Source organism: Patiria miniata, unplaced genomic scaffold (genome assembly GCF_015706575.1).
Source record: "Patiria miniata isolate m_02_andy unplaced genomic scaffold, ASM1570657v1 HiC_scaffold_24, whole genome shotgun sequence".
Classification (NCBI taxonomy): domain Eukaryota; kingdom Metazoa; phylum Echinodermata; class Asteroidea; order Valvatida; family Asterinidae; genus Patiria; species Patiria miniata.
The window spans coordinates 10821317-10888617 of NW_024037063.1; the positions used below are offsets into that span (position 1 = coordinate 10821317).

The window sequence follows — 67301 nt, forward strand, 5'->3', positions numbered from 1 at the left end:
GTTCACAAGCGTGCACAATAGGGCCAATTCAAGGTGAACAATGGACGGGAAACATTGTATCGGATATTACGAAATTCGGATACAACGAACATTTTGGCCGGTCCCGTGGTTTTCGCTTTAACGGGAGCCGACTGTACAGAACTGTTTCTGAATATTTAAAAGTGGGCAAGTATCTATTTAATTTTTAAAAGGAGGGTATACATTTAGACGGCGTTCAAATCCTATAGCTTAATAAGAAATCGCCCAAAGCCAATGATGAAACCACGGATTGGAAAATGCATTTAAAGTCCGGTTCCTGAATATTATTTTGTGCATTCCAGAACCACAAGGCGGGAGTCTGTGACACATTGTATGTTTGTACAAGTGCTACAAGCGGCGGCTGTACCTTACTGTCTTCGCAAAGTAACGTGAACATAAATTTTGCATAAAATTGTGACTTGAGTCATTACATGTACAACTCTGACCAATGGCTATTCTTAACAAGTATTCGCAAAGTAACGTGAACATAAATTTTTCATAAAATTGTGACTCGAGTCGACTCGAGTCATTACCACTCTGTCCAATGGCTATTCTTAACATAGACATTGACAAAGTGGGAGACTAAACACGATGGAGAAAGTGGGAGACTAAACACGATGGAGCTTGGTCAAGCTCAGTTCGTAGAGCACTGGAACGGCAATCCGGAGGTCCCAGGTTCTATTCCCTCTTCCTTTCAATTTGTGGATTGTTGTATTTCCCTGTACAGGCAACAGATTATTGCATTGACTGGTCGCCCTGGATGCAGGCCTGCCCTGGTTCACTTCGTCTCCCATATCACCAAGAGCACAAGCCTTCTCATATGCAGAGCAGTGCTGATCATAAGTTATCGGCTAAAGTCGCAATTTGTCTGTGATTTGATGAAAGCTTGTCCCTGTGAATCATTACGATCAGAACCTAGAGGTGCAGATCATAAGTAATTTGCTACAGTTGTAATTTGTCTGTGATTTGACATTAGATTGTCCTTGTGAAGCATTATGATTACTTCGTCTCCCATATCACCAAGAGCACAGCCCTTCTCATATGCAGAGCAGTGTTGATCGTAAGTAATCTGCTTGAGTTGCAAGTTGTCTGTGATTTAAGAAAAGCTTGTCCTTGTGAAGCATTTGGTCAGAACCTAGCGGTGCGGATCATAAGTTATCTGCTTCAGTTGCAACTTGTCTGTGATTTAACACAAGCATGTCCTTGTGAAGCATTATGATCATAACTTAGCGGTGCAGACCGTAAGTAATCTGCTACGGTCGCAAGTTGTCTGTGATTTGACAAAAGTTTGTCCTTGTGAAGCAGTTGGATCAGAACCTAGCGTTGCGGATCATAAGTAATCTGCTACATTTGCAAGTTGTTTGTAGCATAAACGTAAATGTCATAGAGATTGGGTGATTTGTCTTTTTATTGGTGAAGAATTTGTGAGATATTATATTTTAAATTTTTATTTTAGTAGAGTATTAATTTCTTTAGTAAAGTAAAGATGCTAAGCTTTAAGGGGAAACATTTTGTCGCGTCTTTTATTCAAGGTGAGCGGAGTACACATTTGATGGAGCTTCTGACAGACTCTCAGGAGAAATGGGTGGATGTTCAGAAGATCAAGGCATTCCCAGCCATGGTAGCAAGCTCTACGCTAAGAACCGGGGCACAGGCACTCATGCAGGTGCCAGGTAGGCTTATGAGGGGGATCAGGGTCAGACCTGAGTATGCGTGGATAGCTCAAGTTTTGTGCATTTTGATGAGTTGTGTGCCTTTTGACAACTACATGCGTTTCAGACTAGCATTCAGAGAAGTGCCGAACTAAATTATTCCAAAGTGTTGAATTAAGTTTGACGTTTGAAACAATGAGGAGCAACTACACATGAAAGTCGTCCAAAGATTGAGTGTTGCAGTCATTCAGAATGACACCAGCGTCTAATCAATGTAAAATTAATACAAGAACTTTGCCTGTGTTTGAAACTTGAATCTATTTTAGTTGAGTTTAGTTGAGTTAAGTTAGGGACTCTGGAACACCAGTTTTAAATGGATTGAGGCACTGTTTGAAAACTTCGGTCTTTTAAGTCGAGTCTGCTTGACGAGTGAAGCAGTCTGCAATAAGTCAAGTGATTTAGTAGTTTTTTTTTGACAAGTAGACTATTTTTTACTGAGTACTATTTTATGAGTCGATTCATTTGTTTTCAATGAATCCTGAGGTTTTGTATTAGTTGAGTACCTTTTTACAAGTCTTGTGTACCTCTGGTGAATTATTTTAATGAATATTTCGATGAGTATGTTGAGTACAGGTCTTTAAAAAATTAAGTCAAAGTTGCAAAATTTATAACAAGATGATTAAACCCGATTTGTCCAGGTTTTTCGCTTTTTGCAGCGCTAACTTTGGTCTTTTCCAAGACCTAGCTGGACACAATTTATTTAGAGCAAATGCTTTCAAATTTTCCATCCTGATTGGTTTCCGTCTAGATTGGTGGGTTGGGTAAGATCAAGACTAACACAATCATCAAGGAGCTCTCCAAACCCTGGATGCTGGATGAGGAAGCAGCCTGGAGACCACAGAGAAGTTTTTACGGAAGATCAGCAAGGAAGAAGTCACCACGCCCAAAGAGAAGGTAGAATCTCCTCCTTGCGCTCAAGCAAACCCCCCCCCCCCCCCCATAGTAAAAACTATAAACTTTATATTTATTTTTGTGTTAGTTGGTCAGTAGTGCAGAATGATTCACATGTTAACTAATGCATGCAAAATAGAGAAAAAAAGTAAATTTTAATGACTACCATCCCACCCTATATTTTTAGGCTATAGAAATGTCAAACCCCCAAAAACAGATTTTTACCTACCCTACCACACAGTTGTTTTTTCTATATGTAATAGAAAACACCACACTATTTGTTCTTGGTTGGCCTTATTATTTTAATATATGTTTCAGTGTCCAATTCATTTCATGGAGCCTTTCAGAGATCTCTCAGGTTATTCTGGATGGCTGCATGTCTAAGGAAACACATGCTTTATGTCAAAGGGAAATAATGCTCTGTATAATTTTTGTTTGTGAAACCCCCCCCCCCCCACCTTCCATCACCCCCAGGCTTGACCCTACTCATCCCTCACCTCAACTCCATGAAATCCAACTGGGAGAAATGCAAGCTGCGCGTCTTTGCCACCACGGGCAAGAAGGAGCAAATGAACAGGGAGAAGATGAACATGGCCAACATGCTCAGCAAGTTCCGCATCAACTGCTCGGACGTGGAGGTCATCCCAGACCTGAACAAAAAGCCCAAGGAGGTTCAAGGAGCTGTCCAAACCCTGGATGCTGCATGAGGAAGCAGGGGAGACCACGGAGAAGTTTCCTTGGAAGATCAGCAAGGAAGAAGTCACTACGCTCAACGAAAAGGTAGAATCTCCTCCTTGCGCTCAAGCACCCCCCCTCCACAGAGAAAACTATAAACGAGGGCCATTTGGGCGCCATCGTGGCTTATAAATGCTGGTACCAAATACACGATAACCAGCATGAGTGAACCAGTGAAGTGTCCCTAATTCCGGCTTCTGCTTGTTTGACTATAAAGCGCCCTCTTTGTTCGTTAGTAAAAACGTCATACACGCGTGCACACCACTGATTACTAGCGCCCATTGGCTGCAAACGCTCGAGCTGCGTTAACTTCCGGTTCCAATCGTGCAGAAAGTGCTGGAGGTGACGTCACACTAACGAACCGGATGCTGCATGCATGCTGCAGGGATTCCCCATGGACCACACCATTTGTGGTAATAAACGGGTGCACTTTCTTGGGAACAATAATTACCAATATTTCCCCAGTTAAAAAAAAGGAAAAAGACAACTAATACTTTTTATGGAGTTTGAAACATATTTGATAATCAGTTGTTCAACGTCACAATATAATTTTTTTTTCTTGAAATGTATTCAAGAAATGATGTAAAACTCAAAACAGGAGTGAAACCACCCCTACGAAATTAATGGATTCGTCCATAAAAATCTCGGCATCGTGTTGACTGTTTTTGAAGGAAGTTACGATCCAAACTTGAAGTTTTGACGTTACTACTCGTTAGTAATCACAACAATTTGATAAGTTTTGCTGTAAAAACGGACTTGTTTATCCTTTAGAACAAAACAACTCAGCGTCTGTTGCCACAAAGCAGGATTTGTAGCGCTCCAGTCAGACAACACATGGTGGGTTGCATACTCTCTCAAGTGCTGGGGGAAAATAATGTCATTCGCCGGCACAGGCTCACTGACGAGCCAGCCGGCAGCAATTCCCGTTTTTTATTTCTCATCATCAATTTCCCATATTTGTTTGTAAGAGTAATCGACTGTAAATGATTTGACATAACATTTGTGGCCCTTTTATAGCTTTCGTAGTGCAAATGGAACTGGTTCAGAGCATTTTGACTAGAATTTGGAGGCCTTACAAAATTGAACTGCTGCGGTTGGTGCGGCTTATACGCCGCGCGGCTTATATTCCGAAAATTACGGTAATTAGTGTCTAATTAGCCAGTAAAAGAGATCCTAGTTTTACTGCGCAATTAAAAATAGAATGCGTTCTATTTAACTGCGTCATTCACTCTCCTTTAAAACAAAGTGTATGTACTGCACATATTATCAAAAACAAGTCCGTTAAAGTGACCCCATTTAAGTTCACTGTACAAATAGATCAAGTGTTCCCAGAACACTTGTTTCGATTATCGGAACAATTGTTATTGGACGAAATTTCAATTGAGTGCAATGTGTTTTTCTTGAGCCTCGTCTCCACAGAGTGCTTTATTTTTGTTCACTTGAATTCGGATTGAATTTCAATGAATGGTATAGGTTCTTTAAATCATAATAAATTTTATTCTTCAAGATTCCCGTTGATTTTCAATCGATTTGTGTCCTATACCGAACAATTAAATTGAAACGAATTTCAATTCAGTGCACTGTGTTGTTCTTGAGTTATCGTCTCCACAAAGTGTGTTTTATGTTTGTTCACTTAATGCCGACTTCGTTTGGGCAGATTGTGATCCACGTTTAAATTGCGTCCGATAACAGACGTCTCAGTGACCAGTATTTGGGTAGCGCGCCCTCTTTTAGAAGAAATTGATGTTGGTAAAATGTATGGGAGTTCCCTTACACATTGCAGTTTTTGTTTTTGTTGAATTATTTTTTTTTCTTCAACGGTTTCTGTCGAATTTGAAATCTATTGTGTTGTATATCACAGTCAGTTATCGGACGCAATTTCAAATCAGTGCAATGTAATTTGTGGCTGCCACGGGGCTCACTTGTGCCCAGAGGAGTTTCGGACTAGTTCTCAAACTTATGAGAAATGTTCTCCCAAGTGACTGGTATTCACAATCGATCCAGGAACCACACACAAAACACAATGAAGCCACTTGACAAACATGGTGGTGATTGCTGATAGCACTATTAGTAGATTGAGATAACAATCTGCAATTTAATAAAGCAGAAAAGCACTAATAAGCAAACTATAATACGTGTACATGGAAAAGTCTAATCTATTAAACATGGCAAGTTGAGTCCAAAAATGTGCAGTCTAATTTGTCAAATCTAAACACTATTTGCAGTTCAATCTGTTTTTTGCTGAACATGCTGAATGAATAATCAACTGTAAAATCTCAGAAAATCCAGTGAATTCTGTCTCTAAACTTATTAAAAGTAACTCATAAAATCAAGGAAATGCTTCTCACCAAAATGTGGTCTTTCAAGGTCCACAAAGTGTGAATAAAATGATGAAACTTGAAGAACTAAATTGCTTCGAGTATGACTCTAAAATCACATGGTCACTAAATATGGCTGCCTTTTGTTATGTGGCAAGATTATGTAGTACTTGTACGTACACAGGGTCTCTGTATGCACACAGGAAGTGCACAGGGTCACTCTGCTGGTGGGAAGCAGGCTACTAGTACTTAATGTAACACATAAGTATGCTCTTTCACTATTATAAGGTGAAACTAACTGTAGGCTCTTGCCACACAATGCTTACTACATGTTCTGAGTTTTATGTAAATATAATAATATGAAGCCCAACTAAGCAATATAAGGTTCTAATTATTGAGCAAGATGCTGTGAGTGGGTTCTATGGGCTGATTCTTGAAGGTCAGATTCCGAAGTTGCATCTTAGAATTTCGCCCTCTCTATGATGATGATGTGAGTTCGGATGGTGATATCCCGGAATTACCATTACACTCATGATTTCAAAAAGCCTACTTTTATAGAATTTCTATAATTTTATTTCATGGTATGCCCTAACAACGACAATGACGACGAGCTCAGTAATAGTGAGTTAACCAGCCCTTGTATCGAAATTGAACGATGGGTGGCATGGAAACTATGCAAGGTTGAGGTTGGAGAACTTGGTGTCCGGTGATATGTACTCTATGCTAACAATAATGATATTAATGCTGATATTTAATAAGTGATAATTTTTATTTCCTACTCTTTGCAAACATGCATTGTGGTTGACCTAACATGGTTGCCATTCTACTTGGCTAAGTGTAGCACTGACACTGGGTGCACCCCGATGACACCCGTACACATCTTCCCCCGCTAGACCCCCTGACCCAGCAGTGGGGGTTGCACAATCCCAAGCAGAGAACATAAGAGCAAAGCATCGGTCTCCGATCAAGGGTTCCTCGGCAGCTGTAGTAGTCATGAGGCACAGAATCCCCAACGCCAACACCATCACGGTAAAACAGGGTCTCGCCATCATAGTTTTCACCTTGGAAGATAATAGTAAAAAAAAAACAGAATGAGGGCTCTCCTGAAAGAATTGCAGTCTTGGGTGCACAATTTAAACAATTTTGATCGGAAGTCAGTATCGTAATTTTTTTGTCTTCCACATAACCGCTAACATTGTGTGGGGTCGCATTTTATCGCTTTCAAAAATAGGGTCGGTCAGGTGACCCGAACCAAAGGTATGTTTTTGTTTGGCCTATCTGACCATAGTTTGGTAACATATGATGATATATTATCGGGGAGTCAGGTTGGTGTAGCGGTACTTTCCTCGCCTTCCACCGCTGTGACCTGGGTTCGAATCCTGCCTGGGCCAATATGTGGATTGGGTTTTCAGTCCCTACCTGATTCCGTGGGTTGTCTTCAGAATACTCTTCTGGGCTTTTCCTCCCACCTCTAAAACTCTAATTTCTTCACATTGTCTGGATTGGGCTACCCAGTTAAAATAAGAAATTAAAAAAAAAAAAATGAAAAACAGTGGCGTCAGGATATTGAAATCTTTCCTAAATGGTAAGTACTGCACAACATTTTTCCGTCATGAAACAGCAGTCACTAGTCAGCAATGCAATAAACAGTCAGGAATACTACCTGGCCAGATGCGGCCTTGGGTGATTTGGTGCTCATAATTCCAGTCATTGTCAATGATGCTGTCTGAAAGGAAAAAAAGGATAAAAACCTCATTTATGTTCAAATTTGCACTAAATGGTATTGGTAGCTGGGATGGGAATAAAAAAAAGGCAGTGGATATTTTGCCGGAGACGGTAAACTTTAGTAAACTTTAGCTTGCCAGATATGCACTGAACGTGCAGTTATTTTACGGCGACAAATTTTAGTCTGGCTTCACGCCAACATTAGCGTTGTAACTTCGTATTCACAAGATGGGAATCAGACCATTTTACAATTTCGGACTTTATTTCCCTTTAAAAAAAATCCTCTAGAGCCACAAATCTGAAAAAGAAATTGTAATACTCTGCAATAAAATGTTTGAGACATGTTAAAATAATAAAAGAAGAATATTCTTATTTTTGGGGGATGGGGAAAAAAACCTTAGAAATGTCGCCAGCGGGGATCGGGATCGAACTCGGGTTTTCTCGCTCATGAGATCCGTTGCTAATAATATCCACTACTCACTAGACCAAGTGTGCTACACAACCGTTAGTGGTTCCATGGTTATTTAAAGGGAATGTACATTTGCAAACATCAAAAAAATAAATGACCAAATTATCACAAAATACTTTACTGGACTGCCAGGGGATAGCAGTCTAAAGCATAAAGATGGCGATCACCGCGCGATGTACCGTGAGCACGCGCGGCGCGCTGAATCGCAAGGTACAAACCGCACAGGAAAATCGTGATTTCTACCCCAGGAATCTGTTCAAAATTGCAAAACGGGTGTCATTAGAATTGAGAAAAGTCTGCTTCTGATTGTAAAGGTGATTTTTGAGCAATAAAAAGTTTTTGACTCTAATTTGATCAAAACCAAACAAGACCCTACACTTCACAATCGCCGATTTTATTTGGGTGTGAATATTTAAAAATATAATTGGCTAATGAGTAATGTACATGATGTACCTGAAATTGAATGATGGGTATAGGTTCTTTAAATCATAATAAATTTTATTCTTCAAGGTTCCCGTTGATTTTCAATCGATTTGTGTCCTATACCGAACAATTAAATTGAAACGAATTTCAATTCAGTGCACTGTGTTGTTCTTGAGTTATCGTCTCCACAAAGTGTGTTTTATGTTTGTTCACTTAAAGGGAATATACAACATTTGCAAACATCGAAAAATAAAACTACCAAGTTTTTGCGAAATACCTTAATAGGATGTTGGTAAATGACAGTCTAAAGCATCCTGTAAAATTATGGCACCTGGTATACTGTCATTTTCAAGAAAGTGTTATTTTTGTATCAATTTCCAACGCTGGTCGGCCGATCAGCGTTGGAAACAACTGGCTTTTTTTCAAATACTGGCCCCAATTGACCATCGCACTTGTTTACAATCGATTACAAACCTATGAACGGGTACGAGCCAGCTAGATGGTTCCCTAACCTTACAATTCCCCAATGTATGTAAACTGCTCTGTTTCTTCTTATATGGAGTCAGGGAACCAGACTACAGGAAAATGATCGTTTTTCTTGGTTTTTATTGCATTTTCGAACCCAAAACCTCCAAAAAGTCAGTGTAACTATATTTGCTTTATATTTCAACCCCCCAATTCCAACCATTTCTGAAAATTACAGCAAAAGCAAATGATGTATATTCCCTTAATGCCGACTTTGTTTGGGCAGATCGTGATCCACGTTGACAGAAGTCTCGGTGACTAGTATTTGGGTAGCACGCCCTCTTTTGGAAGAAATTGATGTTGGTAAAATGTATGGGAGTTCCAGAGTTGCTAACTCGAGTCATGTGACTTGGACTCGAGTCGGACTCGAGTCGCTATTTTTGTGACTTGTGACTTGACTTGTAAATACCAGCTTTGACTTGTGACTTGACTTGGACTTGCAAACAATGACTTGTGACTTGACTTGGGATTGTAAAAAATGACTTGTTACCAACCCAAGTCAGACGCTACTCGAGCGACCCAATACACTTTAATTAAGCTATTATACTTTTAATTAGCTTTTTCATTCCAGAAAATAGACCTCAGTGACTGAATCCAGTAAAATGAATAGTTCCCACTAGTTTAAAAAGTGTTCAATAAGACTGTCACAACAAACTACAGTTTTCAATGACCAATTGTCTCTTGCTTAATGTATTGGTTGAACAAACTTCGAAAGGAACCTTTCATGAAAAGAAAGCAGGCCTTTGTCAATTGCATGTAAAATACCGGATAGCCTAACCCATTGGTAGGCGTTTAGTATACAGGAAATTGAACAAAAAAGTGTTAGTATACTACATGTAATCGAGTGAGGAAGTCTTTTTTTCACGGTCATCTCAACATTTATTTCTACAATATAAAATAAATTTATTAAAGTATACAAAGGGCTAATATCCGACAGATATGTGATAAACTACAAGAATAGTCATTGCAACACATTGAAAAAGGGGAATTAAGGAGGCATGTTCAAAATAACTCGTAAGTTCACGCCAGGTTAATTCTTTTAGCTTATTACAGCTGGACAAAATAATGTGCAACTTGACGTGTTCTTGGACAAAGATACTTGTGACTTGACTTGTTTTTAGACCAAATGACTTGTGACTTGACTTGTGACTGGACCTAATGACTTGTGACTTGACTTGTGACTGGACCTAATGACTTGTGACTTGACTTGGACTTGCAAACAATGACTTGTGTTTTGACTTGGACTTGCAAAAAATGACCTGCTGCCACCTCTGGGGAGTTCCCTTACACACTGTAGTTTTTGTTTTTGTTGAATTATTTTTTTTTTCTTCAACGGTTTCTGTTGAATTTGAAATCTATTGTGTTGTATATCATAGTCAGTTTAGGCCCCCAAACAAGTCTCCGGTTTCTGGTATGCGCGCGCGTCTCCGTAGCCATGCCCGTCAGCAAAATGAAACATTTTTTTTTTAATGAAAGATGATGTCTCAAAACCGCCAAACTCACTGGTTTGACTGGAATCCTGCTGCTGCACAATTTTAACGTGTTTTTAGATGGGGCTATGATCGAGAATAAGCTTTATGTGGCCTCTCTGGTCTCCCATAATATTTGCACTAAGTTTAGTCGGACATAATTTGCAGTCATCAGCCGACATTTGAAGCAAAAAAAAACGGGTAAAAAAAAAAAAAAGCCGCGTCGCCGCACCACTTTTCGGGCAAGCTCCATACCAGAAACCGGAGACTTTTTTTGTGGCCTTATCGGACGCAATTTCAAATCAGTGCAATGTAATTTGTGGCTGCTTCGGTGCTCAGTTGTGCCCAGAGGAGTTTCGGACTAGTTCTCAAACTTATGAGAAATGTTCTCCCAAGTGACTGGTATTCACAATCGATCCAGGAACCACACACAAAACACAATGAAGCCACTTGACAAACATGGTGGTGATTGCTGATAGTGCCCAGGTTGGACGAAGTCTTCATTGCATTACGACTGACGTCCAGGATGAGAATTCTCTACATAGCCTAAGATAGACCACCCAAAATTTTGACCAGAGTTTTGTTATGTTTTACCTCGTTATAGAAGCTTATTTCACGCCTACCTACTCTATTTCTATTTGTCCGCGGGGTTCAGGAATTCCATATGTGATGCTGACCGACGTTAATCAGGAAAATAAACTCTAAAGCAATGTTAAACTTGTACGTGTTTGTAGACTCTTTTCATCAGTTTCTCATCACCGTACCGCGTCGTACGAAAGCGCACACTGCAATCAGATATGACAGTAGAAAAAAGTCCTAACTGAGGCCTAACTGAATTTCAAAAGTTATAAATGCCCCCCCCCGAATTTTTTTTATTATTTGGTTTGATTATTTATTTCAAACAGAATCCGTTCTCCCATGGCCCTGTCTGGACTCAAGCACGAGGAACATGCATGTCTCTTTTGGAAGGCTTTGCTATTTTCGGATCAAACGAAGTAATCACACAAATAAATTACATAATTGCCGGGAAAAAAGTACCTATACCGATTTAATGACAGAAACTTTGCGATGCTCAAAGTGAAGGGACCAGTAAAACATATACACTGTGAATTGTTCAGCCTGATATATCATCTGAAAAAAAATGAAGATGTTTTCGACATAGTGTGCCGGTGGGCAGGCAATTAACTTTGCTAGCAACGAAATCCAGTGACAAGGACCAAAAAAATAATCGCTTTGATTTCTCTGTTTTGGTCAAATGTATAGCATCAACTAAGCTTAAAGTTCAAAAAGTTAGTTGTGCTGCATCATGCTTAAGATTGTGAGCAATTGATCTTATGTTCCTCTAACTGGTTCAAGGTTGCTTGAACCTGTGGTTATAGGAATCACAATGAGCAAACACTACAGCTGGACTTCGTTACATAAAGATTTATTTTCCGGATGGGAAATCGGCGCACCGGTTTGGCTCTATAAGCCGTGCCATCTGTTTCTCAACTGAAACGTGACTCTAAACATAATTATTTAGGATTTGCGAAAACCTGTACCTATAACACAACCAAAAACATTCAAAATATTAAGCCAAATACCAATATTGCTTTGTCCCAAAATATTCAACAGAATCTCAGTTGCATGCATGCTGACATGCAAACATGACTGAATTCGTCCGAGAGCTTTTGCTTCATATTTTAAGGCGAACAGCAGAGCAGAAGGACTGAGTAATTTGTACAAACAATTCTATGCATGATTTCTACAAATGAACCCAGCTAGATAAAACAATTTGAACTTGAATAAAACTAAGTGCATGATCATCTGGTCTGTTAGTATTTGCGTCCATAACTGTAAGACTATAGAGTGTTTATTCCGACTAGTCACACTTATATCCAACAATGTTTGATTGTTAATGACGATCACTAATTGTGGCGGTTCGGACCGCGCTGGTTTGGCTGTTAGTTATCGTGCAACAGCATCGGTATCATAGCCACGCAGGATCAGTTTCAATTCCAATTTAATTTGTTAATAAACATATTGTTGTTCAGACTTCAAGCAACTTCACATCACAAGCTTACAAAGAAGGGAGACTCAAGCCTACTACCAGTGTCTACCACGCTCGCTGTTTGGAAATAGTGTCAGCAATAATCTGCGGAATTTCAATCCCATGTTGATTCAAACTATGTGCAAGAAGGCACATTTTTTCGGGGGAAAAACATAATGGTTTCAAACACTCACCGAGTACAATATTGTTCTTGCAGTCAGTTCTCTCTCTGGTTGTCGTCCGAAGGTGATGACAAGCTGTGAGGGGAGAAGCGGCCCGCATCTGCCTTAAATCTTGGAATCGATTTCCTGAGCAGTGACCGAGGGACTGTCAATCACACATCACCGACTCGCTTCATATGGCATCAGGTCAACTCGGACCCAAACCAAGTCGGACCCATGCCAAGTCAGACCCACGCCAACTCGGACCCACGCCAACTCGGACCCACGCCAACTCGGATCCACTACCAACTCGGATCCACTACCATCTCGGACCCAAGCACGACCAATTTGGACCCAACAATGACTTAATCATTAGTTTCAGAGATTATATTTATAGGTCATCTTAATGTTACAGTGCTTATAAAGTGAAGATATTCTGTAATTATATTGGTCAGAATGGGGCTTTTTGTTTTGTTGTTTGATCATACTACGTTGATTTTGCTCTCTTATTACTCATTCTGAGTCATTCACATGAAGAAATGGATATATGTGCAATGTTTTCCTTTTTCATCTGCTTTTTGTGTGTGTGCCAAATAATATAAACCAAATTAAATCACACCCAATGAAGGATTTCAATATGTCCGAAACCCTTTATATTTATGAGACGAAAGTCATGTTAATATCGTTGAGGCTATTAAAGTCATCCATACAAACTTGTGTCACCGACACTGAAATAGCCACATCCTATTGGTTGATACTGTATAGATGTTGGTGACAAATCCAAAACACGTGATTTGTGATTGACACGCGCAACTACAGACATTCGCTCGTACCCCCCCCCCCCCGCCCTGCAAACAGGACGCTGGGATACTCTGATGAATTCACGCTCTGATTGGTTGGATTTTGCGTGACCAGTGACCTGCGCGTCCTCAAGGTCATGACTCTGTAAGGTTTGAAACGGCCGTTAAGACTGATTCATTACTCTTTTACTCCAGTTAAGAGAGGGTTTTTTGTCGTTGAAAAGCGTAATAGGCCTAATGTAGGAAATTCTGTAAAACTTATCTGAAGGGCAAAACCTAATTTGATGAACTTATCTGTTGTAAATTTACAATTCCTGTCACTCGCTCAGGCTCCGTTTCGAATCACGAACGGTCGGATTGCATTATGCGGCGCTCAACATTTTGTCCACATGGTCCGCAATGAAACAGAACTCACATCCGGTATGGAATGTGCGCAATTCCATGGGAAGTTTTTGGATAGCATTTGCGCACATTGTCTAACTGCGGTCTTGAACAGCTGCAGCCAGATGCTTTATACATAGGTCATATGCCACTTCCTTCACAAGATTCTGTGAAGCTCATCAGAGTATCCCAGCGTCCTATTTGCAGGGCGGGGGTACAAGCGAACTACAGACAGGCACTTGTGGTCACCGACTAGTCGCCGAGTAACTGTAATTGGTGGATAGAATAATGACGTACACTGACCGTGATTATTCGAGGTTCAGATAGGCCTATGTAGCTCTCCGTCTATAACAGCAACAAACGTGAATCAGAGCATGGTTAAAGGGAGCGTAGACTGTAAAACGCGAGAACGTGTGACATGCTGTGACAAAATTAAACACATCATGTGTTTTTAAACAAAACAGTTGGCGTTTAATGTCAACAGTGCTATAGGGTGTTTATTATGAGATCGGTTTTAAGTGTTCAATTTCACTAGTTATAGCATTTTGTTTGTTCCCAAAGAATAACACTTTGTTTAAAAAAAGGCTTATTAACTAATTAGGACACTAATAATAACTCAAGTTATTAATTTAGCTGTTTGTGTTCAACACCTAATAAACACGGTACACGTCTATCTATCTATCTATCTATCAGGCTACGTCCATCCGCTGTCGAATGAAGCCCTCCTCATGACGTTTCCCATCACTTCTGTTTCTGGCTGTCCTAGTCCAAGTCGCTGTTCCCATATATGTAGTTATATCATCCCTCCATCTTTTCTTTGGTCTTCCTCTCCTTCGCTTTCCCATTCGTGGTTGCCAATCTGTTAATCTGCATGTCCATCTATTATCCTGAATTCTTGCTACATGCCCTGCCCATCTCCATTTTGCTTCGCTGGCTTTCTCTATGACATCTTTCACCCCAGTTTTCTGCCGAATTACTTCATGTTTTACTCTATCTCGTAGGGATAAGTGAAGCATCTGTCTTTCCATAGCTCTCTGCATGTGCTGTTGTGAGTTTCTGTTCAAGTTCTTTAGTTAATGACCAAGTTTCTGATCCATAAGTCATAGTGGATAGCACACACTGATTGAATAGTCTCTTCCTTAGTGATATTGGTAATTTGTTGTCTGTTAGCATGTCTTTTTGTTGTCTGTTAGCATGTCTTTGTGTTGTTTAAATTTGACCACGTGATGTTAGGTCTTAACCAATAGGATTAATCTGATTGCGTGCTGGCATAATCGGGCCAGTTAATTACGCGGCACAAAGACAACCGCCATTTTTCTGACAATAATCTGGGCACACTAATAGAATAATGTAATGGCGAGAATTAGTATCGTCATTCGTGGTAACAAAATTTGCATCGGGTAATGAAACAATATACATGTATGATGTAGTCTCACAGAACGTACTGACAGTTGGTCATGACCTAGGCTAGAGGTCAAGTTTCGTATGCATATTGCCAAGTCAGCAAGAGTACTCAGATGCAACGTATTCTGTGCATGCAATACGACGGTTGTAGTTTGAACCAGTTCTGGAAGCTTCCCAGCAGGTGGTAAGTTTTGTCTTTTGTGTTGTTTGATTTAATTAATCCCGATATACAATGATAGATTTAGAAATATGAGTTGAGATTAATTAGTGAGAGCAATTCTTGGCAAAAGGATCGTGTGATAGAACATGAATATGAAGGGGAAAAAACAACCCTGATTTTGATTTCCTCATATTATTTTTCTTGGATGACGATGCTGTAATACAGTATAACTGCTGTGCAGCTCACAATTTTATGAAGGAAGTTCTGTATTTGAGCCACATTATGGGAATGGTCTATGTTGAGTGTAAACTTAATATGAGGCTATAAGCCTATGGGGCGAGTAACAATTGCAACCACGCAGTGTCAACATTTTTGTAATCTTGGAAAATTCAGCGAAGTGAATTTTTTTTGAAATCGTGATTTAACCATTCATTTTACAGAACATGTGTTATGTTTTGAATATAGGGTCCTCTGTAGACGCTCGATGTAATTGCATACATGTACGTTCAGCAGAACACCAAGTTTGAACGTGGCGAAGGTACGAAGACGAGGAGACTGAACTGTTCATGAGGTAATTTTATATTGCAAAATATATTATTCAAATCTTCAATTTCATTGAATGATGATGTTTGGCTGAGATTCTATCTTGCATAAGAACCTTTCAACTTCCACTGTAAATTTACTCTGGCAGTAAAACATTATTTAACGAAAAAGTAATTTTAAATACAAAGTCTCCGTAAATACCTACATGACTGCAAAGTTATTGGTACGAAACTGTGAAAAGCTTGCCTATTTTCTTCAGATTTTATTTTTAATATTTGATCCATGATCAAGCTCAAGCTGTAACTTTACAGTCTTTGTGCACATTATCTCTGATAACAAAGGTTAATATTGACGTGAGTCCCAAAAAGGCCGACAATTGTGCAATTTACTTTTGAACCCAATTTGTAATCAGTTTTCATATTTTTCCCGGAGTAAACTTTCTTAATGACTTGTCATTTTAGGGTCTCCATTTTTTTTTTTACTGTGAGCATGGTTTTAGTTTTTGCATGGCTCACTCAGAAATCTTGTTTATGTCCGCAGAATGCTGCTGAACCAGACAGAGTATCTGCATCAAAACTACAGTTTACATTACATGTGGAGACACCATCAAGAAAGTCTCAAACTACAACACGTACAATGATGCACTTCTTCTCCAGCTTCGGGGTACTATGCTTTTGATTTGGATTATCCAAAGTATTTTCACGTGCTTTGAGTTCTTTAAAAAAATTCATAATCAGAGAAAAGTTTTCCTGGCAGATTCCAGCAAATTCATGGTGTTCACTACAAGGTATTTGTGTATAAATTAATTGGATACATTGTTAAAATCTCAGCTAAAGATCAATACTTATTTTACCACTTCAAATCATAACGCAAACCTTCATAGGTTTTAAAAAACAAGTATAATTCATTTGCAGTTTTACTTCTAAGTCTCATTGAATTGGAAACTAATTGTTTTTAACCCTTTTTACATTATATTCACCCTTTTGTGTTAATGTTTTTGTTTCTTTGTTTTGATACTTGTATAAGTTGTAATTGGCCTTAAAATGTTGGGGTCTTAAAAATAGGATTGTTGGAAACATACTGATAGGCATGGTAGTATATTCACATGAATGTCACATTATTTTTGCTGTCGTGATGTAAAATATTCTCTAGGGGTGACCATAAAATACATTTGTATTTTATTGTGTCCATTTCATGATTCGATAGAACTCAATAGGCCTTTCACCACACTGAATCCTATAGGTGAAAATGAAGACAGCTTTGTGAAGTGCCCTAAATGCGTTTATTTCAATGTTGTTAATATTGTGACTGAAGTTTTACTTGCAATTTTGAATACTATTCGAAAACTAAACACACACTGTGAATATAAACACTTGAAAATAATAATAAATGGCGTCACATGTTGAAAATCTGTCACAGGCAATAAACGTGTCACAATCATGTTTAAAATTACAACAGATTGACGTGTTTTCTTTTTGCTGTGTGTTTACTTTTTAAACGTCAGTAGTATTTAAATGTTAAACACCTTTGGTGTATATATTTTCAACACTGTTCCGTTTAAAGATTTATCACCGTCAGTGTGCTGATTTTAAACACCAAATATGTTTTCAAATTAAACATGTTCATTGGATAAACTGCGTCACATGTTTAAAAACTGTCACAGATTAGTGTTTATTTAGGTGTTCTAAACCTAAACACAGGGTTTACATATACTGAACGAAAGTTTTTTTCGTATATTCTCGTTGCGTTTTGTTGCCATTTTCTTTTACTTAGCTGATTCAGAACATAAAAACCAATTATGTGTAATGGGCAATTAAGGTTACACACATTGTTAAAATGGGCTTCATTTTAGAACAAACCAACATAGAACTAGCACTCAAAATTGTCCAGCTATTGTCTAGTTATTGTCTAAGGTCTAATGTTGAGTTATGACTTTTATATTTAGCCCCCCCCCCATCCACACACATCACACCCACACAATCAACCCCCAAACAAAAAGTGTACTGTACACTTGTATCTTGTCTACAAGTCAGGCCTGGCGTAATGACCGCTTTGACAGGGACTTTGAGGAAATACACAATGCATGGGAATGAATCCATATACCAGGACAAAACAACATGAACTTCGGTGAACTATGCGCATCCTATCCTGTCCCTGCATATCCAGGGCACTCCAATGGTGACTGTACGCAAACAATCAGATCAGTTTCGTACGGAAGCTTGAATTGCCTACCGCGTTACCGTGATAATTTATCACAGAAATCCGGAATTCAAAGATAATTCCTTCCTCGATACCGCGTTACCGTGATAAGTTATCACAGAAATCCGGAATTCAAAAATACATATTCCTTGATACCGCGTTACCGTGATAATTTTATCACAGAAATCTGGAATTCAAAGATAGCTATTCCTCGATACCGCGTTACCGTGTTAATTAATCACAGAAATCCGGAATACAACGATAATTTCTTCCTCGATACCGCGTTACCGTGATAATTTATCACAGAAATCTGGAATTCAAAGATAACCCCTTCCTCGATACCGCGTTACTGTGATAATTTATCATAGAAATCCGGAATTCAAAGATATCGATTCCTCGATACTGCGTTACAAGTGCATCTTTACTTGTCTAGACGTAAAACAAGATGTTGTCACTGCGCTGTGGTTTGGTGCTAATTACCATCGCTAGGGTGGTAAATTCCTCTTTCCTCGAAAATGAGATGAGCACTGGCACAATGATTCCAAAGTATATGAATACTCGATCCTATCATAAAGTTCATCACATCAAATTTAGGCCGTTTCATATTTTGAGTTTCAAATGGTGCATTTTAATTTAAGTCTTCAATACAAATATTTTCCAAAATTAACTAGAATTTAAGCAGCCAACCACCTATCCTAAAATGTGACCTTGGACAACAAAATCTGCGAATTCCGGATTTCTAAATTTTCACAGTAACGCGGTATCGAGGAAGGGATTATCTTTGAATTCCGGATTTCTGTGATAAATTATCACGGTAACGCGGTATCGAGGAAGGGATTATCTTTGAATTCCGGATTTCTGTGATAAATTATCACGGTAACGCGGTATCGATGAAGGGATTATCGTTGAATTCCGGATTTCTGCGACAAATTATCACGGTAACGCGGTATCGAGGAAGGGATTATCTTCGAATTCCGGATTTCTGTGATAAATTATCACGGTAACGCGGTATCGAGGAAGAAATTATTGTTGAATTTTGGATTTCTGTGACAAATTATCACGGTAACGCGGTATCGAGGAAGGAATTATCTTTGAATTCCGGATTTCGGTGATAAATTATTACGGTAACGCGGTATCGCGAAAGGCAATTCAAGCTTCCGAAGTAAAACACACATGAACTGTACCGCTGTATTCGTCGGATCGGCAACGCAAGGCTGGTGAGTAAAAACTCAGATTTTCCACCCAAAAAATTGTTCCATGATCCAAATGTCAATTGTGGGAAAACTTTTCAGAGTTATGGATGATTCAGCTCAACTTTTTTGGTGGAATTTCAGACAAAGGTATTTCGTCTATCAAAGGGCATGTCCAAAAGCCATAGAGTGCTGACCCCCGAATTTGAAGGCTCTCAGAAGGCTGACGGAGAGAAGCCTTATAGCCTTAATATTTCTGCAAATAATTATTTGTGTATTTGCCGCTGTCTTCTCTGATGAAACAAATCTAGATATGTGCTGATCTACGGAGTTAAAACTTGGTTGCCATGATAAGAAGATAATAAGGAGCCGGATGGGAATTTCCCCGTGTTTTCTCCCAAAAGGGTTTTCGCGGGGTTGTCGCCCCTCCCGTAATCAGCGAATATAGTTACAGCAATATTTTTTTTCTTTCCTTGATGTTACAAGATAGATCCAAATTTTTCGTGTTCACTGAATCAACTGTATAGTAAAGCATTCATACTGTACATGTAGTTATAATAGTTTTAAAATATATTGTATTTATAATATTTGCTTAACACCTATGCATTATTCAAATCAGGTTTTATCTCACTGTATTGAATTTTATTGTATTTGTGATGTATTGTATAATTATACATGTTTGTAGTCATTATTTATTGTATGCAGGGCCCCACCTGTTTTAAACTGTTTGGGTATACCCTGGGTAAAGAAATGGAATAAATAAATAAATAAATAAATAAGCCTTCTGATTTCAGAAGTAACCCTGGCTGATCCTGATCCTGTACACCAGTGTCCGCATGACAACAAATTTAGCATTTTGTTGGACTTAACAGCAAGAAACAACATTCAGAAGAAACCGTAACAGTTTATGGAAATACGCAGGGACACTATAAAGCTATATCTGTCCATGTTAACTTAAAAGTGTTAGCATATTTACCAAAGTTTGTTCGTAGCCGAGCTGAGTGGAGCGTTGAATACGGGTACCCCTCCACCCCAACGCTCCACCGATTTGGCATACTTTGGTGACGGCTTCACAGTAGCATAGTCACATACCCACGCGAAGACAAAAAGACCCCCCCCCAAAAAAAAAAACCCGGTAAAGAGAATACAAATGAGAGAGACAGTTACCCTGGATTGATTTACACATTCATGACATTCCATCAGACCCCTTACATTGTTCCCAAACAACGACATTTTTGAAGAAAAACAGCAAAATAGTCTGAAAACTTAAAGCTCAATGTGTTCGCCGTGAAGCTCAATCCTTGCACCGACTTGCCGAATGAGGGCTCTGACGTGACGTCACCGTCGTTGATCGATCGAAAAAAAAACAACAAGTTGCGCTTTATCAACGACTGTTTCGTGTAATAATACGTGCTCCGATCCGCGCCGTACGACAGTATGGGCTTTGAACACACGCAAGGTGGAGACGGCTGACGTAATAACAATGGGATTTTCATTTGTCAGTATTATAGGTTTTCCCGGCGAATTTCCGAATTTTTCTTATCAGTTTCATTATCTGCCATTCAATTTCGCGTGAGTTTTGCACATGTGGTCCAATTGCAGTTTCTTTTTCATTTGGGGTTCATTCAATTTCATTTTTAGGCAGCCAAGATTTTGCTGTGAATGTTTGTTTTCGTTTTCGGGCAGCCTATTTCGTTTTGGTGCATTCAAGACTTAACTTGTAGCAGTCTTAAATTAAGTCTTTGCAACCTTTTGACGGTTGACGCATTCAAATTAGCGAACATCTGTGCGCTTATAACGTATAACCATGCTTTTCGTTTCTTATTTGTTTATGGGCAATCGCTTTCATCGTTTGGTCATTTAAATTAGTAAGATTTTTTAATCATTTTTCCCCCTATTTTTCTCCGAGGTTCATTTCCCCCTCCCCCCAAATCTTGATGACTGTAAAATTTACAATGTTACAAATCAACTGATACGAGGGAAACAAGATGCAACGAAATAATGAATTGAAAGGGACTAAGATAATTTCTTTTTCACTGTTGATCTTTTCTACTTGTTTAAACGTTTGATCAAGTGGCTTTTTTACGTTGACGATTTCTTGACGTGTAAGACATCGGGACACGTATGTTTGGCAATGGTTGTACCTACAGTCGGGAACACTTCTCTTACGTTATTTCTTAAATGTTTTCTTGCGTATGTCTGACCAAACACTTACCATATTCACTGGGCCCATGCAAAGATTTCAATGCAAACCTTAAAAATACATCTTTGCGTCACACTCAACCTTATTTGCAAGTTTTATTTTCCATTTTGATGGGTGTTTTTGGTGCCTTCTCCGTTTTTATGCTAATGCAAAGTTTCATATTCATTAGAAAACACGGCTATTTCAGCACAAAAAGTTGCTAGAATGTTGGATATTTGGCTGTCGTAAACTTCTTTAATTTGGTGATTATATGATGTGTCAGTACATGGCAGTAAGCCAATTACCAACCCTTTCCCACAAATGTTTTCAATTAGCAAATTTTGGATGAATAATTTGAAAGAAAAACCCTAAACTGAACAGTGTCTTCCTGAAATGACATCACAGTAACAGCATTAGTCCGGAAAAACATGGAAATTTTTTAAATGTTTGAAGAAGTGGACATTTGCAAAAAAATTAATCCAAAAAGTGTTGTCAAATGTGTAGTTTTCTTACATTTCACAGAGTTGCGCAAAAAGAATTCATGAGAAAAATTCCTTGCACATACCCTTTAATTAAGAAAGAAAGTCAATGTACGGTTTGAAGTCATCAAATATGATTTACGCTAAGGAATACGGACACGTATTAAGTCTTAAAAGATGTTTGACAAAATGTGAAACATGTTTGCCTATTAATGAAAACGAATGCCCGATCAACCCCTTACTAATGGTTAAGACGAAATTGAATGAACAACGCGATACTTTTAATATTGTAACGTGCGTCGCCTAGTCGGTCCCTTGCCTCTCTGGCCCAGTCCCGATGGAGTTGAAGCACCTGCGGTTGGAGGCCACAGCACCAAGTGACGAACAGCACTCCCAAATCTGCTCCACCAGGGGAAAGCGCTAACTCAACTAGTGTTTGGGATTTGGGGATTGGGTGGATTAACCTGTGGTTTGGGTGGTTGACCGGTGGCTCTGGGTGGCTGACCGGTGGCTCAGGGTGGCTGACCAGTGGCTTTAGTGGCTCAAGTGGCTCAAGTGGCTCAAGTGGGAAGACTTACACCCTAATTAGTGACAATTAGACAATAAAACAGAGACAGGAGACTTCTTTGACTTCTTTAGTCCCACCAAGCGAAGAAGTGAGATTTATTCTCTCGAACTGTGCCTTTATAAGGCCAACATGGTCATACACATTCACATACAATAAATGCCCCTCATTAGTAAAGTACACAGGGTGCCTCAACCAATGAAAATGCAGTATTGCTCAGTAGATGACTTAAGCCACGCCCACTAACAGCGCTGGCCAATTAAATGCTGATGTTCTAGTATGAGTGACTGGGCACTAAAGAAAAGTCACTATACAGTTCATGTTAATGTATAAAACGTATAGTTGATGATTCATCACAATATGAATGCATCTTTGATAGGGACGAGTGATGCTAAAAGGCGATAGAATGCTTGGAAAGTGAAATTGAAGGATTCTTTTTGATTGTCGAATGCCGATCTGCATGATTTTTCAATCAATTTCAATCTAAATCGAATGAGCCAGGCGTTAAATTGAATGAAAACTTGTTGAAATTGGCCGGGAAAACCTATATTACTACTTAGTTCTTACTTTCCGAGGCGGACAATTTTCAGTGAAATTTCCTGTAGTTATTGTGGGGAAATGGATTATGAATATACATGTAGTACCTTTAAACTAAGATCTAAACTGCTGCTTTAAGGCGAATTGTTTACAGCGCGCACATCACCTCGGGTGCGGTAGTCGCCTTCCGCCAAACAAGAACTAGTTCTGGATCATCCTATGTTTGTAACCATTATTTGATGTATAATTCATCTTTTGGTGATAACCCTATGTGAATTGAGTTAAGACAACAATTTTGTAATAAGACTTAGTTGAAATCAAGGGATAATGTAGATTTACTCGCATGGAAATGGCCCATAGATACATAAGTTGTTAAGTAATACGGCCTCTTTCAGCGTCCCTAGAATGGCGTAAGAAAAAGGGCTCACGGGGTTTTCTTTCGTAGTCAACAAACAATAAAACCAAGACAGCAAGTTACAACCAAGAGTTGGCGTGTTATATTTTTTGGACAAGGCCTACTGCTCCCTGACCCGGGATTCACATCCCTCACCGTTGATTCAGCGCAAGCTGACAACACCAAGTTGTCCCCCATCGTGGGATTTACTACATTATCATCGCCAACTAATCAATTCAGTCCTGAAACAAAAGGTGTCTTTTCGTTTTCTTTTATGGAACGGCTGGGGTCCTAAACTTTACCTTTGGTTTGTCAAAGTTGAACGATTGGTCGTTTCGTACGTGTGTAAATACACATGCAGTAGTGTGGTATAAGCACTAACTATTAGCGCTCTAGTAATTACTTTAATATAGCTCTAGAAAGAACGGTGCACGTTACGAGTCGGAACCAAAATGGCTTCTAACGCGAAGTTGTCGTAACTCTCTATAATGATAACAACAGGTAATTTCACTGAAAATCGTTCGCCTAAGAAAGTATTTTTTATGGTATTCTTTATGGTACACCCCCTCTATACGGCTCTGGCCGCACGCGAATTTCTTATAGGATGGATGCTCCAAAGTCATGAATAATTTAATAGTTTCGATCGGTCCAGTATGTCTTGCAACGATTCAAAGGAAAACTGAATTATGCGTGACTAGACTTTGGCGCATCCCGCCTGTGGAAAAAATCACTGGCCGCACCACCTTATTAGCGCCCTTTAGAGATGGTGTTGTCCACTGCATTGGATATTATTTTGTAATTAAGGCCTATAATCTTGCATGAAAGAGCTCGCTGCAACAGTAAATTAGATTGACGAAAGATAAATATGATTGAAATTTTATGTTTGAAGTTTATGGCATAATGGAGAATTTAAATGGAAATAGCCTTGACGGACGCGTGGTAAATAAGCATAGGCCTATATGAATTATACAAATTTAGAACAAGGGTTGTTTGCTTAGCCGTGATCTTTCAGAATAGTGATATCGGTTGTGACGAGCATTAATGGTTTTGTCCCTGACGATTGCTTACTCAGGTCCGATCTGCAATTAAGTCTGTCTCTGACGGTGCCGCGTCCACAACTCATCAATCCCACTAGCTGACCTCTGCCACTGATGGAATTAGTGTCGCTAATTACTGTCGGGTGTGGAGCACTCTACAGAACAACACTGCTGCAGGGTTGACTTGAAATGGCCCAAGATGCGCTGGATTTGGCTCCCGTCCATTATTTGCCTAATTAATTCATTCAATATTTATACAAGGCTGACAATTGATATTTTTAAGCCGTCTTAAACTCATAAAATCAACTGTCAAGAGCGCAAGTAGCCGGGGGGGGGGGGGGGGTGTCACGTGCCCCCACAAATTCCCAGTGGGCCCCCAGGTGTCCCTAGGTCTACGCAGTAGACCATGGCGAAAGCCTTGGTCTATTACATTTTAACAGGTTCGCTGATTAATTATGCAAGACAACCAGTGGCGTCACCAGACTTTTCAGTCTGGGGGGCACAGGGGGGGGGGGGGGGCACCAGCATTTGATGGGGGGGGGGGGCACTTAGGTGGATACGGATCGCCGTCCTGGGGGAGGGGTCTAAGGGGAGGGGGTGCCCCCCTCCCCTTTGGAAAATTTTCGCATACGGAGGATGGGCTAGATGCAAAATGGTGCCACATTTGATGCTAAATTCGATCTGAAGATATCTCCAGAAATTGCTATTTTTGAGGTAATGATTTTAACAACGCGCAGAATTTTGCAGAGGATAGGGGGGCACCAGCATTTGATGGGGGGGGGGGCACTCGGGGGGGGGGGGCACTAGGTTTTCCAGGGGGGGCACGTGCCCCCCTGGCCCCCCCTTGGCGACGCCACTGAAGACAACTGCATTTGCACATCTAGATTTTGACCGATAAGCGGCGCTTTCTATATAGTGTCTTCGGTCATTCGCCGTTGTCGCGTCATAGACATCAATAAAAAACATACCCTAGACACCAACCTCGTCCCCAGTGCTCACTTTATTTCCAATCACGTTTCTAATAGAAAGCCATGGATAGGCAACTTTCTTCTCGTGTCCTGTTTCGATACCACAATTGGCTAGTATTGGATTCTTATCGTGTACTTGGTGCTATTATTCACAACGTGCAGAACGTGTTTTCGCGATCATATTCGTCCACGCCTCTCGAAAATACTAATTCCTATTCCCTTTCCAATTTGCTAATATTAATGTGAAATATGATACTGCATGTTGTTTCGATAAGATCAAAACAGTTAAATTAAAATAAAATCGTGTTTTCGTAACTCACGCCATGCTCGCCACGTAACGCACAGGCAGGCGCCAGACTATTCCTCATTTGCATACGTGTTCAAAAATCTTGCACATGCAAATGATCCAATACCAGGGTGAGAGAGCAGCTAGTGGTGGGCGCGTACTGCTCGACACCCTGGGGACGAGGTTGCCTAGACACAGCAAAAAAAACACGCCAGTTGTTGTATTACAAAAACCGCTGCATTCGAATGGACCAATCACGCGTTTAGCCCTGATTTGGGAATGAAACGATGTCACGATAGAATAAAGTCGACTCCGATTGGCCGAGGCGAAAATTGCATTAATCTGCATGCTTTGACTTAACACTTAGCTACGTGAATAACGGGTGATACTCAGACTAAAGTGCCCCCCCCCTCAAAAAATTTATTTAAAATCCGTTTTTGCCAAGGAGGTGTCTTTTTTAAAGCATTTGCTTGAGCTATTAAATATAAGCAGAATCCAGATGACCATAATTTGGACGCTTCTGAATTAACCACACGGCATTATGAAATGTTTATATTTAAATTGATAAGAAAAAAGCACCCTTAGAGGCCCTCTAAAGAGGTCCCCCTTTAGAATTTGCAGCACTTACGGTTTCCTGGAAATTGGGGGGAAATGTTGTTTGTTGGGTCGGGGGGGGGGGGGAGAGATGGTGCGGCAGTGGGCCCTCCACCTTTTCCGGCCGGAGGGGGGGGGGGCACTCTATGCGGATCCCAAAATATTTACTCTTACTAGGCCCTTTAAGATAAAATAAGTTATGTAGTCTACTGTCTCTGGAAATATCAGTCGAAAAAAAAAATCACTTTCAATCATCAGGAGGATAGTCATTGCAGTTATAAGCGGCAGAGCCGAGGCCCCGCGGGGGTAGGGGCGCAGGATGTAACATTACCCGAAAAGAACAACATAGGAAATGGCAATTGAAAACGGCCTAGTGCGGAATTTGAAACGGCCGGCCGGCACCGGCGGTACTTTGCCCACCCCCACACCGTCCTGCCCCGCCCCTAAACTTTCAAAACTGTTCTCCTGCCACTAGCGCTCTCAACTGTTCAATATATAGGGGGCCTATCATTTTTGTTAATGAATTACAATGTGACATTTCGTTATGTCCCTTTTTGTTATCATATTCCAACAATTGTTATGAACACCATAATAATTTAATTCTTCAGAAAAATACACGATATATATTCAAGTACATGTGGATAACTTTGATATTAATGAACGATATATTTTCAGAGTCTAATCTATACAATAAATGTAAGCGAAGTACCCTGGAGTACAATGTATGATCAGTTACAGCTTACATGTTTGTATTTAAACATATTTATGCTGTACTTAAACATATTTATGCTGTAATTTTTTAAATCTTTTTAATGTGTACAGCGCCTAAGAGCATATTATGGATCCGGGCGCTATATAAGTGTTAATTATTATTATTTATTATTATTATTTGCTGGTTATGGAAGACGGTACATTCCTGCACGTCTTATAGGGTTTTATGTTTTACCAAGCAGTAAGAAAGATGTTTTAAAAGAAATACAAATTTCAAAGGAGTTGATAGGCCTACAACAACTAAGTAGTTGTTAATATGATAAAAACGGTCCACCGAGTAGCTCGATTTCTCGCCTGCTGTGTTCTAGGTCTGCATCTTCGTGATCCAACTTCATTCCCCTGATAACATTTTAAAACGATGTTATCGATATTATCGATATCGATCTTTTAAGTCAAATTTTACTCGAAGCTATTCCGTGGATTTTTCTGTTATGTCGCGTAATAGACTTTGTGCGTAGCGGTCATCTTAGAGGGCATTTGTTTTGTGATCTTAATTCAGTAACAATGAATGCACAAAGGGTTCACTCCTGGATGTTTCATTAAAACAAAGCTATTGCCCTCTAAGATGGCTGCCATGCATAAGGTCTATTTCTGGTATTTGAAAAAAAATAGTTGGCAAATTCATTTAGGTTTAAAGGAGGGGAATTCAACCTTTTTCCACAATTGAACCTGATAGGCAAACACAAGTTAACCGTCCTTTTAGTGTTTACAAACTGCATGATACCACCAGTACTAGCACATGAACAACAAATATACATGTAATCTAAAACAAAATATGTTCAACAGCAAAGTTAGCACAAAGATCGTTGTATATGAAGAAAAAAAACATGACGCGTGAAATGAGTTTGGATCGCCTTAGTTCTCTGGATGAGGCGACGAATTACACAAACTGTAACTATATCGTTGTCGGAAGCGATTATTTACAATGTTTGTTTCCGGAGTACGCGTAGAGGTAAAATAACTATAATTTCCTTGGTACGCAACTATGTGATGCTTGTAATTCAAAATATTCTTTCCAGTGTGGGTATAGATTACTTTGATGATCGTTATATATGCAGAGCTTTAATTAACAAAAATAAGTTTATTAACAAGGTTGTGTACATAATTATTACAGAATTGGGTAAAGGTGGGACGCAGGGAGGGTATTCTCTCCAATTGCCAAACAGTGAACTTGGTGACTAGACGATCAAGAGTGAAGGTCACTCTAATTTTCGATTGAAATACTCTGAAACAGGAAAATCGATCTATTCGATTAAATGAATTTTACTGTAAAACGTCTGGTGAGATGAATGTCACTGTGAGTTTTCATTATTTGGGAAGAAGAGGGAGGGGCCGGGTAACGGATGGTGGAGCTCGTCCAGAACACATCATCGGTGAAGTAACAAATCTCAGTAGTTTTGGTATCTTGTTTAAAAAACCGGTCTTGTTCAGGGTTTAGTAGGTGGATTTTTCTCCATATGATGTCGATGGGTGCACTTTGGTGGCATTCCCATCAGAGACAAAAGCTGTGCGATTCTTGAGCTGTAACGAACCTCCACGAACCGTAGCCTTTTCGTTTGGCTGACCATCATCATCGCCCGCCTTCTTGAAGATAACTGCGTACAGCTTGGTCAGGTATATGCAAAACAAAGTGACGTAGCCGTCCATGATAGGGACTAGACTGACAGACACGGCTAAGGCCACAGCTGTCTCTGCGTTGAAGTACACAGGCAAAGCCGATAAGGACAGCACCAGTGTGGTGTATACACTAGCGGCGTAGAACTTCGCCTCGTTGTAGTTGCCAGGCACGTTGCGGGCCTTAAAGGCGTAAAAACAACAGGCTAGGGAGAGAAGGACGTTGTAGGAACTCGCAACTAGGAAACCAAGATCCAATCGGCAGAAATTCTCCAGGGTCCGGGGCTGGTTGGTAGTTGGCGTGGGGAACAACTTCCGGACCGAGGTCCACGTCGTAGGTATGGCTACGGCAGTAATAAGTATCAGCATTGCCTGCATGCCAAAGGTAAAATAACAAAGGATTAAAATTTAAAATTGCCCAGTTAGAACCCAAATTTCAAGGTTTATTGGAAACAAAACGGGAACAAGGCTGTATATGGTCTCAGTCAGTTCTCTTTTCTTATTCCAAATCACAAGTTTTATAGGCCTATATACACTAGACATCGTGTCCAAACTAATTTTGTTTCAATTTTGGAGTGTCGGCTTTGTCGCCCGCTGTCACACTCATCCTTACAAAATCGTATTATTGGTTAGATATACCATCACATTAACAAATAGAACATGACGCAGCAAAGCCCACCTTCATACACTTTTGGCACGACATCAACATTGAATTTCTGATACAATTTCAACAGGAATTTGTTAGACAACCGGAAATACCTGAGCTTTCGCGAACATATTTCGAGCGTCAACGAAACGTATTCAGCGAACTTTTGATATTTTCGGAAAAGCATGGGCTTTTCCGAAAACATCAAAAGTAGTTTCTCGTGCTATGGCGCCTACCTGACCTAAAATATTGAAAGACGTAGAATGTTTAGCTTCGGAAACCAGAATAAATCAGTGAGGACAACATGAAAGTATCATATTGGATATTCAAATACAGTTATTTGAGTGAATGCTGTTGTCAGTGTAATGTGGTATTTTTGATATTTAATTAAGATAAACACCACTGGATACTTTTGGATATTGTCATGTGATAAAAAAATATACGTCCATGATGACAAAAAGTACCGTACTAATTGTTCAAAGATGTGCCGCTGTTGCTGAGTAATCAAAATAATGTGTACTCAGTGAATTATTGTTCATCAGGACGACGTTCTTTTTGACCTTGAAATAGGTCATTGGAAAATGATTAAATCTTGATTATACCTCCCCCATCAATGGAAAAACATAACGAGCTTGGAAGACCCATGCACTTTTAAAGCTAGTAATGAGCCGTAAGAGATATTAATGGGTCCACTAATGAGCTTTTGCATACGTGATTAGGTTTTATCGACTTGGTACTTGTTGTTATGCCGCCCAAGGCTATGGCAGAATTGATAGTCAGGTTATCTTGAAATGACATCGCTAACAAGCATTTTACTGACAACGGGCAGCTTTTGAAACGACCTACGCATGTTGTCAATTTGTCTAAAAGCTGTTAATATATATAATTTATACCCATATATGTACATGACCACGAGAAACATAAATGTCCTATATTGTATCATATACTGCATATTGGAAGAATATTATCATGTGATGAAATATTTTTAATATACATCTGCCGTGTGTTGCATCAAACGTTGTTTTAAAAAATTGGATTTCTTTTTGCCGTTTTAGGGAACTTCAATATGATAGAAGCAAGCCTACACAGCTGTCCGGGAGATTGACTCAGAACGCAAGAAAATAAATTCAAGAATAGGCTGTATAAGTAGCGACGCGATGAAAATAAAAACTGTACCTCCGCCGATCGCACGGAAACTTGAAATATTGCCCACACAATTTGCACATTGTGTATGGAGTAGTGCTACATCACATTATGAATAGGCAAGCGTCATAAAGCTGCTCCGAGACATGGACGGTGAGAAATTAGTTGAGATAAGTATCCCGTGGTCACTTGAAGTGACAGTCAGTGAGTGATCGAGTCAGCGAGTCAGTCAGGTGGTCAGGCAAGCGCAAAGAGGACACTTGGCTGGCCCTCTGCGAGGCAACGCCCCCCCCCCCCCAAAAAAAAAACCACCCAAAACCTATTTGTACTAGAGGGACTTAAATATCGATAAAACCGATCAAATCTTAGAGAAACGTTACAGAACTTTGATGGCGCATTTTGATATTTTAATGAAATAAAAGGGTTATCGATTTTTCACTTCTGTTGTCCTCATTGTGTACAAAAGCTTCTTACAAAAGAGCAGTTAGTTGAAATAGGGCACAGGCTATGCCCTTTTATATCATTTAGATTTTGTTTTCAATTCAACTGATTCATGAAAACGACAACAGTTAAAAGTGAACATGTAATACCTGCACAATAATCACTGAATAGGCTCCTGCATGTTTTACAAAAAAATATTTGATTAGAATATCGCCATTTTTGGCAATTTTTTTTAATCCCACCCTCTCCTGATTTCCCTAAGTTTCCTAAGTCAGTTTTGAAAGCTAAATAGGATAAAACACAATTAAAAGCGGATAATATAGTAAAAAAACATGCAGTCATTTTCTGTGTATGTTCTTTATAAGTTTTCACAAGTGCAACCTTTTTTTCATTCAAATGAATTGGCCCTATATATATCGCATATCGCATTTTGAAAATACTCTTACCTGAACTGCAACCAGCAGGGCAACGATCAACAGCTGGGCTCGAGGTCCAGTGTATTTAGGAGATTTGGCAGACTTAGCGCTGCTCTCAAAGATCCTGTAGATACGGTTTACTTTGAGCAGGAGTGGAGCATACATCATGGTGAAGGCTAGGGCGTACAAGACCTGAGCTGTGCCGCAGACCAGGGGTCCTGGGGGATGGAGGAGAGGTAACACGGCCAGGTAACCCAAGACGAGACCTAAGATGTTGACGCAACTCAACTCTCTGCTGCTGGCTTTGATCAATGGATGGTGTCGGTATTTGATCATACCGATCGCAGATAGTGAGCAAAGAAGCAGGCCAAGACACACCAGAGAGACCAGCATAATGGAAGATGGATTTAACCAGGTGACCGTTACCGGGACAAGATCTACACATGCAGTTTGGTTATCATTGGGCCACTGTACTTGCTGGCACTTTATGCAATTGGTCCCATTGACGATTTCGTCGGAGTAACATGCTCGACAACCCCAGCAGCATCTCTTCGCCAGCGCCTCTTCCACATACCCCGGCCCACATTCCTCCTTACAGGTAGACCTGGGAGTCTTATCTCCCAAATCTCTGTTCCACTGAATCAAAGATTCATCAATGGTCAGTGGCGTAACGCTCATGAGCCTTCGCGTACGTGTGGACGAACCAGAGCTCCACGAACCAACCTCTACCATCCTGAACGTACCGTCAATCTCGTGCATGTTTTTGATGATAAAATGACCTGAAACGGATCTAATGTCTTCACTGAATCTAAATTCACCCCTCGTTCCTGGAAAAGAAACAACCCGCAGCATTCCTGCAAAAACGGTTTCGGCGCCATGACTTGTGAGACAATTCGATATCATGCCACTGCAGTTCATACGGCGTATTGTCTCATCCAGAGCATAAGCCAACGCATAAACTGCGTCCATAGTCGGAGCTAGGGTCGGTATTGTTTTACTGAATCCTTCTGTGCTTGATGACATGCATTTGTCTAAATCCACACAGAACTCTTTGAACCATGGGTTTTCGGTGTTTCCATTTGTCAGGGAACGGAAGTACCGCTCGAACCCGTTTAGTTCTGGGGTGTCATACTCGATGAATAGACTGCCTTGCGCAAGGCGACTCTGCAAGATCTGAACATTTTCCGACGCAGTACTCACGATCCATGTAAGGTTCATAGGCGGGTCTGCCTCCAGAGCAGCTGAAAACACAGCATTAACAGTTACCGCAGACGAGGCCAACAGCACAACGACTTTCGCATATTTATTATTTTGCAACAGGTTGACCATTGTGTTTAATTCCTTCTCCGTAGGAACCTCACTGACCATTACATTTATGTGCATACACACATGCCGAACTACGGCTGCGTTCTTAAGGTCCTCCATCATGTCAAGCGTATCATAGCCTGCTGCATATACCAAGGCTACATATTGCCACTCGAAGTAATCTAGTATGTCCAGGATGACTTTATTCTTATACTCGTCAAAGGCAATGGTGCTGAAGTAGTACGGAAACGCCTCCCCATCCAAGAGCTCTTGGCCCGTGGCGCCATAAGAGACTAGCGGCCTCTCAAACAGCCCTGCTGTGCTTGAAACTGTCTCACTAGAGGATGTTCTCCCCGTGCCCACCAGACCCACAACACATTGGTCTTTGTTCCCAGACGTCATTCCTGGGATCTTACAGCTTGCTCCCTCAATGACCGCCCGGGCACCCATCAGGAGGGACAGCGATCCCCACATAGCATACTCATCCCTAGAGCAATCATCATGGATCATGAACCCCAGGGTGACATTAGGAAGGATAGTGTCATTGTCGTTGATTGTCTTCACCGCATAGACCATGGCCTCAACGACCTGCAAAGAACTGATAGGTAGACGTGTCTTACATCCTTGAGGTACACCTCTCTCCTTCCCCTCAGGTTCATCATCTGCATGGAGTGAGAATACGCCACCGATATACACATCTCCCGTTTGGGTATAAATGGAGCAGACTTCGGGGGGTAAGTGAGCCCCAAAGGTAAATTGAATGCAGACAGCAAGAAGAACCAAACCGCTACGCCCCATCGTGGTACTATCGACTAATCCACAGCAGTTGGCGAATTGAAATGAAGTCCATCCATAGAGGCGTATGTTCCGTGTAGTTAGTTAAGTGTTTGCAAATTCAATTTACCGTGACTAAATGGATGAAATAGGTCGGTTGGTCAAACCACAGCGGTAGATACGATCAATTTTGTTATCTTTTTGCCCACGCGTGCCTTCATTTGACAAAAAGCAAGACCTCTCGCATTCGTCGTCACTGTGTAATGAAAACAATGTGTGACAATAATCAGACAGATGTATTGTTCGGCTGATGTAATGAATCTTGCAGCTGAGAGTTGCTACTCGATCGCCATGGCAACAGTGTGGGACAACAAATGGGAGGCGGACGGGGCGGGGACGGGGCACTGTGAGTGTACAACTGGAAAGATGCATACTACTACTATACTACACATTACGTAGGCGTGCATTATGGTACGTATACCAGTAGCTGTGATTTTGAAGTCCAGTACATTTGTCGATCTTTTTTAAGTCTCTGTCTGGTAATAAAAACACAGTCTTTATAGGCTAGTTCCTAAATAAATTCTCCGTCATGGACATGAAGATCATTGAAGTGCAAAGACTAACCTTTACAAAAAAAAAAAAGAGAGAGAGAAAAAAGAAGAGTTAAAAAAATCATTGTGACGATTTAATTGCAATTGGTACCGTGAAAAATGAAGAGACATTACATAAAAGATACCTCCCTTTAAATGACCGAGTGATATACAATACTTGTGACATTTTACGTGAGTAGCCTACATCTTCGTGAATTGTGAAGTGACATTCCACATATCTGGGATTAATCGGAATCCGGGCTCGGCAAATTGCACCAACTGCCTGCGTGTATATGGTATGCTCACTACACGCGTTTAAATCTTGACGATTTTGTTTTGAAGAATGGAATTTAGAAACCGTGCCATATTCATTCAAACCCGCGCAGCGCAAGATTGTTTATTCTGAAAATGCAGTCATAAATGCCAGAGCACGTATATTGTTTGATTTACCATGGAGCTGTGTTCCTAGCTCCATGGTTTTACATAACGTACGCTGGTAGGATAAGACCACGTGCTTTTGATTGCCTCCAAATTTCCACCTCGTGTCAGTCTTCAAAGGCGTTGCAAGACTTGGACCGTGTCTTAATCATTAAGCGGGTATTACAAGATATCTCAAGGTGTAAGTCAATAATCTGCTGATTTGTCAGATCTGTGTTCCGTTTATAAGTGCATTTTAATCCTTCCTTTTTTTAGAGAGAGAGAATGGTCCGAACCCGACCGTCGTCACATTACCACGCCCACTTAACCACACCAATGCGTATATCGGATCGTATCTGATGGAGGGTGCACAACCGTCCTAGCGTGGTACGTTAGACTGCAGCATGACATACCGTATCTTGTATCCATTTCTTATTGTTCTTCGGAATTTTTTTTACCAGTAAATTGTAGTGTATCCATCCCACGTACATATTATGATTCTGCATTCATTTAACAGATTACACGATCAATAATGGTTCGCAAATATTGAATGCTTTTCGACACCGGTACCACTTATAATTTAAACGAGACTTTTCAATTACATCGAAGAGTTCATGCAATACCTGAACATGGTGTTGCTGCTCTACAATTCTGTTTTACAAGTGATTATCGGACATGGCATTAATTTAAAAACAAAACCCGCGGTTTCAAGTTAAAATTCTGTCGATATAGTGCCTTTCGAGAGCAGTTACTGATTTCAAAATACTTTAATGCATTGAATGGTCTTAAAATAGGAAAACAACGAACGAATAAACTATTTTAATCACAGTTAGTTTATTCTTGTGGCGTACAATATGCTTTCCGAATCAAATATGTGTTTATATACTGGTATACACACTGTCATTCGGTGTGCGTATTGAATTTGCAAAACGGTGCTCTCACCACGGCCAAAACTTCACCTGCTTGATTACATGATGTGTACTTTTGTATATCTCTTGGGGTTGCTAAGGAATATCACATTGTCGGTAAATGTGATAGGGGCGGATCCAGGTATTTGTGGAGGGGGTGTTTCATCAGCAAATCAATGATGAAATGTACACAGGGTTTTTGGGGGTCCGGACACTGACTTTGCTTCGTAAAATCAATACGGGGGGGGGGGGGGGGGGGGGGCTCGTACCATACTTTCCTTAGGGGCACTTTTTAAATGTGACAATTATTAACATGTTATTATACAAATAACGAATGTTTGTGAGTGCGATGGTAAGAATAATTTCATGAGGTGACAGATTGAATGTTCTATTCCACGAGGCGAAGCCGAGTGGAATAGAACATTCAATCTGTCACCTCATGAAATTATTCTTTCCATCGCACGAACGTAAAACATTCGTTATTTTGTTTTATACAACACCTGAATAAATTTTCGTCATTTGATTGGTAAATTATAAACTACAATTTATTTTGATTTTAAAGATGTTGAACTACCCCTTCCCGAAAATGTTTGAACCCAACGCTGTAGCGCTGGCTCTTTGGAACAATACGCGCTACGCTGAACGCGCACACCAGCATGCATTTTGCACGCAAATACCGCGTCATGGAACAAGCGCAAAGTGAAACGGTATAACGCATGGGTATAACGCATGGTCGCACCGTGCATTATACCGAATAATAATATGTCACGTGATCTACAATTCACCAATCAGATGACGGGGATTTATTCAGGTGTTGTATAATACAGGATAGCGTACAAATCAATACCCCCGTAACCCAGCAGACTCTGTCTGTATTTTGTGCACAGGCGTATATTAATACCAGTAGGCCTATAATTGCTTTTTTTTGGGAGGTGTCAGAGCTGGGGGGGGGGGGGGGGGGTGCATTATTTGTTATTAATTTCGAGGGGGGGGGGGGAGGGGCTCGTACCATACTTTCAATAGGTGCACGATTATTAACAGTTTATTACAGGATAATGTACAAATACCTCTGTAACGTAGCAGGTATTGTCTGTATTTTGTGCACAGGCTTATATGAATACCAGTATAATTGTTTTTGGGGTTTGACCCCCTGGATCCGCGCCTGATTAAAGCCAGAGTCCATCATTTGTAGCTATCCCAAAAGTAACTGGCGTAATTATTGTTGAAAACATACTTGGTTGAAAGATACATGTAGTAAGGGGACTAAACTCCCTGTGGAATTATTCTTTCTGGCAAGCTGTCATTTTGAAGAAATCAACAAAAGAAGGCCTTTCCAAAGGTGCGTCTTAAAGACATAGGCCTAGTCCATCATTTGTAATTTGTGCATTCTGTTCGTTTGAAGCAACAAAAGTGTTTAAAATCTAATGAAGGATACTGAACAACTAACCTTGAGGTTTTCCCCACCCGTTCTTATATGAACAATAAACTGGCAGAGGAACAAGAGATAAACTTTAGGGTATTGATTTGATCTGGGTCGAAGTTGAGTTGTGTTTTTTTTATTTTCAACTTGTTTTAAATTACTCCCCCAAGCTTCGTAGGAAATCACACCTCTGCCTTGTTTTCCCCTATTTATCCCGTTGAAAAGTAATTCACTTCACGTTAAACATTAACAATCATAAATTCACAAAAAATGTCTTTATTGACAGGTTGCCTAAAAATGACACTTACAAATTCAAGATTTGCTTTAAATCATATTGAGATCATATTTAAGATAAAACGACTCTCACGGCGTAAATTGGAATATCGGAAAATTAGCAAACTCTTGTCTGATATATAGGTTTTCTCGGTCAATTTCGGCAAATGTGCAGCCAATTTAATTTTCGTGCGTTCGAATTGAAGCTATTTTGCCTCTCCAGTTGTTACTGCGTTTCAAATTCAGAATTCGGCCATTCAATTTGGTTTTGAGGCATTCAAATTCCTTTAGCACTGTGTTCAATTTAGCATATCGTCATTCTTTTTCGTGACACACAATCATCATTCAATTTAGCAAAGCTGGTTCGACTGGAGATTTTACTGATTTAATTTTTTTCAATTTCGTAGAGAGGCAATCAATTTCGCTTAAAGAGAATTCAAATAAGTACGACTAAAGAAATACGAATAAACAGATAAACTGTACTAGGCAACTGTTTCGTATCTTCACTTTAATTCAGGCAAACCTTGTTTTCTTTATTTATGCTTCCAGTAGACTTTACATGGGGCCAATGAGGTTTTTTGTTCTTCTTTGTTTTCTTCTTCATTTTTTTTTTTTGGGGGGGGGGATCTTTATTGGTTAACTGACCAAGACCTAATTTTGTATTGTGTTTGAATGGGGTATTTCTTTATGTTTTTCCTGTTTTTTTTATTGTTTATGTTGTTTCTTCCTCAACCATCAATCTGTTGGCGTGCCAGACATCTTGGCATATATATGTTTGGGTATGGTTGTACCACTGCATGCACTTCACTTGGGTGATGACATCAACGCTCTGGATGGCTGCTTGTTGAAGGAGATCGCACCTCCACTGCTGCATGTTCATTCCTGCTTGCTGGGCAGCCTGTCTGTCTCCGACACGTTGTTGCCACTCAGGTAACCCAAGGATGCCTTGAATGCAGAGTGTGCCATCTCCGTGCTGTTCAGGAATGGGGAGTAGGGAGGGAGGCGCTTCAGCTGGATCATTGGGTTGGCACCTTCAGGGAGTTGGGCTCGCACGTGAGGCCTCGCATTGTCGTATATGAGGTAAATGGGTTCGTCGTCTGGGAAAACTGCATCACACTCTTGAATTGTGTCCGCAAGAAACTCCTCGAATCTCTCTCGCGTCACAGTTTCGAATGCGATTCGGTGGTGCACCAAGCCTACTTCACTAGAAACAGCGAAGGTGACATTGCAATTTCTCCCTCGTTGTCTGTCGACGACTCGTCTTGCAGCGATCCCTCGTGGAGCTCTACCCTGGGAGCGTCGAGTCCAGACGTTATAACCTGTCTCGTCAATGAAGACTAGATGCGCCAGAACACCATGCTGCAGGAACCACTCACCATACTGGACGCGTTGATCAAGAACTTCAGGGGAATTTCTTGCATCAGGGACGTCCTCCACTAGTTTCAGTGTAATCATCATCCCATCCAAGGCCCTGGCTATGGTGGCAGTAGAAACCTGGGGCTTCTCTGGCAGATGCTCACTCAAACTAGCCTTCGTTTGTTGAAGTGTCAAGACGGGATTAGCGTCAAGGATGCCTTGCAGATGGTTTCGCATGTCATCATCCATCTTGCTGTGGGTTGCTCCTCCTCTTGCCAGCGTCTCTCGCCTTCCAGTCCTCAAATATGTTGCAACAATTGATCTGGCTGTGGACTTGTTGATGTTCAAATTGACCGCAAGCTGAAGGTAGTCTTGCTCGTTTCCCTCGAAGGCCTCAATCAACCTTTCTCGATCTACCTGGGCCACTCTAGCGTAGCGACCACAAGCTGCCATTTCTAGAAATATGCGTGTAAAACTGTAGCGAAAGCTCGTCTTCGAAGTACATCGGCAAAGTGACTTAAGTGCCAAAAAGTGAACCGTATTTATGCCTTCAACATTCTTAAGGAAACAAAAATTTAACAAAGCGTTTTTTAGATTGCACAAATTCCAGAAATGACTGCCCAAAAATGAATTTGAATGACTAAACACACGCCTCAAAAAGCTCCTGCGAATTTGAATGATGCTTTGTTGAATTGTTAAATTGCATGATTATTTTGTTAAATCGAATGACGCAACAGTACATTTGACTGGTCATAAAACGAAATCGAATGACCCTTTTCAGTAGCATTTGATTTCGCGCGAAATAGAATAGCGTAGAGGTTAAATTGGATGCTCATTTGCCGAAATTGACCGAGAAAACCTATATTACGAGAAATGATTTGATAAAAGCTCTTATTGCCAACATTAAATATGGGGCACTGAAGACAAAGACAAATTTTTGTTAATTTCAAGATTTTAAATGGGGAGCGCCGGGGGGGGGGGGGGGACATTTGTTGCAGGACATTATATTCTTTAACATTTCGTTCGGAAAAGAAAAATCGAAATTTTGAAAAAGCGCGTATATAATACCAACAATAACCTTTCAAATTCCCAAAACTATACAATCATGCGTTGCATGTTCGTCAAGCTTAACAGCTTCTCCATAGATGATAATACCCAAACGCTTTGCATCAAAGCAACAATACCTTTTCAATGAAAACAACTCTAATTACATCATTAATCATCCGTCTTTGTGCCGCTTCATGTGTGGAAAGGAAATAGACGAGCAGACGTTTTGCATTTTTTTATGAACATCAACAAAAGAGACACAACCATTAGTTGCCTCTGCACGCTGCATTTTGATCCAATTTTCAGTCTCGGTGTCGTCAGGTATTAGTTTCTAGGAATGCTATTTAATAATTAAGAAATATCAAGTCCGTTTGCGAAAACAATTTACGTTTCAAAATGTACCACAAACGTATTGACACTCAACTTTCCTTTAGTTCTACTTTTGTCTTTGTGTGTGTTTACTCGACTAAACCACAGATGTCCCCGGTTCGATGCCCCATGGGTTTGTAAGCTGGATAAACACAATCTACAAAGAAATAAATTTCGTCGAATTTTTGGTTTGTTGTTTTATATTTTGATAACATCATAATGATGTAAATAATAGTTGATGGCTTATTTTGAGGTAAAATTAAATGTTCTTGTGGCAATAAAAAAGACAGGTCAAGCCTAGCCAAGCTTTTCCCAAATCATAAAAAAATTATATTCAACTGGTGCCGAATGGTTATTCAATTGAGGCCTTTGCATGCATCTGTGTACACAAAAGCCCATTCGCGTGACGTTACGGGGTAATCCTGTACAATAGTACTGCCCAGCGCCCCTACTCCGACATCCCGAGATATTATACTGGTATTATACGCCTTTCCCCAAAATACGGACAGTATCATTAACTTATTAATCGGGAAATTGTTTAGGTTCTTGGGAATTTGAAGTACATGTTTGACAAAATTTCATTCTTCCCGAGGGATTTTCTCAGCCTTAACGATTTAGGTCGATTTGTGATCTACAATCGCTTGTAATTTCATACTTGATGACATCAGAATAACGTCACGGTAATATTGAGGCCGATGTCTCATTCAAAAGTGAACAACTTCCATATTGCTAGGAACAGAACTTTATCATAATGTGATGATCACAGTGTGATTTTAGTGTGCCAAGGCTAAACATAAAGTTAATGTCCTTTATAAAACATTGATTTAGTGTTGACAATAAGAGTTTTTATAGTGATATCTTTATCAAAGCATTTCTCGTAATATATCAGACAAGAGTTTTGCTAAATTTCCGATATTCCAATTTAAGCCATGAGAGTCGTTTCATCTTAAATATGATCTCAATATGATTAAAAGCAAATCTTGAATTTGTTAGTGTCATTTAAGAAAGCAACAAGTTTTATGCAACCTGTCAATAAAGACATTTTTGTGAATTTATGATTGTTAATGTTTAACGTGAAGTGAATTACTTTTCAACGGGATAAATAGGGGAAAACAAGGCAGAGGTGTGATTTCCTACGAAGCTTGGGGGAGTAATTTAAAACAAGATGAAAGTAAAAAAAACCACAAATTAACTTCGACCCAGATCAAATCAATACCCTACAGATTATCTCTTGTTCCTCTGCCAGTTTATTGTTCATATAAGAACGGGTGGGGAAAACCTCAAATGCACCGACGAACAAGAAAGAATCCACGACAGTGCTTCAACAACGGGATATCCATGCAGAACGAAGTTTTTGCATGTCATCATCTCCTCATCGTAAGTCGACTTGGTGAGATAATTTATCTCGACAAGTTGTCATCTCGACTTCAGGAAGTCGACTTAGCGAGATATTTCATCTGGACAAGTCGTCATCTCGACTTCGAGAAGTCAACTTGGCGAGATAATACATCTGGACAAGTCGTCATCTCGACTTCGGAAAGTCGACTTGACGAGATAATACATCTGGACAAGTCGTCATGTCGACTTATGGAAGTCGACTTGGAGAGATAATGCATCTGGACAAGTTACCAAGTCGACTTCGGTAAGTCGACTGGGCGATACAATTATGTGATTAAGTCGCCTTACTCTCGCCGATATGTCAACATGACGTGATAAATTATCTGATTAAATAAAGAAGTGGATGGCACTCATGGAGCGCCGTAGAATTCAGGCCCAATTCAAAACATGATTCTGCAACTTTTGATTTGAAATTGAGGTCCTAGAGTGTTGTTTTTCACGAAATAAACAGCTGCAGCTGAGCTGAAACTTTATCAGGTTAGTTGTTTAGCACCCTTCTTTAGATTTCGAGCACTTGTTTTGTTGCTTCAAACGAACAAAATACACACATTACAAAAAATGATGGACTATCCTTTAAATCACATACACTACACAGCAACACTCAGAGATGTACTTTGAAGGTTTGTGTATGTCTGCGGTGCGCTAGCGTCTAGCTATCAAATAGATAAAATGAAATTTTATAAGATATAACTCTTCCCCAGGACATCATAGCCAACCCTCAAATATGCCATTGATGAGTTCATGAACAGACACAGATACCATGCACACAGAGACACACTCAACACAAAATCTTCAAAAATAAAACCTTTAATAATTCATAAATTATCAGTGACAAATTTACAAAACAATTACACGATTTTGTTCGAATTCTACAACAAAAGTTAAATTGGAATGCAAAGTACTGTTGGAAAATTATTGGTTAATAGTATTTCAGTCCGGATACATGATTTAGTGATATGCTGCATGAGCTGGCTAAATAATATAAAAAAAAAACACCTTCGAAATTTCAAATGACACCTGACATTTTACGAGAAACTTAAAACGTGCATGCAAATGATTATGAATGCTAAACAGCCTTGAGGCCCGACATTTACTGAGCACCAATTTCTTGTTCAGCAAACAGCAGCTAAATTTTAAAGAAGTTCTAGCTCTCAACGCCTCTGGTAAAACTTGTTTAGGCATCGTTTTCTGCTACATATGGAATTAGCATCAGGCATTGTGAATTGTCGGTTTTTAAAGGGAATATACATGTACAGCATTTGCAAACATCAGAAAAAAAACCTACCAAACTTTTACAAAATACCTTGCTAGGATGTTGGTAAATAAAAGTCTAAAGCATCCTGTAAAATTATGGCACCTGGTGTGAAGTTATTTTCAAGAAAAGTGGTATTTTGTATAAATTTCCAACGGTGGTCGGCCGACCACCGTTGGAAAAACCTAACTATTTTTCAACTACTGCTCCAAATTTACCATTTTTTTTCAGTCCAAATTTTGTTTGCTGTTGGTTACATGTTCATGAACGGGTGCAGGCCAGCTAGACTGGTACCCTTACCTTACAATTTTCCGGCATCTATAAACTGATTCACTTCATCTTTAGTGGAGTCAGGGAACCAGACTACTTGAACATTTTTGTCAATGTAACAATATTTTATCTATTATACTAACCCCTCAAATAATTCATTTCTGTAAATGACAGCAAAAGCGAATGATGTACATTCCCTTTAACATCAATACAGGCATTTTCATAATAAAAGTGTTCAAACCACAGAGCTATATTAAATTACTAGAGCGCCGAGTCAATGTACAAAGTGATGCCTGCTTGATCCGTGTTTGTGCACAAACCTATGGAAAACTTTTGTACGGCTATTTGCATACATCTGCTTTGAATTCTATGCGGTGCGTTGTCGAAAGCAATACACCGAAACGCACAATAAGTAAATGAGTATTTTATTTTGCTCTTCGGAACAGCGAAAACACAAATACGTGTAACCGCTGCAGATGATATCTTTGCCGTGCCGTTTTTAACCATTGTGACGCACAGTTGTTTGCGTATGTTGTGCTTGCGCGTTGCTTTTAGAGTACACTTTCAAATTTCACTCCATCTAAATTTGGTATGTTCTACAAACATGCACACGGAAGGATTCAAAGTATCTCTGCGCGTAAGAATGAGGAGTTAGCGCTTTTGTAATTTATTATACATAATGTAGCTCTGTGAGAAAACAAAACACAAACCAGAACGCTGAATAGCTGTTATATTACAGGCTACTACTGAACTAATTTATCCTATTTAATTCCCCAATTCTCTGTTGAATTTTTACATATGTTGCATAACAAGTACATGTAGACAAAAGTACTTTGTAACACAAACTTGGCCGTATGTACATGTTTAAGTTTCATTTGATTAAACAAACACACACACACCAAAACCAAGATTTGTGTCCTTCATTATGGAGAAGCCATACAGTCATAGGCCTGCTTTACAAATACACCAACATGAAATCCTACACTCCCAGTAACATTGTAATTGCAAGGATAATCTGTTAATTGGAGGTGGAGAAGGCTACAATGAATGAGGGATGGCAATGAAATGTTGGAGTGGCCCTTATTATTGATCCTGCACAACTAGACACAAACGGCAATATGCCCTGCTTCGAAATCGATGGTACTTGTCGGTTATGCAGCAATTAGTATCTGTCTACAGGTAACAATATGAAAGCATACCAACTACCAAGGTGAGTCATTTCACTTTGATTGCTCCCATTACAGTGGAATGCCGCTATAACAAACATCGCAGTCTCATTACATACAGTGGAACACCGCTATAACGAACATCGCCGAATCCACAGAAATTGTTCGTAATAGCGATCGTTTGGTATAGCGACTTTAAGCTGCTGGTACTCACTTTTCAATAAATAGCGCCTTCTGAACTTCACCCTGCACACCCTGGTAGTTACTGAAAGACGACTTTAAACACGTGCCGACTATTAAATCATGTTAATTTATTTTAACACAGGTTTTTTTTAGCTTACTACCTACAGCAACGGGTGGCTTTCCCCTTCTATTCCTTGGGGAAATTTTGACAATTTCCAATACGTTTTGTACACCAAAATCAGGAGCCAAAGACTATGTTCAGTAAAGCTGAATGTTCGGTATATCAAGGTTCCACTGTAGTAGGCTACACACTGCCCAATTAATATACAATACTCAGTCACCTTGCATATGGAGATCATACTAAATACAAGTGTATTCACTAATTTATTGTTCATAAAATTAAATTGGAAAACATGACTTGTCATGACAATGAGCCATTTTGGGCTTACATTACTTGTACTGTTGTAATACAAACTGTTGCAATACAAACATGTATTCATTGAAACCCATGGATAACACATGCACATGATGCTTCTGTGCCCAAGAATTGTACATATAACGTGGAAGACAGGGATAAAATAGCTGGACCAAGTAATTCTTGGTTAATTCCTACATTTTTTCTTAGGATCATCTGGTGCTCAAACTTGTATTATGCATAAGTAAATGTACAGCGCTCAACCATGAGAGAAATGGGAAAGAAAAATATCAAAACATGATGCACAAGAATGAAACTGAACTGCAGAAGACTAAAAAGTAAATCAGTTAAAAAAAAACCCACTCTGTAGGTTAGCAGGAAGATATACTAATCACCTACAAGTAAAGATATTGTTTGTGAGACAAACTGTACAGTTTGTACATGAGTTGCAACAAAGGGATGATGAGGGTTTACAGGCAACACTGTTTAATTACCAGATTATGTAGATGAAGACTGAAATGAATCAAATTTCACTTGAATGGAAACTGTTCTATTGTTATATGCTATTCAAGCACATATTTAATGTTTCACTGTTCAGTAAGAAAAGGTAGTGGGGAAATTAAGACATATTACTGCGAATTTGACCAAACTTAAGCAGATCAAAATTACTGGTGATGGAACAACTGTGGTTTTTGCAGATTAAACCTTTTGTGGGTTATCATGCATATCGTTTTATTTGAAATTTGTTTTGAATTACATTCCTTTATCCATTGATGTACATGTTATCACAGGAGACAGTCAGGCTTCAGGAGACAGAGGCCCTTCTATCTCCACCGGAAAGAAATCAAAAGCAGAAAAACAAGGTCCGTACCATGATTTCTGATTTAAATGTGCAATTGCGGAAAGTGCAAGTTTGCAGGGCTGCTGAAAGAACAAGCTATATGTCACTGATGTCAAGTTGAAGATGTAGTTGAGCAACACAAGTGTGAACATATTTCATAATTTAATACTGTTTCAATAATTTCAGAGTTTCTTCTCAATGATGGGTGGAAGCAGAGTCTACCAGAGGTTGACCATCAAAGGGTATCACAGGCACTCTTCAGGCTATCTAAGAAGGGAAAAGCTGAAGTAGACTACAGCAAAGTCAACCGCTTGTACCCTCCCCAGCCAAGCCTCATCCATGGTCAGCCACCAAGGGCTACGCAGCTCCTAAGAAACCTGCTCCTTTGGATGCCACAGAGGTTGTGGGCACTGAGGCTCAACTGCCCCACCGACACCTGCAGTGACCGGGAACTCCACTCAGCTGGCATGTACCTTCACGTGTGCCAGGTTGTAGATCCTACAACCTACAACAAATTAAATTTCAATAATAAAATCAAGACTGACACATTATTTTTACTTTCAGATTTTGTGTTTTGAATATGAGGAACAAGTCAACTTTTGTTCCTGAAACATTGATTGGGATTTTTGTATGTTTTCCTTTGCAAGGTCTCGTTCATTCATCCAACTGGGAAAACGTCCATGTTTCATTGTACTCAATGGGTATTCATCAGTTTGTAGAATGGTATTGGTGGACCGCTGAATAAACCTGGAACTTGAAAATACACACGGGGCAAGACAAGAGCGATACACTGGCAAATACAAAAATCGTACTTGACTTGAACGCAGATCTTCTCGGCAAGGGGTACACTGTTTTTCTTGACAACTGGTTTAGCAGCCATTCTCTGTCCAGAAGACCAACGTCGTCTGGACAGTCAGGAAAAATCACAAGGACATGCCCAAGGACTTGTGGGACTTGCAACTGAGTAAGAATGAAGTGGCATATTGCTCTTCGGACAAAGGCTTGCTTGCCTTGGCTTGGAAAGACAAGAAGGATGTCGGCATGCTATCTACGATGCACACAGCCACAATGGGGGACTCCAGGACGCTCGACTGGGACAACAAGCCCATCGAGAACCCCAGTGCATCATGTCTACAACGCAGGCATGAAGGGTGTGGACATGGCAGACCAACTTGCCTCATCTCACCACTCAGCCAGGAAGTTTATCAAGTGGTACAAGAAACTCTTCTTTTACCTGCCAGATGTCTGCCTATTGTGAACTCTCATCTTGTGTCCAAAGAACATAGTGGCCAAATATTCAAATCCCATACACCAAATATCCCTGCATATCGATCTAGAGGTAGACCACCCCGTCTTCCAGGTAGACAATTTTCAGAAGAATGGTATTTTATAGAATTGATAAAAAAAAGTCCAAAAGTATGGGGTAAATACTAGCGGGTACAAATATTCTAAAAGAAAACGGGCATAAACTATGCAACAAAAATAACTATGTGTAATTCTAAAAGATTAGAAGCTAAACCATAGTAATTTCTTTCTGGGTAGGAACATATACCAAGCCCACTGTGTACAGTATATTTACATATAGGCCTACATCCAAGTAAAATAGCGTGCAATCCAGCACCGCAATCCAGCACCGCGGCCCGGCCGGGTGCACTGTGTGTGAACTGGCGCATACCGCAGACACTTCCTGGTTGTGACCGCTGCATGCATCCTCCATACACTGCATTTAATACCGGTGCTCCAGCAAGTGGTCAATAAAACTGTCTCACTCAAGATAACTGTTAGAAAATAAGATGTAATTGTCATGTTAAAGTGATGATCCTCAAGTTGCCAAAGTTGAGATGTTTGTTTCTAGGTTGATTAGATTGTGCTTCATGTAATTAGAAAATGGGTAGATGAACAAGCACTTTTGGACAATGTAGAATTACATCAGTAACTTAGAATGCACAGGTAAAAACTGTGTTCAGAAAAATATGCTCATGCTCTTAGAACCATTGGAGTACTTCTGTAGGGTTTTTCCCACTTTGCAATTTTGTATGTAATTTTTTTGCCTCTGACAGACGTGTTTGTACTCAAATCAAACGCCACCAAAGTATCCTGACTTTGGTGGCACATACAACAATCCAGAATGCATCACAAGAACATGCACCAAATGTGGTGTTAAAGGGCTTGAGGATTCGCTCGGTCACTTGGCAAGTCTCACCCGCAAAGTTCAGTGGAAGCGGTGTGAAATGGTTAACTCCATTTGCCACACTAAAAAGCTACCAAAGAAGTGAAGAAAAGGTCCCTTGAACTGAAATCAGGCACTGTAAAGGGACTGATTGATGAACTGAAGGTAGAAATTCATCCACATGCTGAGCACCTGTTCAATAAGGACTGGCAGCATAGACAGGAGAGTGAGCTGAGAGCAAAGCTGCATGATGATGAAGTTTTAGGGCTGTTCTTCGATTTGAACTTTTACACATTTCTGAAAATTTATAAGTTTTATTAAAATAAAAACAATGATTTAAACAAATTTAATCATTTTGAATTTTTAGTACATATGTCACAGGTTGGCCCCCAAATAAATGGAACTACCCGTATAGAGTCGGTCACTAGGCCATGGCCATCAGAGAATGGCCATAGAAATGATGCCTCATTCATCAACACAGGCACCAAGATTTGCTAGTCTTCCGGAAACCTCTCCTTCCGGAAACCTCTCCTAAAGAAAGTCATGAATCCTGTAAACGTGTGACGCAAGCGCAGTGTTTAACCTTTGTTGAAATTTTGGAAGCCGAGGTCCAAAAACAGGAAAAGAACAAGAGAACAAGAAAGAAAGCGGCCAGAAAAGCAGAGAGAGAAAGTGAGAGGCGAGGAAAGGACATGACAATGCAATAAAAACAAGTCCAGAAACTCCTAAAGCGAACCTGAGGAAAGGAAAAACAAAGATAAACACTCAAGTGCTGTCTACCCTCATATTTTCAATCTTGATATTAACAACCTGTTCTTGTAAACAATTACAAACCAAGGCAGGGAAAATGGTCTTGGAATCCATCCTGTCTTAAAAATATTACAATGGAAATTGAAGAAAAATGTCTGCGATTGCATCCAAAAAGCAAAGGCAAAAAACAATACGTGTATTAAGGCTACCATTGCAGATCTAATCAACGAAATCAACGGCCATTCTATTCCAGTTGAAAAAAATCTAGGTGGCGATCTAAAATTTTTGAATCAAATTACTGGAATAGAGAGACTTTCCAAGATATATTGCTGTGTGTGGTGCAGATGCCCAAAAGATTTGAGTTTTGATACGACAACAAGCTGGTCAACAAGTGACACGAACAAGGGTGCATGGACAATTGAAGAATTTGTCAACTTTCCTCCGAAAAGAAGAACAATTTCAATTGTGTTTCTGAACCTCTTTTTCAGTCTGTTCCATTAGTCAATGTGCCACCTGATACGTTACATTGGTTTATCTGTACCAGATGGTTTATCATATAATTAAAAATCTACAAGACATCGACAACCATGTAAACCTGAACTCGTACAATCTGTGCAAATGTGTCTAAACTTGATGTTGATGGGGTCACTCCTAACAGTTTGTCAGCTGATCTTTGTGAACTTTTCTGGTGATTATGTCAGTGACTCGGTGTTTTCCCGACCAGTTGTCAAAGATTATCATGCTAAAAAGAGACTCCATCAACAATCATCAAGCTTGTTATTACTGTTCAAGGCTGCTTACTTGAATCGGTAAACACCTCTTGAAGGTGCACAAGACAAGGAAGATGTGGAAGAAAAAAAACATTCAAGCAATGATAGTTAGTTCAAGGGAAAGGAAAGTCCCGTAATCAAGGCAACTACTACTAAGACTTGAAGCAGAGGGAGTGTCCTTGTTGGAAGACCTTCTGATACAGATATTGAGGATTATGAGTATGGACCATGCCCTGACTGCTTGGGTTTTTACCGTAATATGTGGAAACACCTTCACTACTTGTGCATTGGAAATGGGATGAGAAAGCATACACAGAGAGGTATAAGCAGAGATTTGGGCTTGAGAGGTGCTCTTCTAATGGATGAGTTTACAGAAGCCTGCCACTGGTTGAATGTGTTTTGGCTGGTATAAAGCAAGACATGCCCACCCACTGCAAACTTTCTGTATGGACCCACATACTTGACGCCATTACGTGTCCCAAGAGATGAGGAATGTAGAGAGACTGCTACTTAAACTTCAAGGTATATTCAGTGCTTTAATCAGGGACTTCATTTCACCACAGAAATTTGACACAGTGGTTCAAGGAGTTGAAATGACTGCTGGACAAGTAGAGCAAGATAACCTGATCAACAAAACAGAGAGTCCATCATTGGCCTTAAAACTTGGCCACAGTCTGCCAAAGTTGGCAGCTATGAAAAGGTGTCTCGCCATCAGACGAGGTGATACCAAGGCAGAACAGGATGCAAAGGCTTTTCTGAAAATCAATCATGCAGAGCTAGTTGGGGGGAAAAACATGTATTTGGGATGCTGAAACAGTTAAAATTTTGTTTGAAATAATTTGCAAATGTATTGTTCAACCCCTTTGTGTGTAGGAGTGCAAGTAGCGATACATCAAGGCAACTGATCACGAGTGGAGGCAGTTGGTAGAGACTACCAGACTTCTAGACTGCCACAACACCAATGTAAGATGATGGATCAACAGAATATAATCAATGCATTTTCAAGAATGTAGATACATGTATAGCCAAAAACCTTTTTTTTGCATTTTTCTCTAAGCAGGCTTGTGCCAAGTTCTGTCTCATTTTGCAAAAGCCCCTGACAAATATTAAACAGAATTAATGCATAAGAATGACCTCAATGCCAGTTTGTCCAATGAAATTTAATTCATACAATCAGTTTTCTTTTCCTCTGTTCACTTGCACCAGTTCAATTAATCAATAAACATGTATTGTGGAAAAAAAGCTGGAGGTCAAACACAATTCTCAATTAAAATGTTTGTGTATTGACTACCTATACCTATCCCCAACAAAAATAATGAAAAGACTGCGTCATATGTATAACAATTTAATTGTTCGAATAAAGATCATAATTAAAATTGATTTCCTTCATATTTTTCATTAGAATCTATGTTTGGCCATTGCCGTATCACTCTGTGGTGTTGGTAAGGATGTTGTAATCAAACCACATATAGTGGGAGGTTTACAGTTGATTAATTTTCCCTCATTACTTGATTGATTTGTGAAGAGAATATATTTTTGCCAGATGGTTAAAATGAAACACTTAATTGCAGTTGCATAATTGACATTTTCTGGAGGGTTTAAAAATTAACTATTCAGGATGAAACTGTCTGCCTCCTCTCATGTCTTCAAGCTAAGTTGTACTTGCAGGATGAGCCCCTTGCAGGATGAGCCCCCCCCCCCCCCCCCCCCCCCCCCGAGCAGTTACTGCCTGCCTTACCTCTGAAGATAAATGGAGATTTCATTTTGAAGTGCTCCGAGGCTGCAAATCAAGTGAAAGAGACGTACAAACACGCCAAGCGGTTGAGACACACATCCTACCAGCCCTAGACCCAGTCTTCAGTTATCACAAAAGCAAACAAAAATGTTCTTTCACTTGGTGGAGATGTCAATCATGAGTTGATGGTAAAAGGCCAGTACCACCTTCAGTTTGGCCAGTATTTGAGTAAAACTTTTCTATGGCTGTTAGAGAATGATCCCGGGTACAGTGTATACCTGTGGATCGACCACAAAAAAGAAGGTGGTACTGGTGCTGTGAAGGATTCCCGCGCTGCAGCAGACAATTTATCATCGTTGATCGACTACTTGGCAGCATTTCAGCAAGTTGTGAATTTAAGACTGAAGATAAAGACAACATGAGCACTAGAGATGTTGCCAAGAAAACTGGAGACGAGGGCTTGCAAAAAATTGGAAGCGGCAAATACAGGACTGAGACATACAAGCATATTGCAATGTCCAAAGACAAGGAGCACATACAGCAATGTTCCAGATTAGGGAATATGTCCAAAAAGTCCAGTCGTCTCAAATTCCCACACCACCACCTCAACCCCAACAGTCCACAGCTGTTCCGCCATCCTCTCCTACAGAGTCTGCAGTTAAGCCCCTGAGAGTCGAGCAGTTCCCCCTGAGAGTCGAGCCGTCCCTCTAGCATCTCCTCCTGAGAGTCGAGCAGTTCCTCTAGCATCTCCCCTTCAGAGTCAAGCAGTTCCAGTCCCTTCACAGCCTGCAACCATACCCTCTGAACAGAACAGGCCCTACTGTCAAATTAGGGAGACCTCCACTGTCATTCCCAAGCCGCCTGCTCCTAGTGACACCACAGGGCTGCTTTGGAAGGATGCTGTCAGTCCTGCCCAGGAAAAGTGGACGAGGAAAGAGCTTCACAAGTTAGGCCCTGTCCCTGGCACGACACAGTATAATCAGCCAGCCAGATGGGAGGGTGAGCCACTGTGGAGAACCCCACCTCCTGGTGAACTGCAGCCACGCATAGCTATGTCATTGCCAAGATTGCCAAGCCCAGAGAACTTTTGGATCCATCCTATGTTCATTGGGCTCCAGTAACCATGTTCAAGGGTATTGTTGGTCCTAGGGGGTTGCCTTACATTACACAAAACTGCTCTGGTGTTGAACAGAAGAAACGAGTGTTGTGGTTGGAGGTGGCAACACTGCAATGCCAAACACCGGGCAATATTACATTGTAGCCAGTCTCCTAAGCTGAAAAAGATGCAAGTGCTCCCCCTGGTATGCCAGCAGTCCTTTGTACTTTCCTCTTCTTCCAGCACACATCCAGAACATTGTGTGCCGGAGTCTGGTTGATCAGATGCGAAGGTCTGGATGTAGCCCTGCTGACATCACAAACGAGGCCAAGGAACTTCTTCAGCTGAGGTACAAGCGAGCTCATCACCAATATCTTTTGTTGCTGCAAAAAATTCGGTCAAATGAAGGAAGGGGATCGACGATTGATGAAAGTGTTGGGTTGGATCTTTCTGAACCCAGCATGTCCTTTGGCTCATACTCCTTTCAACATGGGAATCGTGTAGTTGCCGTGTCCGAGTACTTTATGGCGGATACACTGATAGCTGAATACAAGGAGCAGCGTCCATACTTGTATGGCTTGTTGAAGGGCACATTTGGGAGGTATTGGCGCTCGGACCATACTCGTACCTTGGCCAAAAAAGTGAAGCTTCTCAGTGGAATCATGGAGTCGTATGGCACCCTCAACGAATACTTGGAGGTGGTTTCTTGGGTCATGGTAGACGCCGATTCGGAGGAGGTATTGACCAACTATTTATTACAAAGGCCTTTCGAGAAGGTCCATCCGGTGAGTGGATTGCTGGTGCTGTATTTTATTACCAAATACATCACCAAAGAAAGGAGAGGACGAGAACGTTGTCGACTCCGAAGTAACGCGTGGCTGTAAAAACGCGCAGAAACTTAAATTTCAGGCTGTTTGCCAACACTCTCTCTAAAGACAAGGTTGAAAAACAAAGGAAACAAAACTAACACGTTTGATCAATATCAAGAAATTTAATAAACTAATTACTTAAACACCAAAATAAACAAACAATTAAAATCTAAATAGTGAAATTAAATTTACTCAATAATTAATAGAAATATAAAACCAAAACAAAAATTATAGAAATTCCTTAATCAAATAATTGAACAATAACCCTCGTGCACAAGTCAATGTATCTCCTCTTCAAATCCAAATCTTTCGAATCCAAACCAAAATCAAGTGAAATTTCCTCTTTCTTTTTTTCTTTCTACGAAATTCAACAATTCAATAATTTCAATAATTTCAATCAAAGCAGCGCTTTTCTCTCAACTTTTGGTGAAACCAATATCACCTAACAAATCTATTATTTTACAACAAAGTGATGGGCCCGCCACATTTGATCACTTATTTGTCTTGGCGATCTCTTGGTGTTCCCGTCCTCCAGGTCTTGTGCTGGGTCTGGGCCAAAGCTTGGGCTGCTGTGTTGAAGGTGCCACCATGCAGTTTCTCCGTCGTCTGTGATCGACGGGTGGCAGGGAGGGACCGGTTAGAACGCCTTGGGTGCGGTGTGTGTGTGTGTGGGGGGGGGGGGGGGACAACCATCATGTCCTGCTCTCCTAGTAAGGATCCGTGTCCCGAATCTGTCACCGAATGAAATTATTCTCTCCGCACGAACATAAAACATTCGTTATTTGTTTTATACAACACCTGAATAAGTTCTCGTCATTTGATTGGTAAATTATAAACTACAATTTATTTTGATTTTAAAGATGTTGAACTACCCCTTCACGAAAATGTTTGAACCTAACGCTGTAGCGCTGGCTCTTTGGAACAATACGCGCTACGCTGAACGCACACACCAGCATGCATTTTGCACGCAAATACCGCGTCACGGAACAAGCGCAAAGTGAAACGGTATAACGCATGGGTATAACGCATGGTCGCACCATGCATTATACCGAATAATAATATGTCACGTGATCTACAATTCACCAATCAGATGACGGGGATTTATTCAGGTGTTGTATAAATGCAATTAGTGATTTATGTGAGGCACTGTTCCATTCTTGGGGCCAAAACAAATTTAGGCTTCGAGAACTGAAGGACAAAGATGCGGCACATGCAAAGACAGATCGCCCCAGAACTCATCCCGCTGACAAGGCGAAGAAGCAGCTGGACGCCTCTCTTAGGGAACTGCCTGTGCTCGGCTTCAACTCCGGTAAGTATGATGTCAACCTCATAAAACAATACCTACACCCCGACCTGCAGAGTGTCGATCCTATGCAGTTCATCGTGAAGTGGTCCAGAATGTACATGGCTATTAATACACAACTCCTAAGATTCCTGGACATCACAAATTATCTAGCGCCTGGATACAGTTACACCAAGTTTTTGGACTCGTACCAAATATAACAGAAGAAAGGGTATTTTCCTTGCGAGTGGGTCGACAGTATTAACAAACTTGAAGACAAACACCTCCCACCTCACCAGGCATTCTTAAGCAAACTGAAAAATTCAAACATCTCCTCAGAAGAATATGAGTACTGCCAGAGAATCTGGCGAGAAAAAAACATGACATCTATGCACGAGTTCTTACAGTGGTACAACAACTTGGATGTTTCACCTTTTTTTTGCAAGCAGTCCAAAAGATGTACTCATTTTATCAGGAACGCAAAATGGACATGTTTAAATGTTCCATATCCGTGCCGGGCCTGTCTTTACGGTGCAGCAATATTAATAACTACATGATATTAAAAAGAAAACTCATTGCCTCCAAAAATAACATCCAAAAATAATCATGCAGTGCTGGCTTTTATCTGCTTAGACTGTGTATACACATACATGTAGCAACCAATCAAACCACACAAAATCATGACATCATGAAGTGACTTTGTATTGTTAGAACAGGAAGATATCTTTGTTGAGTCCTGGCTTAACTGGCTTTAATGTGTAAACCAAATGTCTTGCAATTTAATGTCTGCAACAAGCCTTAGTTAAACAAAAGAAAGGGTGGCTTCTGTTGTTTTTTGTTGTTGACAAAGGAGATGTCATTTTTGTAAAATGTTGGGGTGAAAGAAGATGTAAGTTAGACAATGTATGTATTATTTAAGCATTGCATATGTTTTTCCGCAGGAGAATAGATTTGCCAAGTGCATGAAGTGTGACAAATGTACACTGATCAAAACAACCCTCAATTCAACACTAGACAAAGAGGTTCGAAAGGAATTGTCTGCAAAACGAGACCGCCACATCAGCCTTCAAAAATTATATTTTGAACTTGTTCATCAAGTAAATTATTTGGAATATAGAAGCAATTTCAACCATTTATGTACATAAATCAGCAAGTGGGTTATAAGTATACTGTTATTTTAAGTTTATTCCTCATCCAGATAATTGACTGGTAGTACCGGTAGGTGTACTATTGATGCCACTGACACAAGTTGAATACTTTTAAAAACAAAAACAAAAGTATTGGTAAATCAAGAAAATATGAAGCATACTTAATGCTTGCACCTTGCGCTACTCACATGTAGTTGCCAGTCGAAGCAGCTCAGATTTTGTTCAGTGCACATGCAGTATTATTTAAAGATAGTACACTTGAAAGCTGGTCTTATTTATCCATCTTATTGGCAACTCACACGTTATTTTAATCTCATCATGCTCTTGATGTGTAATGATGATAAAACAGTGTCTAAAAATTACATGTGTGTTGGATTCTCTCAAAACCTATGCACCCAGTGGAAAATCAGAATTGTAAATTGTTGTTCTTTTTTCAATATATAAATTTTAAAATCCAGTATTTATTTATTTGGTATCCTTGCAGCCTTGAGCGAAGCAAATACTACAAGCATGGGCAGAAGGCCAAGTCCTCTCCAGACAAGTACATATCCATCATCATTGATGGCATGGACCAACAATCAACCAGCCTATCCAGCTTCATAATTAAGCCCAAATCTCTCAGCTCCATGTGGAAATTACTGACACACATAACAGGAGCAATAGTCTATGGAAGGAGACAACATTTGTTCATCGATTTCAAGGAAATCCCTCATGACTCCGACAACACATTTAACGTCCTTCTGCAGGTTCTGCAGAAGTAGCCCGGTCTGCCACCAACACTGCACCTGCAGTTGGACAACTGCGGAAGTGAAAACAAAAACAAATATGTTTTTGCATTGTGGTGTCTCCTGGTGGAGCTCAAGATATTCAAGAAGGTAAAGCAGTGATTATTGTATTCACTACATGCAGAGGTCTCACAAAGCATACCTTACAGCAGCTCTCCCCCACTCTGCCCCCCCCCCCAAAAATTAATCCATTTATCACTTAATGATCAAACTAATTATAAGCAGCAAACTCTGCAATTGATCTTCCCTTGTTCATTATATTAGATGTGTTGTGCAAAAGGACGGCTAACTGCATGTAATATCATCTCACTGTGAAGCATTACATACTGGAATCCTGTATTCAGGAGAGTAGCCAATCAAAAGCCACCAATTTTAACCAATTGCTGAGAAGGCTTGGAGGGGCAACCAGCCAATAAGAGATACTGTTCTGCCACACTTGGCAAGGTTTGCCTATGGGCCAGTGAGAAGTGGGGGCGGTTCTTTACCTCATGGAGGTAGAAAGTTCAGGCGGGAAGGAAAAATTGCTATGCTGTCACTTTGGTCTCAGCCTCTGCAGAAACAACTTGTATTTACCATTTCACCTCACAAAATTTAATTCTTACACTTTCTGAATGTTAACTCTTTCTGGAGTCTTTGTCATCTCATTCATAATTGATGTTCAACACCTTTGTACTGGGACACTGCATTTATGTTTTGGGGGAGATTGTTACTTTCCCAGTCAGAAACTTCTACAAAGATCTTGAAGCGTGGATTGGAGCTGACTAATTTTCCTGAACAGTTTTGAATTGGGCATTAACTTTCACCTCCCTCTTCTGAGCAGCACGATGCCAGTAGTGGACAGCGTTAGGAAAATTGTGTGGCCTGGCTTGACTCGATTCGGGAAATTATCTTCAATTTATTCTGTCAATTGATGAACATTGTGGAGGATGCCACGACCAAAACGGACAGCACAACTACCGTCACGTTTAGCAGACATTGACACGAACCATGGAGTACAGCCAAGTAAACGGCATCAAGCGGCCAAATCGTCTGCCAGACCAGAGGGTGGAGAATCATCTCAAGGTATAGGGCAGGGAAACACTAACAACAATGCCCACATTTCCGATACGGCCGCTCCTCATATTTCTGATACCGCCAAAAATGACACTACCTTCCGTCAGTTGTAACACCTTTGGGTTATCGTGTGTCATTGTCAATTTAAGAAAAGATTTAGAACAGTAGTTATGAAGAGAAGTCCACGCTTTATCAAGATAACAAAGCTTCCAAACGTGTCAGAGTTTGTTTTGCGTTTAATGGGGCGCACGGACGACACTTCCGCGGATTATTATGTTCACAAATATAGTAAATATTCCCCCCCCCCCCCCCCCCCCCGGTCAACTCATGGGGCTGCTGTATGCAAAATGGGGAATCAGCCAGTCCGCAGTGTACGCGATAATGAGGTCAAATCCCGAAGTTTCTTTGCACGGCCTACGTCACGAATCGGCCGCGAGATTTGCACGCGTTTTTGCGGGAGTTCGACCGATCTCATGAAACGAACTACACGTTCTAAAAGAAGCAGTGGGCTTCCAAGATGGCGTGGTAAGTAGACGGTGCACGTTTTTCCGAGTCGAATGATATAAAATTTGTCAAGTTTTAGAAGGTTTTTTGCTGTTTTTTTTTTACTTGTAAGTCGAGGTATGATTTTGTAGACGGTTTGAGTTGTGATTTTATTTGCTGCGCCCTGACCCAGCTAGAAAATATTAGAGAAAAAGACCACTGCAAATCGAAAGAAAAAGCGATGATCTTTCGTATGGTACAAAGTTTAGCTTGTGGCGACATCAAGTTTTGTTTTCTTGAGTCACTTATTCCGATCGAGATTTCGCTTTTTCGGCGGATTTTAAAGGGGGTTTCCACATTTGCGCATGCGCTATGCATATGTACATGTACGTGTACGTTTACACATGTACATTGTACATATGTATGCAACATAATTTTTAAAAATTAAAACATTTCATCATGAAAAAAATATTATTTGTCTGGAGTGGAAATGTAATTTTTGTGTTTTATTGTTCAGCCTTCAGATTTATTGGCTAGTTATGGCCATTTTTGTAGATTAGCGGGTACATTAAATATTTTATGAACGTGCACAAGTACATGATCATGCATGCAAAATTTGAAAGACAGCACCGAGACAACTTCAAAGATGCTCCCGATATTGTTGCCGTCCATGTTGAGACCAATGACCTCCCTTTGGGATTTTTGCACAGCAACATTCTACAGTTGCGTGACCTGATTGCTGCATTGCATGACGTTTTTCCAACATCGAAGTTGGCAGTCAGTGCAATACTTCCCCGCAAGGACAATGACGGTCTTGATGTTTCACGTTTTTACCACCACATCAAGTTTGGTAATGTCTGTGCCGAGCTGCACTGTCAATTCTTTGACATTGGTGAAGAGCTACGGGACTGGCACTTTGCTAGAGATGGCCTGCACTTAAATTGGGATGGCAACTCTCTTTTTGGTGAAATATTTCAAGTCCATCTTGAGAGATTGTCCAGGAATCTGCTATCTTCATGTACGTCACGGAAGGCCGGGCCTGTTTCTACCCCTTCCTCTGCAATGTTTGTTCCTCCGGAACTGAAGAAGCTTGTACGGTTGCCGAGACGAGTAAAAAAAACAAAGTCAGGAGATCCACCTCCTCCACCTCCTCCACAACCTCCACCTCCTCATCCCCCAAATCCACCGGAGCCAAGAAGAATGAAGATGCCGTCCGCTGCAGCAGTTTTGTTTCAAATTTGACTTCACAAATATGACTTTAGATGACTTCACAAAATAATATGGCTTTTCAGGATTATCAATAAACATTTCGAAAATGGACTGTGCATCCAAAAGTTTTTTATTTCCACTACCATTGCAAGTTACATGTACATGACAATCTACTAGGAGAGGAGAGGCATCAACTTCTACAGAGACAGCAGGCCCAACTGAAACTCTGCCTGAGCCACAACCAACTCAACCACGGATAGACGATGCCATGAGGAAGGCTGCAAATGATGCATATCAAAAACTGCTTGAAGCTTCTTACTTCCTAGCTGAAGATGGTCTGCCTCCATCCAGCTTACATCCTCTGGTGAAGATGCAGAAGGCAACTGGTGTATGATTGATTAAAAGGAACCGACACAAAACAGCTTGTGAATTTCTCTGTGGAGCTGGAAATGGGAACAACGATTACCGGAGAAAAAAGTTGGTTTTTCACTGCCATTGCAAGTTGCATGACAGAGAAATACTCCCTGCACTCAGAAAATTGGAGCTTTAGGCACTACTCCTTTGCACAGCTAGTGCACTATACATGTACATCAGATCCATTTCAGCCTAGGCCAGTCTACTTTTTGAACAGGAGGAATTTAGGCATTTTTGGAGTGCACTATGAAAGGGTGTCCAGGTAGGTTAATTACCTATTTGATGAAGGAGTGAGCATCTCTAAGGGCAGCAGAGCGGAGATTACCTATGTACATGTAAATCACTTCCTCACCAGTTATGTTCTTGGGACCAAGGTACACCTCCACTGTGATAACTGCAGCGGTTAAAAGAAAAACCGCATCATGCTGTGGTGTATCCTACGGAGGTGTATGGGCTCCACAAATCAGTACAGCTGATTCACAGACCGTTTCACTTTCATGAAAAATAAGTCAGTCTGCACCGCACGCGCTAATGAGGTTAAATCCAAACTTTATTTGTTTTGCCGAGTCGGAGGCAACCACTGACAATTTGGAGGACCAACTGAGCACAGCCAGAGAGGAAATACTGGAGTTGAAAGAATCGAATGCAAATTGAAAGAGACAGTTGGAGGAAAAAGAATCTGGTGTGAAAAAACTTATGAAACTAAATGATAAAGGCCATCTATCTTAAAGTCCAGAAGCCCGTCTTTGTGTTTACAAACTTTTGTCTCTCCACATTGGGTTGGAGAATGTGGGGAAGGCAATTGAAACAGTTCTTAACCAGGTAGGCAAGACTGCTGACCAGCTACCTTCCGGCCAAACAGTCTCACATATGAACGATGACTCCCATATATTTGCACTAAGTTTAGTCGGGCACCATTTGCAGTCATCAGCCGACATTTGAAGCCAAAAAAAAAAAAAAACAGGTAAAAAAAAAAAAAAAAGCCGCGTCGCCGCACCACTTTTGGGGCAAGCTCCATACCAGAAACCGGAGACTTTTTTTTTTTGGCCTAATGCGGCACAGGTGATGTTTGTGTTTAATAAAACTGCTGACTACATTTCTTCCCTCTCCTCGGAAAAGATGGAAAAACTGAATGAAGCTGGGGTGGGGGGGGGGGGGGGGGGGGGGGGGGTAAGGGGGTATTTATCCCCCGATATTTTGCAAAGACTGCCTTTTCCATTCAAATGCCATTTCAACGGGCTTAACCCCCCCCCCCCCCCGCAATAATTTGTAAAGAGTGCCCTTTCTTTTTGTAAGAATTTCCCTTTTTGAAAAAGAAGTGGTGCCCTTTTGTGTGGCATCTGCCGTTTTCAGTGCAAAATCATCGGTTTTGAACAGCGCCCCCATTGACAGATGGTACCAGCCCCGAATGGGTGCAGGCCAGCTAGACTGGTTCCCTTGTCTTACAATTTTCCGGCATCTATAAATTGATCCATTTCATCTTTAGTGGAATCAGGGAACCAGACTACTGGAACGTTTTTGGTTTTTCCTTGGTTTTTCCAGCATTTTCGAACACAAAACTTCAAACATGTCAGTGTAAATATTTGATCTATTATACCAACCCCTCAAATAGTTCATTTCTGAAAATTACAGCAAAAGTCAATGATGTACCTTCCCTGTAAAGACAATTGCGACGGCGATTCCTGAAATCGCATTTTTTGGACGAGACAGGTTTTACGGTCATTGTGTTTAAATGGGGATTATTTCCGAACGGATTGACCAATTTCAGTCATTTTTTTATCTAACAGTACCTCATGAAATGGGCTTTCCAGTCGTTATTATTTTTGGTGCTACAAATCTGTTTAAATATGAAATATAATTTTGGGGGTTTGGGTTCCACTTTTTTGGACTCGCCCTGTACAAGCAGTTTGTTTTAAATAAGAAAAACAATTGTCCTATGCATATTGTTAGCACTAACTGTGTAAAACAGTTGTCACATTCTTCAAAATTATTGAGGCTTTTAAATCATTCTGGCTTTCGTGTCTCTGACATGTCTGAAGACACACTCGATAGGTTTTGGAGAATGTGCAAGATATCAGACAAAAGTCAGGCTTGTTGTTAACTTTAAAGGAGCACTCTTTTACAGTTGTAAGTATTGACAACAAAGACGTTCTCTCTACTCATGCTGCCATTAGTTTTGAAAAGACACAAGCTGGCATGGCACATCAATCATGGCACATCCATCATGGCTCAGCTTAAGTTTGTCCGGCATTTTACAGTGCAAAAGAAATGAGTTTGGTATTCCAATTGATACTGTAACGAAATTGCCTCCAATTATTTATTTGGGCACATTTTGTACCCCATACACTGCACATGTAACATATATTTTAAGTGACATTTGGTACAAATAGCACTCCTTACTATTTGACCTTGTTAATTTTGAAATAACTCATTGTTTGTGCAGTTATAAGTAAATGGAACAGTCCAAGTTGGTTGGCTGAAGATTAACTGTTTACAGGTTAAGCTCACTATTGTTTGAAGTGACCTAAATGTCTCTGAAGTAGCCCATTAACTGTGCAGTTATAAGTAAATGGAACAGTCCAAGTTGGTTGACTGAAGATTAGCTGTTTACAGGTTAAGCTCACTTTTCTTTAAAGTGACCTATTTCTCTCTGGAATAACCCATTATTTGTGTAGTTATAAGTAAATGGAACAGTCCAGGTTGGTTGGATGAAGATTAGATGTTTACAGGTTAAGCTAACTATTGTTTGAAGTGACATATTTCTCTCACCTTGCTAGGGCCAGAGAGTAACTTTCAATGGTCTTTTGTTACTGTATTAAGCTTCTCTGGCCATGCTCTAGCCTGGCATAATTTAAGACATTAGCCTGATTCCTGAAGAATTTTCTTAAGCCATATAAAACTGTGGTGCTAGTAATTTCAATAGGGACATTTGTGGCTGGGACACCTCCAGAGAACATCCACAATCTTGAGTTGTTGGATGTTCTTGCTGTATGTAAGTCTTGTATTTCCTTTTTAAATTATGGGTCCGATCCAGCCATTTCTTTTCTCTGAATTTTGTATGTTTCTTGTGCATGTGGCCGGGTTACATATTTGGCAGGTCTTTATCTGGGGGGTGGGGGAGGGCGTCGCCTGGACTGTGCTGTTTTGTTTGTTTCACGTTTAAAATCAAGTTGAAATTGGCTAGCATGTGCAACCAATATACTGGTCGGGAAGACTCGTTGTGTCCTGCGCAGTAGCAGGAAACAACTACATAGTCAGTTTATTTATTTTCATATCCATATTGCCGTTTACCCCGGTACTTGTACTCTTTGTAAATATGATTGTCTCTTTGTTCTCTAAAATAAAAACCAGCCAAAATGTCTTGTGCCGCAACTGAGGAAGTGAATATTTTAATTGTTTTCATTTAAATAATTGAATCAACTTTAAATAATTGAATCAACAAATTATACCTGCCGGAACTTTTCAAGGGGTTTCGTTACAATACAAGTATTTTTTAAAGGGAAGGATTTTTGGCAGACCAATTAAGTTAGGCATGCAGTTTGTGAATATTCGATTAGAAGACATAGGAGAGCTGATGGCCCTGGCCACTCAGCCAAATATGGCACATACACGGCAATGGAGCTGAAAATAAACAAGATAAGCGACATCCAGCTTGTCCAGGTGGGTAACTATTCCAAAAATGAACGATTCTATTATATTTCGTTCATGTGTGTTGGCATTTTCCTCTTTTTCAGTCCAATCAAGTCAAAAGCTCCTATCACATGGATAAGATGGTGCTGACATCCTTGAGGAACGACAATCTCAAGATTGAGAAGCTGGTAACTGACCACCATCGTCAGCTGGCTAAATACATGAGGGAGCAAGAAAAAGGGGATCGTCCACATGTTTGATGTTTGGCATGTTGCTAAAGGTAATTGTATACAAATACATGAACAAAGTGGATGGAAACGGATGGAGTTGGATGGAAATGGATGGAGTTGCATTTACTTAGAAACTTATTCAATGTATTCCCGTAAAGCATTTTGCACACACTTGGTTATTGACTAACTGAGTTCCTGTTAACAGATCAACAGAAACTCTAAAAACTTTTTCATGTCTGATAGCTCCTCGAATTGCTGGCTACAAAATAATTGTATCACTTGTTTATATCAGCCTCATGCAATTAGACAGTAATTTGTTTAATAAACATTGAGTGTATTTTACTTTTTTGTACCTCTTGTCAGGGCTCAAGAAGAAAGTTGACAAACTGGCAAAGAAAAAAAGGCTTTGAGCAAGTGGACGCGTGGAAATGCAGCATAAATAATCACCTTTACTGGTGTGCCTCGTCAACAAAAGATGATGAAGAAGATTTGAGGGAGGCCAAGTGGCGTTCTGTTGTAAACCTTGTACAGAACATTCACAATGGCCACTCAAATCTATTCCTTCGCTGTCTGCATGGAAGGTTGGGAAGTCGTAAAAAGAAATGTTTCTCATTTAATTATAAAATAAAATTTCCTCTTCGAACCCAAAGAAATAATAACTGGTGGAACTTTTCAAGGGGTTTTGTTGCAAAACAAGAATTTTTTTAGAAGGAAGGGGTTTTGGCAGACCAATTTAGGCAGGCAGTTTGTGAGGTTCTGCAGCTCAATGGTTCTGCAGCTCAACGGTACATTGTTAGAGACACTTCAAATCCAGTCAAGAACTTTTTGTTGGAATACTCAACACCTTCTTTTTGTGCAGAATGTGTGCAGGACGAAACATTGCAAAGAACATATGGTGGATATTTGGAAATTTATGCTCTTGTTTAAAAATTTGAATTTGACATTCACATTTATCATCAAACAACCGGTGGAATGACAATTGTAGCAAAGTATCCCATAAAGCAGCATTCACGTCCATCACATTTGCTTGCTGTGCCGTCCAGATTCAAAGAGTGACTATGATACCTATGCTGATATTCCCATGCAGTCCAATTACAACATTGCACAGATGAGCCACCATTTGCCTTATCCAAACACATCACGACGAAATGCAGTAAACTTACCCTCTCCGTACCATCCTAACTGATTGCTACAATTTATCATTAATATGCCTTCATCTATTCATTTTTGTCTTATTACAGGGGACAGCCAGGCATCTGTAGAAGAGCAAGTAGACCAGGGCCCTACAACCTCTACCGGCAAGAAAGCAGCGAGAGCTGAAAAGCAAGGTTCATACAATTATTTCTGTTGAATTGCAGAAAATGTATGTGAGTTTGCAGGGCTGAAGAAAAATTACCGGTACAAGTATTTTCTTGACTGATGTCATGCATGTTGGAAGATATAGTTTTCCACAGAAGCGATACAAAGACGAATTTGGAGCTTTCGTCCGAAATTTTGAAAGTGCTGCATAAATGCTACTTATGTCTGGATGTCTTATGGCAAGTTCCATATCACCCATCATTATGATAAATATGATCATTTGCCCTTATTTGGTTTAATGTATTTTAACGTTGCATGTTTTGGTCGAAATTGTTAATGCCCACGCACTTTAACAAGCAACATATTGAATTTGTAAACTTTGAAGTCAAATGTGTATTTCGTACGTTTTGTGTTTTTGTTATTAATTTTAGAGTATCCTCTTACTGATGGCTGGCGGCAGAGCCTTCCTGAGGCTGACCATGGTTGGGTGTCACAGGCACTATTCAGGCTGTCCAAGAAGGGGAAACCAGAGATAGACTACAGCAAGGTCAACCGCCTTTGGTACAACCCTCCCGAGCCACACCTCATCCATGGTCAGCCACCAAGGGCTGCCCACTTCTTCGCCCACAGGCTTCTACTCTGGATGCCATGGAGGTTGTGGGCACTGAGGCTCACCTGCCCCACCGACACCTGCAGTGACCGGGAACTCCACTCAGATAGCATGTACCTGCACGTGCACCAGGTTGTAGATATCAACAGACACTACAACCTGGCAGCTGAGTACCTGGAATGCTCCCACTGCAGGCGGAAGCTCATCAGTTGGAGCCAGCCCATTCTGGAGCAGCTGGACCTCGGCCACCGTGTTCAGTTTCCTGCCATCCTGACGTACAGGCAGGCTTGTGACGTCAGGGTGGTTTGCCTCCCGCGCTCCAGGAGGCTTTGGAACAGCACCTACCAGCTCAAGCAGAAGCTCCACGAGCAGCACAGCGAGGCCTGGCTCCAGAAGACGGCCCACTACCTGTCCCAGTGCCACGGGTTCACTCGAGCCAGTGAACGTGGCCTGATCTCCCGCCCCTCGTTTGAAGAACCTCCCCCCATGTCCCCAATTCCCAAGTCCGAATGGCTGATGACTGTCTACTGTAATGATGTCCTGCAGCGCATCAACGAGACCAAGGCAGCCATCACCTCAACCTTTGGCCGGGTGTTGAAGTTGGATTCAACCAAGAAGGTAAGAAGACCTTTATTTTGTCCATAAACCTTTTTGTAATGCAAAATGTAATTCCTGCAAAAAAATTATATGCACAAACTCTCACAAACTGGAGGGTATCTGCATGTAAATGACACATTTTTTTATCTGTACTCAAAGGCAATATACAAGATGAAACCTCCCCCAAACAAAAATAGGACAGCATTATGAAACGTCATACATGACTTGTGATTGACTGCAAGTCCCAAGCATCATGTCACGTGCCACACTGTGTGCCGTCATTTTCAAGGAAAGGCTGACCATTGTTGCAAAAATGAATCACCTTTTCTTTTTTTAAAGTGCCTCCGCTTACTGTAAGACTTCAAGAACAGATTTTCTTCTTGGTTTTCCCAGCATCTATAAACAAACTTTCAAGATGTCACACTGCTAAAAATTGAATTCTGCAAACTAGAAAAAAAAATCGTTTCAAGAAAAGAATTCTTAGAAACAAATGTGGGAGTGAGACAAGAAAATATTTTCTTATATTTTAAGAGATAGAAGAAAATCATTTTGTGCAGTGCAGTGTAACAATATTTGGGTTGAAATGGCCAGACTTTCATGTCGGGCTTGACATCTGGCACTTCATGAGGAGATTTGCATCAGGGTGCACGACCGATTCTTACCAGCTGTACGCGTTCTTTCTCTGTCAGCGGCGTGCATCTTCTCATGGAATGCTGATGATATTGACCGGCTCAAGCAAGCCAAGCAAGCCCATTTGATCGCCCAGTAGGTCCACGACCCTTCTGATGATGTGATCCTGGACAGCATCAACAAGAAGGCACTGGCCTGCTTCTGCAGAAGGAAGACCCGGGGTGTGGAGGAGACTACCCGCATCATCAAGAACCTGCTTAGCCTTGACCAAGGCGTTGGGCTTATCGATTCGCCGATAAAAAAAAAATCGCCGATAAGAAAATCCCTAATCAACTTGGCAAGGCATAATTGCGTGCACATATCGATGCCCGTACGCTGCTTGCGAGAAAGTAACTTGTACCATACAGCAAGGCTATGCTTGTACATGTACATGTACGTACGCACGTACATCACACACGAACTCGTACAACAGCCATGCACACACAGTACATGTACATGTACATGCATGAGCTTGTCCGCGTAACCCAACGCCTTGATGGTTTTGAGTTGACCCAGCAAAACCTATTGAGGTAATGAGGTACCACCCCCGCGTATATACTGAGTTCTCATTGGTCAGCCCGCGATAGGCTAACAAACACGTCGCATCCGCGAAGAAACGCTGCAATGGTGGCCCGTTGCTGTGGGTGAAAGTCGTTCAGTCCCAGTCTGTCCGAAGCAGTATTGAAGGCTCCAACAAATTCTGCAGGTAATGCTGTCATTAGACGATCGTTGCCCACTCAAATGGATTCATTACACGAGCCGAAAAACTCGAATCAATGTCAAATTGTTGAAAAAGTGACGAACATTTCGCTCTCGCTAAAAAGACATGGAAGACGCCATGATGACTAATGCATTATGCATGCCGCGCGACGTCACATGATTCTTGTGAAGCTTACGATTGGTCAGCTTAAAAATGAATTAATCATACTATTGGGAAGGTTGTTTCATGTGATTGGTCCAAGACGACCTACATAATCATCACGGCATACCCGCATACCTGAAGCCCGCCCATTTTTTTCCAAAACTGGACGAAAAAGTAAAGAAAGACATTAAACCCGGAAGTTGCAGACCCAACAAGGCGGTCGTTCGACAGGCCACGCGGCGCGTATATCCCCCACACGTACACTGTACGTACGTACGTACACCCACACGCAGAACATAGTAGGCCTACGTTTACTGCCTTATTACACCATGCGTACAGTCCGTACTCACGTGTGTGTGCTTGCTGGTTGTGTTAGTACCGAACCGTTCGTACGGACAAGGGTCGGTGGTACACGCACGGACAAGGGTCGG

At 40.6% G+C, this 67301-nt stretch overlaps 2 protein-coding genes and 1 long non-coding RNA gene across 3 annotated transcripts; 1 reads left to right on the forward strand and 2 right to left on the reverse strand.

Annotated features, from left to right (window-relative positions):
- Positions 1-5402: 5402 nt before the first annotated feature.
- LOC119732468 lies at positions 5403-12678 on the reverse strand. Its single transcript, XM_038205992.1, has 3 exons — positions 12509-12678; positions 7338-7400; positions 5403-6735 (listed from the first exon to the last, which is right to left on the reverse strand). Exons 1-3 carry the CDS (start codon positions 12594-12596, stop codon positions 6506-6508), a joined length of 381 nt encoding a protein of 126 aa, XP_038061920.1. The 5' UTR covers positions 12597-12678; the 3' UTR covers positions 5403-6505.
- Positions 12679-14907: 2229 nt separating this feature from the next.
- LOC119731581 lies at positions 14908-17215 on the forward strand. The gene is made up of 3 exons (XR_005271470.1): positions 14908-15244; positions 15686-15791; positions 16304-17215. It is a non-coding gene; the product is annotated as an uncharacterized LOC119731581 (long non-coding RNA).
- Positions 17216-27363: 10148 nt separating this feature from the next.
- On the reverse strand, positions 27364-33555 carry LOC119731516 (metabotropic glutamate receptor 3-like). The gene is made up of 2 exons (XM_038204688.1): positions 31256-33555; positions 27364-28951 (listed from the first exon to the last, which is right to left on the reverse strand). The coding sequence occupies exons 1-2, from the start codon at positions 33326-33328 to the stop codon at positions 28400-28402; spliced, it is 2625 nt and encodes an 874-aa protein (XP_038060616.1). The 5' UTR covers positions 33329-33555; the 3' UTR covers positions 27364-28399.
- Positions 33556-67301: the final 33746 nt, after the last annotated feature.

Excerpts from the sequence above, each read along its gene's own strand:
- LOC119731516 (XM_038204688.1), bottom strand. The coding sequence starts at position 33,328 with ATGGGGCGTAGCGGTTTGGTTCTTCTTGCTGTCTGCATTCAATTTACC. Across the intron at positions 28,952-31,255 it reads CCCTGCTGGTTGCAGTTCAG|GCAATGCTGATACTTATTAC; the intron begins GTAAGAGTATTT and ends TTTGGCATGCAG.
- LOC119732468 (XM_038205992.1), bottom strand. The coding sequence starts at position 12,596 with ATGCGGGCCGCTTCTCCCCTCACAGCTTGTCATCACCTTCGGACGACA. Across the intron at positions 7,401-12,508 it reads CAAGAACAATATTGTACTCG|ACAGCATCATTGACAATGAC; the intron begins GTGAGTGTTTGA and ends TTTTCCTTTCAG. Across the intron at positions 6,736-7,337 it reads CCAAGGCCGCATCTGGCCAG|GTGAAAACTATGATGGCGAG; the intron begins GTAGTATTCCTG and ends TTATCTTCCAAG.